The 56,872-nt window shown below is 41.5% G+C and overlaps 1 protein-coding gene across 2 annotated transcripts; it reads left to right on the top strand.

Annotated features, from left to right (window-relative positions):
• Positions 1-8,372: 8,372 nt before the first annotated feature.
• Positions 8,373-39,118, top strand: DCLK3 (doublecortin like kinase 3). 2 transcript variants are annotated; one of them, XM_074858272.1, is made up of 5 exons: positions 8,373-8,511; positions 22,344-24,232; positions 31,644-31,776; positions 32,708-32,875; positions 33,733-39,118. In XM_074858272.1, the coding sequence occupies exons 1-5, from the start codon at positions 8,442-8,444 to the stop codon at positions 33,924-33,926; spliced, it is 2,454 nt and encodes an 817-aa protein (XP_074714373.1). In that variant the 5' UTR covers positions 8,373-8,441; the 3' UTR covers positions 33,927-39,118. The 2 variants fall into 2 exon arrangements, with proteins under 2 accessions (XP_074714373.1, XP_074714363.1); XM_074858262.1 differs by having other exon boundaries at positions 33,730-39,118.
• The last annotated feature ends 17,754 nt before the right edge of the window (positions 39,119-56,872 follow it).

Here is a 56,872-nt window from a genome sequence, read left to right as displayed (position 1 = left end):
TTATTATCTATACTTCAGAAATACCAAGAGGTCTTAGCTGAAAGTGGAGCCTGAAGGTACTATTTTTTGTATCTACGTGTTGTAGGAGATAATCCTGTCCCTAGTTCCCCTCTATCCCTTTCCACCAAAATATCATAGCTAATTAGGCAAAGAGTGGAAGAGGAAAGACAGGCACCACAAAATGAGGTGACTTGCGCCTGGCTCCAGAGCAGATCAGTGTTGTCTGTGCTGAGAATAGAGCTCAGCCTCCTACCTCCCCATCGGAATCTCTTCCCTGGACTCCGCTACTGCATCACAAGGTCCCAAATAAAATGTTGCATTTTTAATATGGTGTTACAAAACTCAAATTTTTGAGGGAACATTATAAATACTTAATAAATATAGAAAACTGTGCAAAACACTTGAAATACACTGTGTCTTGGGATACAGCTGAGCAGTATTCATTCACTTTTATGCAAGGTTGTTAAAATATTTATTGAGACAAGGGGAAAAAAAAGGGGAAAAAAAGTAATTTGATTTCAAGGATTCTGCTTCATCACGTGCTTTTCAGACGCTCATGAATTGTCATGCTGCTGTGACCTCTCATGAGAATTATATTCCCATTAAGTATATTTGTGTTTACATTATCTTTAGCATAGATGCGTGAACACTCCATGCATTTACCATGCACAGGCTTGTCTTGTCTCTTGGCCTTGTCAAAGTGATGCAGTATTTTCCCCCACCACATCCTTTTCTTTAAAATACTTTTCTCCCTTGTAGGACTTTTCTTTCTTTGTTACTGACTTGGATCACAAATGATCTTTATATCCCTATTCTTCTGAACTAAATAGCTAAACGCAGGTTCCTGTGGATATGAAAGGGGTTATGAGTCATACAAACAAAAATATGTTAACTTTTCCTTGTGTGGGTTGTAATCCATTAGAAATATTCGTATTCCACATGGTTTAACCTTGTCCTTTTTTCCTATTAGAACTGACAAACCACGACTAATTAAAGTGCAATTTTGGACCCAGCTCATCAGACTGTTAGACCTGTGTGTCACAATGCATTCGTGTAATTCCGAGTGCAAAGATATGCCACTTTACATCATCGCCTCTCAATATTACTGTACTATGATAATGGATTGAATAACTGGGATTGCAGGGCAATCTTTTGGGGGTTAGGGTACTACAAATGAAGGTAAGTTACATGCTCTGAATCCTCCTCCCTGTTGGGTACCAAGCAACAGATTACCTCCTGTTGCAGGGGCTTTCTATTTCTGTATTTCTGGCTCTTTTCAGCTCTCATGAGGATAGAGTAAGAGCAGGCTGGTCCCATAGTCTGTCTCCCCAGGTGGCTTGACCCATCCTGACATGATTGCCGAGGAGTCCCACTGAGGTCTGTGTCCAAGAGATCACCGCCTGTGTAGGCTTACCCCACGAAGTCTCCTTGGGGAGAGGTGGCGAAATGCTGAATCCCCGTGTGCCTGACTTCCCTCCATGTCACGCCTGCTTCTTACACAGAGATTGAGAAGGCCACCAGGAACTCCGCCGTGGTCGGCACTGCAAAAGCATGGGGAAGCAACAAGTTCTGTCCTGGGAAAGAAAGGGAAAAGTGATATTGCAAGCAGGCAGAAAGCAACAGTCATAGTGCCCTGTTTTCTGTCTGAATTTTAACTGCTGTGGGATGTATTCAAGAGTGAGGAGGAAAATATGGATTCCTTATCCATCTTTCTTAAGAATCATAAGCATTAGTAGTTAGACTGGACCTTGTGCAAAAGACAGTTTTCCAGTGTTCTTAATGAAGGCACAGAAGATGGGATGTTTCTTATCATGATGCTAAACTCCACATTTTGTATATTTTGGGAGGTTTCTCAGATCGGAACTGCAGTTTTCCAATTCTTGCTTTTCCCACCAACCATAGGAGAGGGCACTGTTTGTGTGACAAGTCCCTATTTCAAAAGATAAGCCTTAAGTGAGAATTCATTTAAGAAAGATCTACAGCTGTATTACACAAAAGACTGACCAGTACCCCAGTGAGTCCCTCCCTTTTGCATGTATGAACACGGCAGGCTGTGGCCACGTTTCCCAAAGACGCAGCAGAAGTTGGGCAATTTGAGTCCTGTTCAACCCACTCCTGGAAACAGAAACACTTTCCTTGTTCCAGCCTTTTCATTCAATGCAGAAGGAATTGAGTTTACTCATCAAGCCCAACTGCTAAACATGAGGAGAGAAACATACATCAAGTTACCTGAAGAGCCACCCAGAAAATCAGTGATGCCTCTCTTGCCTTGTCAGGAGCAGCTGCCTTGCTCTGGCGGCACTCAGAAGTTGGATGTGTTCATCAGTACTGACCTGTGTTAGATTAAATGACCTTGAGCTAAAAAACAGTGTCAGACTGGCACTGTTATTTCTGGTTTACTGACCTGTGTTTCCCATCCATCTTTATTTTTCTGGTAGTATTCCATTTCTACAGTAAGAATATAGACATGATTAGTAAGTATAAACTGTCTGCTTCCAAACACTATGAGTTGTGTCATTTAAAAATGTATCTGTACAAACACTGTCTCACACTGTTTGCAGCTAAATTCTCTGTTGCCTGAGCCATTAGTGGTGATGAAAATCGGTGTCTCCCCCTAAGCCAAGGTTCCTTTTCACTTTACATGAGGCATGAAACAAGCTGATATGTAGTAAGTAGAGGTATTCACAGCAGGGAGAATGTCCAAAACTTGTAAGCAAGGAAGTGAGCGCGTATTTAAAGCTATGCTGTCAACCAGGGAATCTGGCTTCTTACAAATCCATAAGGAGCTTATGTGTGTTTGTAGGTATCTAAATGCTTAGGGTACTTTCAAGAAACTCATCCAGCATCAAATATTGTAATAATAATGGTAAATATTGAGGCACACAAAGACAGGCAGTTTGGGTTTTGTTTCTATTCCTGTGATTTGCTGTGTGCCCTCACTGAGTCTTTGTGACTCAATCTTCTCACTTCTAATATTGATTTAAGATAATAACATAAAATAAAGTTTATGTACCTTACCTGGTTTTCTTCAGCTCTAGATTTTGATCAGGTCACCTATTAATGAAGTTCCTATGTTCCTTACATCATTGTCTGAGGTTTCGCTGAATGTTGATGAGCTTTGAGATACCTGAATGAAAGGCATTATTAGTATATAAAGTGTCTCCTTTGAGAAGTGTCTTAATGATGAACATGCCATTCTGTGAGTCTTCCTGGAAGGCAAGAGTCATAAGCCTGTATGTATTGGTTTAGCACAGGTAAAGCACAGATCTGGAGTGTCAGGGTACGTCAGGTGGTCACAATTTCTACTCATTCGATACCAATGAGCCTCTCCTAAAATAATACATTAACAGTTTCTAAAACAAGTCATTGAGAATTATCCCACATCATCAAAACACTGCCATTTATAATACACCTATTATCAATGTCCTTTTGCATTGCAGCTTTTAATTATCTGAATTTGACACTGATTAAGTATATTCATGACTTAGAAACTGAAATAAGGCAATATGCTAGACAAAGATAACACAAATTACTTTGGTGAAACTACGGTGCTTTTTTTTATTCTCAATATGCCCTTTAAACAAAAAGTTAATTCTGGAAAGAAGTACATAATTATGTTCATTATCATTATTCTTGGTTAGGTAATAAGTTGCCAAAGTCTGTTTTTTTCTTTGAGTATCTGCTGGTCTGTTGACTGGGGCTGAGGAAACTTTGGATCCTGATCTTTTATCTTGATCCTATGAACTTGTTCAGTGCTGTTGTTGTGTAAATGACTGTAATATCACTGTTATGGCAAAATGTTGTCGTGGTTCCACTCAGGTGTTAGGACTTGGTTTCTATTGGGAGTTATTTTCTTCATTACATATAGCATACATCTAAGGAGTAGCATGGATGTAAATTCTTTGATTTTTACTTTTTTAATTTATTTTTGAGGGTGGCGGGTAATGTCAACCTGTATTGTTCACATACAGTTTGGCATTTATTTTTTGTTGTTTGAATAATGCCTGCCATTTTTATTATTTTGCTGATGGCTTTTGATTTCTTATTGAGGAGATCTGAAAAATTTCCTTCTGGAGTTCTAACAGCAGCTGATGTTAGGTACCATCACCTTTAATCAGATTAATTCCTTCATCTTTTGCCCTTTTTATTTCCTATACTCAAGCCATAGAACATGAGATAGAAACATGGTTTGAAGAGAACTGTCTTATTTTTAGTCCTCTGTAAAGGTCAGATTTTTGGTTTTATTTTTATATTAAATGCATTGGGTTTCTTTTTTTAAAGGGGGTCATATTAACTGCTGTCTTACTTACAATATAGATATTTTTGAAAATATGAAATCATCCCTGTTAGTTCTGCCAGTAGCAGCAGTGTCAGGATGCCTGTCGCACACGTCTGTATTTCAGGCTCTGTGTCAGCAAGAGCTACTCTATGCCACATGATGTGACAAAGTTTAATGTACCCAAAGCAACCATCAGCTCCAGAGTGTTTGGAATATCCCAGCGCCGTGGGGTATTCAGATTCATCTGAAAAGGATACGCACACTTTTTTTATAGACTAAGGACAGATTACGTTATAGCGCTGGGCTTCGAGGCTTCAAACCTAATTTGCCTCCTCAAGGACTATTAGCAAGCTGGAAAACCACTGTGTATGAATGACTTTCACATATAAATGACAAGCTAACATTTTTATTATCGAAACCACATTATGAAACTGCTACTTTTATGCTGATTTCTTCAATATGCTAGATTAGATTTCTGGACATTAGCAAGACAGCTTTCATCAGACTTTGTTAATAAACTGATTAAGCTTAAAGTAGCTGGGTTTTTTTCTTGTCAACGGGCAATTGTAATGTCTTTTAGCTTACGTAAACTAGAGGCAAATAAATGTATATAGTTCAGTTGTTCCTCTGCTCTTGCTACTTTTTCTTCACTTGATACGGTAATTTTGTACAGGTGATTTATCATTTTCAAAACAATGTGTTGTGGTATCGGAAGGGATGATCATATCTGGGGTACAACTTAATAAATCCACCATGAAAAAATGTGGATTTTGTTTTAATGATAAGAATGTGACGAGAAACACACAAAAGGGAATCTCTGAGCAAGATCATCTAGAGAGAATAATTCTTCAAGAGGATCAGTAGGATCTTTTGCTTTACAGATCTCCTTTAAGTACAGCCCCCGAAACAGAACAGGTGCTAGCAGAATTCCATGTCTCAAAGGAGGGGGAAAGGGAGAGAAAGAACAGGTGATTTCTAAGGCAGAAGGAAATTGTTGAGTTTAGGACAAGGTCAAAAGAAAGCAGGATTTCTTTCTAAAAGAGACAGAACATCCATTTACAAGGGTGTACCAACATACCTGTTATCAGTCACAGGCATATGTAGATGCTGTGTATGACCTGGGTGTGCAATACGTGGAGATGTGTACTTGACAACTTTCTGCCAAATGGTCATTAGCTTGCAATTTCAGTCTGTGAAGTTATGCATTCTTACAGGTTAAAAGGGCATTATTGAGAAGCAAATCTTGTGATTCTTGTTTGTGCTTATCAGGAAATAGTAAGGAAGTTGAAAATGGTTTAGTAGAGGAATGGGATGGGTGAGATCACTGGCTGGTTAAAAAGTGGATTGAAGGGAAATCAGCTTCACTGTCTGTTGAAGGGAGAGGTGACACATTTCCAGAGGCAAGTAGGAAAGAGATGTCTTTAGAAGTCTGTATTCACTCTTCATCTGTTTTTCATTCTACATTAAGAGATGTGAGTATTACTGATTTAGTAATAACTTTTGAGTCATGTTACATTCTTATTTCAGAAACCAACTGCAGGGAGTAATACTAGATAATTAGGATTGATACTTAGCTCTTCTAAGGATTTTGCATCTATAGACAGCAGATCCCTTTAACTGGTGTCATGCACATTTTACAGGTGGAAAAGGTCACACACAGAAATGTGGAATAACCTGTCGGAGGACTCCCAAAGCCAGGAACTGAACACAGTTCCTGGATTCTTAAGAGAGTGTTAAGTCATTGAGATGCCAAGAACTGCAGAAATGAGTTGTAGCACTGTTTAAAGAACCATGTGAAAGATGAGGAATAGCAGAAGACTCCTCCCACTGACTTTAGTGAAGCCAAGATTTCCATGGGCATTGAGTGTGATAGAAGAGGTAGCCTGTTGCACCATACAAGCTGCACATGTGAAAAATTACTTAAAAGCAACACTTTAGTTATGTTCCTCCAGGCAGTGGTATTCCTAAAGATCTATTATTTGAAAATAACTTTGTTACTCAGGGCAAACAGATAATGATGACTGACTGTAGGATTAACAAGCTCTAGACAAGGGTGTAAGGGAAAAATAAGAAAAATGGAATTAGAGAGTTTTTAAAATTTTAAACAGCCTGGAAGATTTCAAACGAAAGTGAAATTATGCTAAATTTTTAGTTAGCAACTTGCTAACTTAGTATTATATGTGTTGCAGGTTTTGACAACCTGGGGTTTGACTAGTTTACACGACAGTTTTTGTCTACGCTTTTATTTTACATGGTTTCATTCACCAGATAGTCTAGCAAAATATAAATGCTCTGTGTCAAAGAGCCAGAAAATGCATTTGAGCTTTCCGTCCATGTCTTTTCACTCAGCTCTTAAAGAGCTCAGTGAAATACATTTCAGGATAAATATTGATCAAGATCTACATTTACAAAGGTGTTTGTGTCAAACTGCGTTGCCTCAGAAATGATGAACTATTCCGGAAGTAAAATAGAATGGGGCAGCTGGACAAAACTTTCAATAAATTACAGAAATCAGAGTATAAGGGATATGTTTAGCATGTTCTGCTTTGTCCTGTTTATACAGTTTGAGGCCAGAATGATGGAACACTAAATCTTTTACCTACTAGATAGCCCTGGCCAATAAATTTTATCCAATTACACCTGTGGCAAGTCCAACTACTTCTATGGGGATAGAGTATATTTTCCACAGAGACATCCTGTTTTATTTGGAGATTTTCAGAGAAGAAAACACAGCTTCCTTCTGTAATTTGTGCCAACAATTACTCATGCCCATTGATAACATTTCTAATTTGAATTTGCCCAACTTCAGCTTCCAGACGTCGACTCTATATTATTGTTTTCCTCTGCAAGGATAAAGGGCCTTTTAATTCCTGGTATTTTCCCCTATGAAGGTATGTAGGTGCTGTTATCAAATTGCGTCTCCTTCTTAGTATGGCAAATGGTCTGACTTCTTTTCATACAATCCTTAGAACAGCTTTGTGGCTTGCCACTTCACATAGTTTCCAAACAACTACGTGTGCCAGATGCGTAGCCGGCATCCCATGGGCAGCCTGGATGCTGCGGCACGGGGAGATGAAAGTAACTCTGTGTTCCTCCTCACCTCCTCATACTTTACGAAGACGTTGGGCAACCAGTTTGTTGATGCGTCCAACATACGCTTTATTTACAGAATCACAGAATCATCTAGGTTGGAAAAGACCTTGAAGATCACCTAGTCCAACCATTAACCTCACACTGACCGTTCTCAACTCCACCAGATCCCTCAGCGCTGGGTCAACCGACTCTTCAACCCCTCCAGGGATGGGGACTCCACCCCTGCCCTGGGCAGCCCATTCCAACGCCCAACAACCCCTTCTGGAAAGAAATGCTTCCTAATATCCAGTCTAACCCTGCCCTGGTGCAGCTTGAGGCCATTCCCTCTTGTCCTATCGCTTGTTCCTTGGTTCAAGAGACTCATCCCCAGCTCTCTGCACCCTCCTTTCAGGTAGCTGTAGAGGGCGATGAGGTCTCCCCTCAGCTTCCTCTTCTCCAGACTAAACCCCCCCAGTTCCCTCAGCTGCTCATCATCAGACCTGTGCTCCAGACCCTTTACATCGCTTAACACTTGTCTTTTTTAATCCAGGCCAAATTGGATGATTTACCAAGCCTGCCTGGCATGTAAGGGGCTACAACAGACGTTGTCTGCACTCGGGGGGGGGGGGGGGGGCTTGCAGCCGCGCCTCGCGTCCCGCCACCCGGGGAACACCCGCGGGGACGGGTGAAGCCCCACGGCACAACCAACTCCCGTGCCGGGCGGGTGGGCGTCCGGCTGAGGGGGGAAACGAGGACTCCTCGGTGGCCGCGCCCTGACAGAAGGGCGTCCCCGGGGAAAGGCGGGGAGCGGCTGCGGCGCCGGGGGAGGCGGGAGAAGAGCGGGCGCGGGGGCGGGCGGCCGCCTGAGGAGATGGCGGCGGGGAGGCGCGGGGCTGCCCCGGGAGGGCGGGCCGGGGAGGTGTGACCGCTGGTGTGGCCGTTGCGCGGCGCCGCCTCCCCGCCGGGTCCCCTCCTTCCCTCCCGCCCTCTGCCCTCACAGCTGGGAGGCGGTGCGGAGAGACCGCCCGTGCGGTGGGGCGCGGTGCGGAGCGGAGCGGGCAACCCCCGGGCCGGGCCGAGCCCCCGCGCCATGCCGGCCGCCGCGCCGCCCCCGCTTCACCCCGCCGCGGGCTCCTGCTGCCCCTACGGTCACTGCGCGGGTGAGTGTCCCCTTCCCTCGACCCCGCTTCCCGGGGGGCACTCCCCTGCCCCGGGGAGGTCGTGTGGGGAGGATGGGGGAGAGCCGGGGGCGCCGCGCCCCGGCTCCGGGGAGGGGGTGAGGGCGGCTCCGGCGGCGAAACTTCCTCCGCGGGTCCTTGCGGGGCTGCGCTGAGCGGGGGGAGCTGTCGGTGGCGTTGGGGCGTGAGATGGGGCGGCTTGGGAGGGACGGAGCAAGGAGCGGTGCCCGCAGGGCGGTGGGACGGAGGCTTTGGGAGGGAAGGAAGGCTTTTAAAAAAGGGGGTCCCCGAAGGTGCGAAGCTGGGGTTGGTTAGTCCACCGCGCTCCTTCAATCACTTGTATTTTTGATTAAAGAGAAGACACAAACGCTCCGCTTTGTATCGTGGTGGAAACTAACGAAATGGATTCGTCGCGCAGCCCGTGGGAAGCGGAACGAGAGGCTGCTGCCAGCCGGGGAGAGGGTCCCTGCTGCTTCCCAGCGGGGCGCTGGGGGTGGGGACAGGGTCTCTGTGCTCCCTTTGCCAGGCCGAGACACCCCCCCAGCAGCCGTGCGAGGGGCAGGAGCCAGCCTCGAGGTCCGAGCGTGGAGCCGGCGCTTGCTGTTCCGCGGCGTTACCCCGCGCTCCCATAAAAATTGAAGATTGGAAGTAACTTGCGCTCTTGGTAGCCGGTGTGGGTGCCGCTCGCTTGGCGTGAACGCTCGTGGGCTGCTCAGAGAGCACCGATGCGCTGCAAAAAAAAAAAAAGTAAATAACACGCGATGTGGCGATTTTTTTTTTTTAAGCTGTTGCACAGCTGCGTGTTCAAACGCACTTTAAGGGTGGTGAATTTTCCCTCGGCTGGGAAATTACTACAGCTGGAGCTACGCGGGTTACAGGCTCAATGGGTGGGGAGGGCTGTGGTGTCGGATGGGGGTGCTGTGACATGCGGTAGCCAAACCTCACGGGGGAAGAATGCCGGTTGTGCCCTTGTCTCCCCTGACTTCTGTAGTTACATCAGTTATGTTTGCTCCTATTTAATAACAGAACAGATATTTATAGGAAAACTGCTCCATAACTTTTCACTGCACGGCGTTATTTTCTACCTTCCTCGGGTGCATTCAGTACACAATGTCAGCAGGGCTGGCCGGGCCACTGATTTGAGCCAATGGACCAGTTTTCAGGTTGTGAGACACGGTGTTTGAAAACAACCCGGTAAACTGAAACTTTTGCTATGCTGTGTACTGAAACACTTCATTTTTTAAAAAAAAACCCCTCGCAACAGTATAAGAAAATTCTGGCTTCTTCCTCTGAGCATTTGGATTGCAACCTATATTGTTTGAGGGGATAACCTAAGAGTTTATCACCAAACCAAATCATCGTGCATGCTTTTGCTCTTGGCTTTATATAGAAATGAAAATGTATGTATATGCATGTTTGCATGCAACTTTGTCTTCTCACCTCCTTGTCTACTTTTTCTTTAGCCCCCCCCCCTTTCTTCTTGACACTTCTTGTGTTTTTAATATGGTCTAAATGCAGTCTTGACTCTGAAATGTTGAGAACCAGCAGAGTCCCAAAACAGTCAGCAAGTGAAACCAAGTTTAGAAAACATATTATTTATGTAGTAGAAATACAGTTATTATAGCAACTCTGTCATGCTCTTCTCAAGAGGTGGCTGCATTTTATATCTTGGGAAGCCATCCTGTGGTTCTCTGGATAAAACTGATCCTGCAAAGTTAGAATCTCTTTCTTGCAGTGTAACAGGCGTGGATCTCCTGAAATGGCACGACTCTTTCCATGAAAATTTTTGTAGGATGTTGGGCGACATTAGCTGAGAGCTAGCTTCTGGTAAATCTCCATCTGTGGTTCATTAACCTGAATTGGTTAATTGGACTTAAACTGTCAGCAAAGATAAGATAACTTGGTTTTAATTCAAGATATTGGCAGCTGTTCAAGCCTCTGAATTTGAGCTGTGCTAAAGTTACTGTGTCTTCATTGTTTGTTTGGGTTTTTTTTTTTTTTTATACTCAAGTTAATTACCTCGGGCATGCTAACCTGAGTTTTGAATGTATCTTTACCTGGTAGTGTCACTATATGCTTTGTATCTGTCTGCACTGCTGCTTTTTCTAGTCATGATCTGCAGAGTTTCACAATTTTGGCATCTGCGGGACTTTCAGCATGTGGTGACTAAGGGAAGTTGTGTGGGATTCATTTCCCCATTTCTAAGATTACTTAGCTTTGTTTTCTGCAGAAAGATCTATAGTTTTGTAGTTATCAGGGAAGCTGGTGATCCTTCCTTATTTTCCAACAGCTCTAGGTCAAATTGAGTTGGTATCTGTCAATGGTTTTCCTCTTTTCCTTTGGCTTTCCTAAACATTTAACAACATTTGAAATCAGCATTATATAGATTTTATTGTAAATATAATTAGCATCAGAACATTATGGTGACTTTAAAGCCCCAGTTAGGTCTGATCCAGATCTCACCGAAGGTAATGTGAATCTTTTAATTAGCTGCAGTGCAACTTGGATCAGAGCTGAAAATGTAGTGGTTGAAAGAGGTGAATGTGATGTTTCCCTTCTTAACAGTATACTGTTTTCCAGGTTTTTCTAATTTTCAGGGTACTGGGTCTGTCCTTCTGGAGTCTTCACCAGATACAAGAAAGAATGAAAAAAGGAGGGGGAGCTAGTGCCTTGATTTGGTCTAATGTAAATTTAGAGTTTTGATAATGCTTGCAAATTGTTCATCTTACCTAGCAGTAGTTTGCCTTCACCGCAAATGAAAGTCAGGCATGTTTACCATCTTCCCTTTGTTGTTAGTCTAGTTTACTCAGTCAAATTATTGTAAGAATGCAAAACAATTATTTATGTCATATATTCTTAGAAGAAACTCTCGGTAATCATTCTGAAAACACCATCTCCCACTCAATCAGTATTGCTAGCCTGCACATATACTCCGTTTTTTTAGTTTTCTTGTCACCCCAAGTAATATAGTTAATGGAAATGCTGAGAACTGTCTGGTGTTGTGAAAATCCTGATCTTTCTGCTTGTCATCATGCTTTTAAGTCTAATTAGCATTAGCTTAGAGTTTTCCCTGAGAAACCCATTTTCTTTTATAAGTTCTGCAAAACATTTTATTTTGCAATGTTCACTTTAATACATGAGTCTCTTCTGAAAAAGTGGTTCTATAATAATGGGGTTTGGAATCCTACATTTATATGCAAGTTAACCTCTCTTAAATGTGCCAAATTTCCAAAGAAAACTTCTGGGTAATTGACCCTTTTGCAAACCAGATGGAGAATCAGACTCTGGCTGGGTCTTTGCTTTGGTTATGCAACAAGGTTATTGGTAATAAAGGATCTAGAAGCCTAATTAAACCCTCAGTGACACCTCTGCAAGCTCTCTTATTTTCACTGGGTTTGCTCAGTTGCAACTGATTAGTCATCAAGTTGAGATTTTAGGAAGCAATGCAAATAAAATCTCCCACAAGAAGAAACACAGTCCTGCTCCTTTGACTGAGGCAATGTTGGCTAACAGGATTAAAAAGCAGTGAAAGCTTACTTTGTGATGAAACATGAATAATTAATTTGAAAAATATGGTAGTTCAGGAGTCAAGAGCATCAACGTGGAAGTGAAACTCCCTGTACACTGAGCACTGAGAAACACATGGAGGGCTTTGCCAGATGGATCCTGGCAAATATCACAGTTGTGTAAGATGTTTTTGTTTCCCTCTGTCAGTTCTGTCCCTCTCCTGAAAGATTCTTGATGGAAGGTTCTGGACTGCAGAGCTCACTTCCCTGGTTTCTGGGGCAGACCCTAAAGCTGTCAAACTGCATAACACAGCCATGGCTGTTCCCAATAAAATACACAGCCTGTCATCTTTTGAAAGAAATCAAATAAATGAGCAGTTTCATAATATTCTTTTTTTGGTTTTATGCAGGGTAACAACTTAAACTGAGCCTCACACCTCCAAAGGCACTGATTCATTTCACGTGCAGTCTTACATTTCACTTAGTCTTTACAGATTATGCATCTGTATACTTCTTTAAAGGGCTTTCTTTATGCTTGCTTTTTAATTTGCTACCCTTAAAATGTCAGAAAGCAGATAATGAAAGTGGGGTTCTGCTCAAAAAAAAAATTTAAAAAAAATAATTTATGGCACTTGTGACTCATTACCAGACTACATGAAATCTTTACCTTCATCTGCTGCTCTGGGGGTGATTCAGCTCAGTTTAACACTAACACATGGCAATAGCCATCTGTGTTTGCTGTAAATATTTTATTTTTTTATTACAAATGGCTTGATTTAGAAAATCCTTAACTATACAGTGGGGTGGCCGTGGGCCTGCAAGGGAAGGAGGTGAGCGCCTGGGAAGGTAACTTTTGTCCAACCACTGTTGCAAGGTTGGAAAAGGGAGCATAACACTCGGAGAGCAAACCAGGCTGCCCTGCAGCAGTCTGGACCTTGCTGCTCCTTCATGGGGGGAGCTGGACAAGAAAGGGCCAGGGCAGGCTGCAAAGGGGCTCTGAACACTTAGCAAAGTGGAGAGGGGAGTGGGAGAGAAGCAAGGAAAACCCTGAGTTTATCTTCTTTGAGGAGAAAGAAGGAAAGGTGGCTGATAAATGTTATTTATCCCTTGTGGTTCTCATACAGTAAATATGGTCACATGTTGCTGCATGCTGAGCCTCCTACATGCATTTCACTGCAGGATGTCACCCACAGTGGGGCTGGAGGTGACACAGAGGCACCACCCATCCTCAGAATGGAAAAATCCAGAGCTTATCTAGCCATAGTGAGGGATCCAGTGAGGGCACCCCTCAGGCTCCCTCCCTCTGCTGAAGTCCGGCCAGCTACACGGTTTTCTACCCAGGCTCTCCCTTCAGACAGCCCTCCCCATCTTGGGAACACCTTTGCTACTACATCTCCTTGCTTTTTAGCTGCTCTGGTACTCTTTGCCTTCTAGGATCTCCCACAAACTCAGAGGTCTGTGTCCCAAAACCAACAGTGAAAAGCGAGTGAGAGAAATGGGCAGGGAAAAGGAAGTAGAGTCCCTTCTTTCTTTCTAGAGTGAAAGACTGGGGAAGAATGAGAATGGGCATTTATGGGATTAAAAGAGTTGGAGATCTTTAGTTTCCAGTTTGCATGACATAATGGATGTTTATTCTTAAAATAAAAAGCTTTTACTCTTAAAATAAAAAGCATAGATGTTGAAGATATGGTGCATGATGCAAAGTTTTGAAGTCATCTTGCCTGTCCTTATGAAGTCAGGGAGTGGGTACAAAGGTGTGCATCTCCCGTACTCTTGTAGTCTAGGACAAGCCATTAAGGACGTTTTCTTTCCTCGCAGCTGACGCTTTGGCACTTACTTAATGGTACCAGACATATTTGGCCGGGAGAAACTTTAGTTCTGTTAGTGACGTGTGGGACAGAAGGAACCCAACTTGACACACAGCTGAGTTTGCAGGACTGACAGTTAAAGGAAAAATAATATTGCATGCAAATTTAAGCATGCTTGATGTGAAATTGTGAAAGATAATGAACTTGGAATCCTGTCATACTAATTTTATAGGATCTTTTAGGGCTAAAACTGTACATTTATGAGATAGAGATATTATTGTGGTGTTTTTTTTTCCCTTTTGGTAGATGAGCCCAAATTTGGTTTTCTTTGGTGAACTTAGAATACTGCCTAAGCTGCTGAGTGATTTTAGTTTCTACAAATTGGGTTAGGTTGGGTCAGCGATTGATCTTCATTACACTAGTGCAAATTGGACATGGGATGTGCTGGCATAAGTATGACTGGAGATACCCATTAGGGTAGCAGAAATGATGTTATAGAAATTAATAATCTTTTTTTTAAATTTTTTTTTTGTTCATTGTGACAGTATTAAAACTGTTCTTGGAAGATTTAAGCTGATAAACAGTATTTGTAATATTGAACATGGTTTTGTTTTCCTTCTGCACCAGTAGCTAGTGCAGATAAGAATTAGTGTAAATACCATGATGAGTTGTTTTTTTAATGTAATTGGATAAAATACACTTTGGTCTTCTAAAAATACTTAGACTGTACTTATTTTGTTTAGTAAACCATGTTTATAATACCATTTACTGCCTTGCCATCAAATGTATTCTGAACACATATGATTTGTTCAATGTATCTGTTCAATGTATAAAAAAAAATTTATTTCTACGAGGCCAGGTACTTATAATCTAACATTATTCAGGTTACAAAGTCAAGCCTTTATGACTATTTATTAGCAGTGCTGTCCCCCCAGTCTGTGTTCCTGTGCATTAAGATATAAACATTAATTACACTATCAAATGCTGCTTTTTTCCCCCCAGGGTCTGTGGTGGCTCCATCAGTGCATACGATGGACAAAGCTTACCTAATGAGCATCTACTTACTCTTTACCCTGGCTGTTCGTGCCTTTCACTGCATGCTTTTTGAACCCTGCTGTTAATGCAGGCTTATTAACTTGTGGGCTTTTCCATCATGGTTATTGCTACAGCAACAAACATGGATTAGCATCTCTGTGACACCTGTAAAGGGAGGTCATGAACTGCATACCCCTTTGCAGCCTGCCCTGGCCCTCTCTTGTCCAGCTCCCCTCATGAAGGTGAAAAAAACTAAAGTCAAAAGTACTTTAATTTGGTGAAGAATGCAACTTGAGATGCCCAGGTCCTGAATTTTGGGATGACCTAGCATTTTCTATGTGTTGTGTTATATTACCTTGTGTCTGAAGTACCTCTTCCAGTATATTCTCTTGCAGCTGTGAGCACTGAGCAGGTTTGCGGATCAGGTCTCAGGATATTATTTTGGCCACCAGAATGTAATCCTCTCTGAGAAATCTAGATTAAATCGATTGCTTTGAAACTCTATAGAATTGGTTGAGAGAAAATCCAGTTCTTCAGGGCTGCACTGCCTTACTCAGAGAAACTATTCTTCTTCCTGTGTTCTTTCACTACACACTTTTCAGCTCTTCTAATTACAGATTTTTTTACGGCACAGTCCTGATTCCAGTTTATCTGTAAAAGAGGATCTACTGTACCCTGGAGTAGACACAGTTTAGAAGTGCATGCAGTTTTTCTGATCTTGTATGCAAGGAGGAAGTGAATTCAAGTCATGCTGATAACTTTAATTTTGTCTTGTCTTAATGATGACCTTGGTAATGTTCTTGTAATGTAGTCACCTGTTTGTGCGTGTAGTTTTTCCTGTGAAAAATCAAGGTGAACTAGTATGGTAAGTGACAGCAAAATCAGGTAGATGTCCTTACGAAGAGCTGCAAGGGAGCAGACCATGTGAGGACAGTTCTGTTGCTGGCTCTCAATCCCATCCCTTTGCCCAAGTTCAGCATCCAACCTGACTTCCCAACCTGCTCTTATTCTCACCCTCACATTTTACTGCTACCCTATTACAGTCTCCATCTGCTGCCACTGTGTCAGCAGAGTTCATAGAAATTGCTATCAGCCAGTATCAAAGTTCATAGGAATTGCTGTCAGACAGTGTCTAACTATGGGCCTATTTGCTCCATTTCCTGCAGTCTGTCCCAGACCCTCTTATAACTTCTTTTCTCTTACCCTCCCAGGTTGTTTAGTCTGGAGAAGAGGAGGCTGAGGGGAGACCTCATTGCCCTCTACAACTACGTGAAAGGAGGTTTCAGAGAACTGGGGATGAGTCTCTTTAACCAAGTAATAAGTGATAGGACAAGAGGTGATGGCCTCAAGTTGCGCCAGGGAAGGTTTAGACTAGATATTAGGAAGCATTTCTTTCCAGAATGGGTTGTTAGGTGTTGGAATGGGCTGCCCAGGGCAGTGGTAGAGTCCCCATCCCTGGGGGGGTTTAAGAGTCGGGTTGACATAGCGCTGAGGGACCTGGTGTAGTTGGGAACTGTTAATGTTGGGTTGGTGGTTGGACTGAATGATCATCAGGGTCTTTTCCAACCTAGACGATTCTGTGAATTCTTCACTGGGTTTCCTTTTTCAGTGTCAGTGTCTGGCCCTGCTATGTGCTGGTTGGATTCTGGATGGTGATACCAGGAAAGCAATACCCCTTTCAGTTCCCTCTCCTATTCCCAGCCCTCCTCTTCTCCCCCTGCAATTTCCAGCTCCCTCTCCTAGCTCCTACTGTATTGTGTCTCTCCTTGGCATTTCCCCAATCAACTTCCATTTTTAATCCCTTTGCCGTACCCTGTTTTATAAGAAATTTCTAATTCTGTCTCTTTGCTGGGCCAATTTGTCTTCCATAACACATGGGAGGACAGAGTGACCCCCTTCTCCCAATCCCCTGATTGTTTGTCTCTGTGTACATGTTTCCTTTGTTAGCAAAATCCCTGTGTTCCATGTTTTCTTCCAGTCTCCCTTCTGACAAGCCATTTCCAATCTCCTCTGTTTCTGTTAGTGACTCTCAGTCTCCGTGTGAGAAGCCTAGCTGCCTTTACTGAATCCCAGACTTTTGATTCAACTGCTCACCTTCCACTTTTTCTTACTAACTTCACTGTCTCGTCCTGACAGCTGGTGGGGTTTTTGAAAGCAGCCAGACACTGACCTCCCACTGAAATGGCTTGCATAATACCTCTGAATGCCCCATTTTCAGATTTTCCCTTCCTTCATGATCTGCTCTGTCTACTCTTGTCTGAATTAAACAGTCTCTACACAGAGGAGCACTCTGGGATTGCCAAGAAGACGGAGACACAAACTGTCTTCTTAGTTCTGGTGCTTGACCCTCCTCTAGCAGTTACTAAAGTAGCTATTACAGTGGAAAAGACATTTTGAAGCTTGGCTTGAAGCATGCTGGGTTCCTCAAGGTCTGCCATACCTCTGAGCTTTGTGAGCCTTTGGAGCTTGCTCAGGCTGGAACTAGCAGGGACTGTCCTGCTACGTTTGGCACTGTCTCAATCCAGTCCTTGTGAAATTTGACTTTCTTTTTCTACTCAGGATTTTATCTGGACAAAACTGACACGGTGTGACTGCCTTTCCTTGCTGCTGAAATAACCATCAGTCCTGCCTCAAACAAAATCTCTGCCCTAAAATGCATGGCAGGGAGGGAAAGAAAGAGAGGGTGCTACAGCTATGGCTCTTTAGAGAAAAATTCACCTGTAGTGTTTCCAACAGTAGGAATGTAAATAATGCCCATGTAAAATTTACTTGCTGTAAAAGGATGCCTGTGATCATATTTTGTTTCCGTGTAACTAATTTAGTACACTGAGTCTTGTCACACTACTACTTCAGTCTTGGGCACTAACAATGTGCCCTAGCCCTGAAAGTTGCAACATTTAATAATTTACAGCAGGAAGAGGAGATCAAGATTGACATACTTCTAGAGGACTCAGACTGCATCCTGGAGCTGACTGCTGATGCACACTGGTAACCTGTGTGAACTACATACTTGGCTGCTCTGAGTTAAAGACTAGAGCATTCTTCACCCTTAAGTACTTTAAGATACTTGTTGATGCTTTGACATGAATTAAATGTTTTGGGTTCCAATTAAGATAATTTTTTTTTTCCTATGGTCTTTGTTTTGCATGCCCTCAGCAGGAAGACCTTTTTAGTGATATTCTTTCCCATCCTGTTTGAAACAGTATTTTGTTTATGATATATTTGGACTAATATATTGAAATAACTCCTAGATACACAATTTCTGTCATGTACAACTTTACTTGCATGAAGAATGCTGCTAATGTTTTCATGGGAGTTTTCATGGAAAGCGGAGGCTTTCACATTTATCCAAGGCCCTCTAAAGAAACTGCAGGGCTTAAATAACATCATTTTATTCACAGAAAGCAATGCCATAACTAGATCCTATTTCAGTGTTGCCTTCTGTTTTAAATTGTGTTGTAATACTCTTTGTAAAAATTTAATTCCACTTCAACCTGTGACTTGGTAGCAGAATTAGCTGCTGAGTAAACCATTCAGTTAATTACTGAAACTGTGATCTCAAGCAGGAGAACCAAGAAGGAATGCAAGATGAGTGGCATTTTTTTAATTAACGAACAAAAACTTATAGACGGGTCAAGGGAAGAGATAAGTTTTGAAGGACAAATGGCAGCGGTGCATTTTTAATTGCAAGAATAGGTGACCTCTGGCAAACCCCATTACTCTGCTGTTGTAGAGGGTGTAGCCAGGCAATTCCTTGAGATAAGATTGGTTGAAGCTCTGTATACACACCTTATTCAGAGCTTAAGTCTTCTGAATTTGCTTTATTTTACTCCAGGTCCAGAGTATGAGTCAAAACCCTACAAGGAAAGGTCTCCTAGAGGAATTTTTGCAGTTTCCCCCCATGCCTTCCCTCCTGCTCAGTGGGATTGACTGTGACTATCACAAATGGTTTGCAAATTGGCTTTTAAAAATGAACCACTGAAGCTGTGCTCCCTGCAGCAAGCATTTTTTCTCCAGGGAGCACTTGTGCTCTGATCAGTAGGTGCTAAACTTCTTGTTCCTGCTACCTGTTTGAGTCCTCAAATTTCTGTGTGTCCCATCCTCCTTGCTTCTCTAGAGACTTGGTGTGATCGTTAACCCTACAAGACCATCATGTCTTCATCATCTGGAGCTCTGTTATCGCTCTGCGAGTCCCAGTTTTCTTTCTTCTGTGCCCACGTGCACGGCTTAGGTGGCACGCATGGTGCCCTTCACCAGCCATGCTGCATTATCCCTGCCCTTCCACAGCAACGGTCCTCAGCCATGCTGCTCCCCTACAGTCTTCTGCCTTCTTAATCTTTTGCATCATCCTGTATATTGATACTTGTGATACACAGGCATGTATAGATAGATGTGTATATGGATAAAAATAGACAGATACATGCATACATCCATCCATACTAACATTTATAAGAAATATGTATATTTGATAATCATTAGCTCTCAGTAAGACAGTAAAAGAAAAAACACATTTTATTCTCTGATGTATAATTTGCCAGTACTCAGACTCATTGAAGTGTTTCTGATCCCATCTCCCTCTTCCTCCCTCTCCCACTTGTATATAAATATGGAAACAAGGTTTTGAAGCAATATAAATTCTAGCTATAGGATTTGTGTATGTGTGTGACCTTTGAAGGCTTTCTAGAAATGCTGCTTTAAGTGTGTGCACTTTCCTGACAGATTGAGGCTTGCTTCATATGTATCAGTTAAAATAAATATAGCATAACTGGAAAATAACAGAAACTATGACTGAAATAGTGGTAACAGGCTACTGAAATTAATTTTTTATTTTATGTAATATATAGTCATTGTGACCACCACTTTAACAAAATTTGACACTTTCCTTTTTCTCAGGAAACATTAGGAGATTCCTTTATGCATTGATTTAAGCATTCATGTAACTTCCTTTTTCACCTTAGAAAAATATGCAATATTATTGCCAGTTTAAAAAGCACAAAAACACATTCCTGGATTGTTCTTAATTACATAAAACTGCTCTTATTCCATTAGTTATAGAATGAAGAAGGAAACTTGGTTTCTGTTTAAAGCTTGGCTGATTTAGTGAAGAAAGGAAACATAATTGATGTTTGGGTAATTGAAACAATCAACAGTGCAGCCAGGCACTTGAAATGAATGGTTTATAGAAAGGTGTGATAATAGCGGCTTAGCTGGGAGAAACATAATCTGTGGGAAAAGTCATTATTAGTGCAGCATTTTTTTAATGTTGTACCAAGATTATAAACAGGAAAAATGTCATGCACTGTTCCCATAAGCAAGATAATGCTTTGATGACAGTGGGTATGTAAGAATCTGGAAATGTTGATTAAATTCAGAGCTTTGGCAGTTCCTGGTAACCAACATCTTCTGGAGTTGATTTAGATTTCAGAGAACTATTATTACATCTGAATTTTTTGTTTTGTTTTTTCCCCATTCACAGTAGGCTTTATTCTGGGTAGAATGTAAATATCTGATTGCTGAAAAATCACTAGCACATATGTAGTCATCTCTTGATAACAAGAGATCATCCTTAAAAAGCAGAATGAAGACAGAAATAACTTGTACAACCACCAAGCATTAGTCACACGTAGCTCTTATATAATGCTTACGTCTTCAACCAGCGTGCTGGCAGCTGGGCTTCTTTGTGATATTTATTTGGAGAAGAAGGATCTGTCTCATTTGGCAGAGGAAGAAAATGAAGCCAAGAGTTAAGGGGCATGCTGGGGGGCACGCAGCGCTGAGCCGGTGAGAGTATTAACAACTAAGCAGTGTCCGTTATCGTACATCGAACAAAGCCGACAGTGGAGGAGAGGTCTGTGGCAGTGCCTCCTCATGTGCTTTCCCTACTCAAACCCCAGCCTTTTGAATGTGCTATTTTTGAGGCAGAGCAAATCAATGCTGCAGCAGTTGTTGTATTTTCCCTTTTGTTTGTTGTTCTAGGTGAGGAGGCGTATTTCCTCTTCACTCTATTATGCCTTGATGAAAAGGACAAATAAAAATACATAGCTTGAGATACTGAAAATGGCTTTTCAGCAGTTGAAACCCAAAATGTAGTAGGCTTAAGCTTGCCAGAACTCTTGAACACATGTGTGTGAACCATGACACCAAGAGGAACGCTCATATGCGCAGATCTTCCTTTGTGGATTTGCCCACTGCACTGTGACCATATCACCATACTGATGGATGAAAATGGTTGTGATTCTCTGGGAGATAAGCCATTTGTGTATGGGAGTTTCCTTGTAATGGTTCAGTAATCATTCTGGCTGCTTTCTTTTGGCTTGGTCTTGTTATTTCATACATATTGAATGTTTGTTTCCAATTGAAATGCAAGACTATTAAATGGCGTTGGAAGCACTCTATGATCTCATTCTGAAAGTTTATTTCTTGAGGCTGAAAAGAATTGCATTGTAATCAAGTTTTAATCTTAATAAGTACAAGAAATCAGAGTACTTTAAGTGGACTTTTTTATACTTAGCTTATTGTTGTGTTTATAGACAGTGAATTATGTTCTAGGTTGGTTTGTCCATAACCATGTGTTATGCTTTCAGTTCTTCCTTTTCAGAGTTACATGTAGTGAGTGGTGCTGTTTTCTTTGGCTGGTCTTCTAAGATGAAGTATCAGAGGAAAAACTGTTAATGTCCCTAGAGGATATTCAGAACTTTGTGTGATTTTATATAATTTTTGGAATAAAAAAGTCAAACCAAAATATTGGAAAACCAGGACTGCAATTATCAAACAAAACTAAGATGGCCTTTCTTTAAGGGAAAAATTTAAATTACATTACTAATAAATGTACTATAAAATTGCTGTAAAATTATAGCAAAAGTAATGCTTTTAAAAAAGAATCTCATTTATTTAATTTATTATAGAAGTCTAGAAACTAAATGAATGGTCCAGGGAAAGTGAAGAGGAGGTAATTATAAGAATATAAGGTTATGCACACATAGCCATCTGGTAGCAATTTTGAAACAGAAGTAATTAGCTTCTTTTACTTTATACAATGTAATTGTGGAACTTGTTGCCACAGGGTTTACAGAGGCCAAAATTGTAATTGGGTTCAGAAAGGAATTGAGTGAGTTCATGGTAGGTACATAAGAGAACGCTAAGCAATCTGGATGCAATCCTGGCAGAAGTAACCCCATTTTTTTGAGGCTTTTTGGAGATGAGAGAATTTAGGAGAAGGATCTGTTTCCAATATTTTTCCTTTTTAAAAAGCATTTCTCTGTCACAAAGTGCATTTACATTTTCTCACAAACTTGAAAATGTTTGTAGTTGTGTGTATGTGAAGTTACTTCTTTGGTGGCAGGTAGAGTTCTTTATAAGCATTGAACTGACCTACCCTTACATACACTGACATGTAGAAAAACTATTGCTTAGAAAGATCTGATGGTGCAAAATTAGTAATATGCCTGCTCTTTGTTTGCCTTAGGACGCCGAGGCTTGTTTGACCACTCATCACACAATGCAAGCTCAAAAGTAAAAGAGAGGAAGCTACAAGGGACTTGTCCTCCTGTTGGTCATGGAAGCTATGGAAAACCATGTTTGAGTGAAAGCAGTCATAGGTCCCCATTTTTTAATCCCCGTAATGGTTTTCACACGATACATTCAGAGCACAGTCCTGTGAAGCCAAGGATTATTACAGTGGTGAAACCTGGCGGGCGCACGCTCAGAAGGATAACCTTGCTTCTCAACAGGAGATCGGTCCAGACCTTTGAACAGCTGATGGCTGACATTTCGGAAGCTCTGGGATTTCCACGCTGGAAGAATGACCGCGTGAGAAAGCTTTACAATCTGAGAGGCAGAGAAATCCGAAGTGTCTCTGACTTCTTCAGGGAAGGTGATGCATTCATAGCTATGGGGAAGGAGCCCCTCACTTTGAAGAACCTGGAAGTGGTATTACAGGAACTTTATCCTGAAAATCCTTATGCTGCCAGTGCTGCCATTCAGCAGAATGAGGAGCAGTCCCAAAAACTGAAGAGCAGGCTGTATGACAAGGCTTCAAAAGTGGACAGTGGCTTTGATGAGACTGAAATTACCAAGAACTGCAGCAATAGCATGTCTCCCAAACTGGTAGCTGGACATGAAGGAAAAAGTCAAGCCAAGACAAAGCAAGAGGAAAAAATGAGAACCAAAAAAAAGTGGACTAGAGAGAGCTGGGGTAGTGAGCAAGGAGTGAAGCCTTCTAGAAAAACCCGAGAAAGCGAGAGATACCTTAACCACGAGAGGAGTTCTGAGGAGGGATTAGAAGAGAGTTCAGAGGAGGTGGTGAGGTGTGAGAAGTGTGAACAGGAAAGGCAGGCCAGGCAAAAGTTACAAAGGGAAAGGCAGGCTGAGGCTTCATTTGAGAACAGAGATCTGAACTCAGGCGCATGTCAGAGGTACCATGTAGAAAGAAATGCAAAAATCAGGAATTGCCGAAAACCTTCAGAAACTTGTCTGGAAGGTGAGGAAGTTGGTTGGAAAGATAGTGGCTGTAGGAGGACGTGGAAGCCCCTACATAGGAATGTTAATGAAGGGCTGGAGAAGCAAAAAAGGAGCATTGAGAAGGAAAGAGATGTGGAGAAACATGAAAACCATGGGAAGGAAGTAATAAAAATCAAGAAGAATGCTGTAGAAGGGCTGCAGCTGACTCATGAAGCAAAGGAAGAGAATGGAAGTAGCTGTGTAATGAACCAAAGTGGTTGGCTAAAGAAGGACACTCCAAGGGATGCTGAGAAACCATCTAAAACACATAGGGAGGGCAGAGAGGGGCAAAGGTCTAAAGAAGAGGGTGCCAGAAGAGAGGGGAATATCACATGTAGAGAGAGTGACATGACGCGACGAGAAAAAACAGGGGAGCGCAGAGTGAATAAAGAAGAAAACAAGGCTCAGGGATTGGAAAACACAAGTCGGAGGTATGCCATTAAAAACAGGACTGATGTGGAAAAACACTATGAGATTGGCAGAACTATTGGGGATGGGAACTTTGCAGTGGTGAAGGAATGTCGCCACTGTGATACCAATCAGATCTATGCCATGAAAATTGTTGATAAATCCAAGCTGAAGGGGAAAGAGGACATGATGGAAAGTGAAATTCTGATCATCAGGAGTCTCTCTCATCCCAATATAGTAAGCTTAATTGAAGTGTACGAGACAGAAGCTGAGATCTACCTTATCCTAGAGTATGTCCCAGGAGGGGACTTATTTGATGCAATCATAGAAAGTGTGAAGTTCACGGAGCACGATGCTGCTGTCATGATCACTGACCTGTGTGAAGCACTGGTTTATATCCACAGCAAGAACATTGTCCACAGGGACCTCAAACCAGAGAATCTTTTGGTAAGTATGGGCAAACGCATTGCATATGTGCAGGAGTTGAGTTTATTTTCCTTTTAGTTATTGATCCTTGAATATTTTTAAACAAATATTATGCAGAGATAATGCACTGTGGCAGGACTGTTTGGAAAAATGGGTACGATTTTGAAGTGAAATTAACATTAGAGTTTACTTCACGTAGATCAGCTGTGCGTTGCAGATAGCAGTGCTTGCAGATAGAAATTCAAATAAAAATGACGTGACATTTGGTCACTTTGGGTAGTGAGCATTTGTATTTTTCTGGAAATCAGGTCTGTTACTTAGCATCTGACTTTTAGGTATGCAAGGATGAATTTTTTTGCAAGAAGAATGCACTGAATCATAAAGCATCTCTCCTGCAGACCAAAATTTATTAAAATTGCTAATTTAGCTTATTTGTTTAGTGGAATTTTTGTCCACTGCAGTCACACATCCTGCAGAATGCTGTGCTAGTCCTCTACTGTAGTGATTTCTATCTTGTGACAATTTATTTTCTTAGGAGCAGAAGTATGATGCAGTTGTTTGAAATAATCTGACAGTAAAATGTGAGTGTTTTGGTGAAATACAGCTCTGAAGTTAGCTCAAATACTAACTTCATGCCGAAGAGAAAAGTTCTTTTTTCCATCACATTTCTGAGGCTACATTCTTTGCATCCAGCACTGAAGTCAATAGAGTTACTCACATGTGTGAATGTGCATAGAAATGTTTGCAGTATTGACACTTGACAAGACACCCATTGTAGAACAGTAACAGTAAGCAACTCTCCCTTGCTAATCGTCTGTTACTCTTGTACTAGGGTTCCAAATATCCTGATAGAGAGATACCAAATATTTGCCAGTCTCTAACAAATCAGATTTGATCTGCTGGTGGAAGATCATAGTTAACCAGAAAAAAAGGTAGTAGATGATTTAGTCCTATGTGCCATTCAGTTCTTTAAGGGAATTAATTTTGGGAAGAAATCAGTGTGTATTTCTGGAGAAAAGCATCAGGCGTAGCCTGTAGGACATGCAGAGGTTGAACAAGGCTGGGCCTGAACAGTTTGCTCCCAAACCTTTTGACTAACCAAGAACATCTATACTGGGTCTTGCTATGCATCCTGCTCGGTCTGATGAAAACACTTGGTATGTGGTCTGTGTGTAAATAGAAGATGGTGAGTGCAAGTGGCGTGTTTGCAGGAAGAAGTAGGCTTGCAGGCCCTGCCTTCATGCCTCGTTTTGCCATTAGAACAAAACTCCACTTAGAACTGCAGGGCGTTTTCCAGAAGCTGGTTTTCCATTATGAACCAGGCTCTGCTCCTTCTTATTTGTTGAAAATAAGCTAGTGCATGTGAAACACCTGAGACCAGATGCTTCATTTCCTATGTAATCATCGCAGTGGTGCAGGTAAGTAAAGAGAGGCAAGACACAGGTCTCTTCAGGTTGTTTCCACATTTAGTTCACAGCACTGCAAAACAGAGATTGCTGGGCAGTGACAAAGTTGTGTAGCACTGAAATAATCATGTTGCCCCTTCTGAGAGAAAATATTTTTCAAGTACAGACTGGCTCCCAGCTTGTAGGTATTTTGTCATATGAGATCAGTGTTACCCAAATGCTATGGGAAAGCAAATTGTACCTGTTCCATTTTCACCTTGCTGCTAATTGGCTGTGAACACCTGTATTAGATATCGTTTACATAAAGCATCCTGTTGAAAAGTTAAGTCTGTTCAACAAACCAAGTGAGTTTGTAAGCTCTTGATAGTGTTGGATAGCTCATGTGCTATCTAATAAGCAACCCTATAAATACAGGCCATTTGAGCAAGATTCTGGCTTTTCTGACTTTTTAATGTGCTGAGTCTGCCTCCTCAGAGTGACTGGAGCAGTAGCAGCCAAGTAGGAAGGAGAGCTACCACTCCTCTTAACATCAGTCAGTGCTGAACAGTAACAAACAGGATTGAAGCAAATCTGGTGGGTCAGGGGCTGGGGGAAGCCTTCTGGAGAGGATGCATAGTGCTGGAAGTGCTGGCATCCTGCAAGGATGTCCTTGGTTGTGGGATACATCTTGCTTCACTTCAGATTCCTGCACAGCGGGTGTTTAAGTCTGATTTAGTCTCCTTAGACTTTGTACATAGAGGACAGAAATAGGTATGTACTTTTAGATGTTGACTTGTTTGTCCTACTTTGGGGTCTTCTTTTGGTCAGGTGAATCTTGTCCTTTCTTGTCAACAGTTTTTTTTCTCTAACCCTTTTCAGCAAATGGGAGATGGAAGAGAAAAGATCCTTGGTCTGTTTTACAAAGGAAATGCGTTTATTTACTGTAAACCTGCTTTGTGCGAGAATCTAACCCTGTTCCTAATGACTTTTGAACGTACTGGCTAATTTCCATCAGAGTTGACAGAGAAGCAGTAAACTGGGGAAAAAAATATTTCCATGTTTCACGAAAATAAGCAGCTGGGGAAAAAAGGAAAGCTGTTTCTGTCCTTACAGAGGAAAAGGTGGAAATACACTTTGATGTCTAGTGAATTTTAAAATTATTGACACAGGAGAGAGTAGGAAACCTGGTTTAATTATTAGTTCACCGCACAACTGTTCCTCTTATGGAACTGTCCTCTAGTTATAAGCTTCTGTAGCAGTTCACCATCATCCTTTTCTGTTTCCCCCTCCCTCTTTCACTACTGTGTGTGCCCACAGTGATCAGACTCCTTGCAGCATAGCTGTGAGGCAGAAGGGTGGTGACTTGCGCTACAGAAACAAAATCTGTTTGACAGCTGGTGTGAAGACAGCTGCTCTGACTCCCTCCCATCTGCTAACAGAATCACCTCATTTAGGACTAGGTGTTCAGCAAGAAAACCTTTGCTACCAAGGATGAGCAATATGGTGTGTTTGGTCCCACAAAAGAAGTCAGTCACTTCTTTAATGCTACCAGCAGAATTTCCTGGCAAGGTTTTTAGCTAAGGGACTGTTTAATTCTACAGGTGCTGGCATTTCTTGACTTGTGAGAGAGAAATTAATTTCAAAGTGTAGTGGTGTTTTTCCAGGTTATAGCTGTAAAAGACACAAAGTCACCTCCTTGCCCTCTTTTAGGGGGAAGGAAGAGGGAGGGTTGTATTTCTGATTGTACACTCATCTCCTTGTATGCTTCCCAAACATACTAATAGGGTAATTATTTAGCATTCAGCTTCATAAATAATAGAAGTGTTATAGCTTCTTATGCGTTTGAGCTTTTTTCCTTTTTTCCTGCCCTCTTTCTCTCTCAAGTTTTCATATATATGAGAACTTCAAGTATAGCCTTTCTGTCCTTTAACTTTGCTTTTGTGACACTATTTACATATACACAAAGCACTGTCAGAGGTTTTGGAGTGCATTTGAGCTAAAATCCTGTTTCACCAGTTAGTTGTCTAGAGCTTTCAGTATGATAAACCTACATAGGGAATTTTCTGTAAGATTTTTTCATAGAGATTCTTCTAGCTAGCAGCGAGGGTTGTCTGAAACTCAAACATGTAAGCAGTACTTTTTCTTTACCTCTATTTCTAACATACAAAATGTCCCATGGGGTAGCTTGCTTTCATGATGTCTATAAGAAAAATCTCTGCTACCATGTAGAGCATACAGAGAAATACTTATGCTATAAATCATCATCTTAAACACACTGATGGATTTCACAAGGTAGGTATGAATAGATATGAAAACAAACAAGAGCATGAACTACTGGGAGCCATCAACAGACAGGAGAAAAGGAAAAGATCAATTTATCCCTTCTTTGAAGATGAACTTGGCTTTGTATTTGTGTATTACAATCTTCTGGATGTATGGCTGGGATACCTAGAAATCTCCAGACAATATTCTAATATCCTGCTATAGCATCTGTATTTGAGAGAGTAGTGAGCAATTCTGGCTATCTTTAGTTGAAGACTGCTAGATACTGGCTTCCCTTGCAGTTGAACTACCAAAGTAGTTGTATGGCCTAAAATGTCTGTCTATAGAAAGTGTACTGAATGCTGGTCTTCCTTATCTCAACTCTATAGGCAGGTAAGACAAGGCAACACTTTTAAATGGACTTTTGGAACCATTCTTTGTAGTCTTAAATGCAGAAACAGTAATAGCTGTCTCTTAGGTGTCACAGTAAGGTTAATATGTTAATTTAACGTTACCATTTTTGCTTTGTTCTCACCGTTTCACAGAGGACATACTGTAGATGTCAGAGGCTAGGTTTCTCTTGAACAGGTTATACATTTCTGTGATACTTCTGTGAGTAGTCTGGCCTCAGGAAGGAATAAAAGCAACCCGAGAAGCTTTTGTTTCTACAGTGAAGCATATTTGCATGCTCAGGGTGATACCAGGTGACGGAAGGTAGACTGGAGAGTACAAATTTGGCGGTGCAGGGAATGCTCACTCTGCCCAAGCTGACTTTGAGTTGTTCTGAGCATAGTGTTAGTGAAGATGCTGAGGTTTTTAGGCATGCTGACAGGTTACATGCTGTCTTTGAAATGACTGTCACAAAGCTGTCAAAATATACACGTAGTGCATGCTGTTCCTACCTGTTCCGTTGTTAAGTAAAATGAAGACTCAGTGGTTTTGTCCTGGAAGAACAGATGGTGCAGTGTTGCCACCTTGTGCTGTGATGAGAGATTAGGAGTCTGGTGTCCTGATAAAGGCAAATGTACAACAGTGTATTTTACAAAGCAAGATGTTTCCTGCTGATTTTGGGATTGGGATTAAGACCAGTGTGTTCTCCACCCTCCCCACCCCCCTGCTGGTTTCTAAAAATTTATATAGACAGTTCAGTATTATTTGTCTTAGTACAGTAGCATGAAAAATATTAGTTGAAATTCCACATGACATAAATTTCTTATATGATTTTAGAAGCTCCTGCTCATATTTTCATAGTAGGTATAAAATTGAATATTTCAGTTGTGAGTTTTTGTAGCATTCTACCACTATTACTCCTATTGTTAGAATATAAATCCTGTGGATAGATGCAGCTCTAGAATGTAACTTTTGCCTTTGTAATTTATTTTTCAGTTTCGTCAGCTGTGTCCACAGTGCATCATGGCAAAAAACCATCATGAGGTTGACTAATGTAATAGAGAAAATAGCTAAGGCATTTCAGCTTTCTTCTGCAGAAGCTTTGACTGCATGGTTGTAGTAAACTTTATTTTCAGTTTCATACTAAAAATTTTTTTTTCTTAGGAAGACAGAAAAAAAACCAAAATGTATTACTTAATCAAAACTAGACAAGTGCTTATATTTTCTATAAAGAAGATAAAAATGGATTAGCAGGTTATAATGTATTATTTTGTAATGTAATTTTTTTCTTAAAAAAAATAAAATAACCAAAACCTTTTTGCTTAATCAAAATTGTGTGAGTGCTTATAGTTTCCATAAAGATGATAAACAGGGATTAGTCAGCTATAATGTGAGAGCAAATTTTGTCCCCTCTGTGCCCTTAGTTGTCTTATAAGAGAGACCATCTTAAATTTGGCTTTCTCAAGCACTGTCTGATGGCAAAGTATGAGGTGTTAAAGATGGAGTATACCTGTCCCATTATACTCCAGTTTGTCCATTGAAAACTGGAGTCCAGATTTCCTTGGCATTCTTGTAGACATTTTAGCCACTGATGCGTTCCCCATAGTTCCAGAGACAGACCATTTTTCATCTAAAGCAAATTCATGACTTTTTTTACCTCTTAAAGAATATTTGAATATGAGTCACCAGTATTAAGAATACTACATTCTTCATGATTTAGCCTTTGAATATAGAATCATACACTAGTTTGGGTTGAAAAAGGATCTTTAAACATCATCTAGTCCAACCCCCCTTGAAATGAGCAGGAACATCTTCAACTAGATCAGGTTGCTCAGAGCCCTGTCTAACCTGGCCTTGAATGTTTCCAGGGATGGGGCATCTACCACCTCTCTGGGAAACCTGTTCCAGTGTTTCACAAGCCTCATCATAAAAAATTTCTTCCTTATATCTAGTCTGAATCTACCCTCCTTCAGTTTAAAACCATTACCCCTTGTCTTGTCGGTACAGGCCCTACTAAAAAGCCTGTCCCCATCTTTCTTATAAGCCCCTTTAAGTATTGAAAGGCTGCAGTTAAGGTCTCCCCAGAGCCTTCTCTTCTCCAGTCTGAACAACCTTAACTCTCTCAGCCTTTTCTCATAGAAGAGGTGTTCCATCCCTCTGATCATTTTTTGTGTTTCTCCTCTGGATCTGCTCCAACAGGCCCATGTCTTTCCTGAACTGAGGATCCCAGAGCTGGACACAGCACTGCAGGTGGGGTCTCATGAGAGCAGAGGGGCAGAATCGCCTCCTTTGACCTTCTGACCACACTTCTTTTTATGCAGCCTGGGATATGGTTGGCTTTCTGGGTTAGAAGTACACATTGTCAGGTCATATCCAATTTTTTGTCCACCAGTATCCCCAGGTCCCTCTCCTCAGGGCTGCTCTCAATCCCTTCATCCCCCAGTCTGTATTGATACTGGGGATTGCCCTGACCCATGTGCACAACCTTGCACTTGGCCTTGTTGAACCTCAGAAGGTTCACATGGGCCCACTTCTAGAGATTATCCAGGTCCCTCTGGATGACATCCCATAGCTCAGGTGTCTCAACTGCACCACTCACCGTCGTGTTGTCTGCAAACTTGCTGAGGGTGCACTTGATCCCACTGTCTATGGCATTGACATATTTTGTTTCTTAAAATAATGTTTCCCGACAAATGCAGACCCATGCTTACAAAATTAGAATGGGAAGAAGTGATTTAATTAGTTGCCAGGTGGATGTAGGAGATGAGAACTGCTGAAAAGACCCATTTAGGAGGACATTCTGCATGGATCCATTTCTCTAACTCTTACTATGTTATGACTGTGACTCATTTATTTTCAGGGCAACAGGTAGAGTAGCAAAGTGATTTGCAAAGGAAGTAAAGCGGTTGGTTGGTTGGTTTGTTTTTGTTATTAGGCCAGTATGATGGAGATGTGCTTTTCAAGTAATGCTGTAAAGTCAGTAGTTTATCTGGGAATATTGCATTTAAGCATAAAGGCACCCACAGCATTCTTTGCTTTCCTAGGGGAAAAGAAGAGTTTACTTTGCCAAGAGGAAATAATATTTCATTGACTCTTGGTTATTTTTTTCTTCCTCCTTTTCATTTCTTGGAAAGTACAGTGTACCAGAGTTTGTACAACAAAGTTTTCTTTTTCTGTTATTGCTTGTCCTCTTAAATATCTGCACTCTCTTAGTATATGCAGGGAAAAAACACTTTCTGAATACTGTTTATCAAAATACTGTTTCCATTTGATGTTGCTTTACTTCAAGGCACTATTATTAGAACTTTTTCCTGTTTATTATTAAATACTTCCTTTATGTTTTGCTCTCTTAAAATGCATCAGGACTAAACATATGTATTTTTCATTGAGTATAGGTTCAGCATAATGCAGATAAATCTACTACACTGAAACTAGCAGATTTTGGCCTTGCAAAGCAGGTTACGAAACCCATATTTACTGTGTGTGGAACACCAACGTATGTTGCCCCTGAAATACTTGCTGAGAAGGGTGAGTGTATATATTTATAATTTGTCGTAAATCATACAATTACCCTGAACTTTCTAATCATGGAAATATTCCAGAATGTTTCAACCTACTGATATGTCTTTGCAGGGTAGGAGGTTGGCTAGCAGTGTAATCTGTGAAAGGAAAGGAAACCTTTAAGCTTTTGACAAACACAAGCATGACATCCATCATGTCTGCATTATTAATGTCTATGGTAATAGAACACTGATTTCCAAGCAGACAAGCCATAAAATATCATAGATGGTAACTGTTAAAGTGGAGAAATGAGCAAAAGTTCATGTGACAACCTGAGGGTAGTCAGCCCCATTTCATGACTGTAACCCAAACAACTTTCCAAGGCCCCTAACAATGCAAAAACATTGTAAACATGTGTGTTAAACTTATATAACAAGCCAAAACAAGTTTTCCATCAGAAGAAATTTTAGAGATTTCATATCCAAAAAGATTCAGACCTGGAAAGGAGTCAGTTCTGTTGATGACTCAAGCAAAGCTATTTCTGGTTTTTGTTCTGTGGAGCTGGGTTGCACATCTCCAGTTATATCTAATTTCAATGGAAACTTGGCACTCTCTTAGTGCTTTTTTGAAGGGAATCTGAGGAGAACTATTTTAGAAATATATGCTGTGTTTTCTCAATTAGTCTCCAATTGACGCTGGCCTTGTGAGACAGTATTTGTGAAACATGTTGAAGAAGAGAGGCACTTTGTGAGAGCTGTAGTTATTAACAGGCAGAGCAGCTCGGCTTCGAAGTGTGGTGTACCAGCCACGTATTCTTCTGCCGACCTCAACTTTTTGAGAAACTGAGCAGAGCTTCTGTGTTTCTTGGAAAATGGAATGAAAAAACCCCAAACAGTTCCTTATCAGTTGTGAGTTTTCTTTCTAAAACAGGATTTTTGGTTTGTCTTTTCTTCCTTAGGCTATGGGCTTGAAGTAGATATGTGGGCAGCCGGTGTGATCCTTTACATTCTGCTCTGCGGTTTTCCCCCTTTTCGCAGTCAGGAACGTGATCAAGAAGAACTGTTTCAGATCATACAGCTGGGTCACTATGAATTCCTTTCCCCATACTGGGATAATATTTCTGCAGGTAAGATTCAGTATGTGTGGCAGATCTGAGAAGTGACAGACTTCTTCCCTGGAGTGGGAGGATCTCCATTTTGTTTGGGACAGTGAACTCAATGAACTTACAGATATTTTTTTTTTTGTCTGATCCTGTGTTTTCTTTAAATGTGAATTTAGTCCTCTGGTAGCATCGATGGCTGTGAATCTGCATATTAGGTCTGATTGATTTAATTGGCTGCTTCCTTTCTGAGGGAAGAGCAAGGTTTTCTTTACCTTGCTTATATGAATTACCTCTGTAGAAAAAGGTACCAAAATAATCTCCAGGGTTATGTTAGATGGTAAAGATGTACGCAAAAATCTCAAAAGCTGAGAATGAAATCCTTGCTCTGCAGAACGCAGATGGGGTCTGCACCGGGTAGTTTTTTCCTTCTCACAGACTAGTACAGTGTCTTTTGTGCACTCTTCAAAATCAGAAATCCTAAAGCCTCTCTCTCCTTATACAGTCTTTTAAAGAACATGCTCAACAACATTCTACGACTTCTATGCTCCTTGAGGCATGAGATACTCAATGCTAATTCCTGTGAATCTGAACACCTAGCCTGATGCCTTCAGCCTGCTTTCAAGATAAAATTCCCTTCGCTTTCTTCTCTCTTTCTGAATGGGAGAATGGTATCAGTAAAAGATATGCTTGGAGATTTAATATCTCCTATCACTAGTTCTAAATCCAGTTGTTAGAATATCTCCTGGGGATTGTCACAAAAGTCATTATGGTAAAACTAATAAGAAAAAAATAAGAAGGACATTTTGTGTAGGTATAACTGTTAGCAGCATCACGTCACTGTTCTTTTTCCCTCTCTCCTTTTCTTTCTTTTATAATAGCAGCAAAAGACCTCATAACCAGGCTGTTGATAGTGGATCCCCAGAAGCGCTACACAGCACGACAAGTACTTCAGCACCCTTGGATCAGAACAGCTGGAAAAACTAACAGCAGAAATTTGCAGAGAGAAGTGACAATAAATATTGAGCGTCATTTCCGGGCCCAGCGCCGAAAGGAAGTGGCTGATGAGGGCACATGAAATCTCTTCGAGCTCGTTTAGTCCTCTTTTTCTTGTTTAACAAAATTTATGTTTTCTTTTCCAAATGAATTGGTCCTTTAGTGTATAGCTGTTGCTGGCTATCGCCATGCCTTTTTTTTTTGATTCTGAGATTCTGAAGGACAGAGATTAAATTCATATCCACTTCCCTCTGATGTTGCTTAGGAGTCTCTCTGTTGACAGCAGTGGGGACTAGATATTTCCTGGAGGGTATCTATTATTTTTCTTTAAATACTGATTTGGGTTTTTACATTACAAAACATATATCTGTTTTAGATGACAAATGTTTGCTTCTGTGGCTGACACTAGTGATGACTCTTGTCTTGTTTTGTATGATATCTTCCAGGAGTTTTTTGTTTATAATGTTTTGTAATTATAATGTTTTCAAAATAGCTGTCTGCATACACATCCTGCACTAATTCTCTAAACTGTTTTTTCACCAATTCCTGCTACCAATGGAGAAGGTGAAAGAATAAAAAAAAGTAGATATATTCTTTAGCTGTAGGATATGTTAAGCAGCAAGATACTATTTATTAAGTTGTGAGGGAAGAAAAATTCTTATAGACTAAATCAGATATTTTATATCTCCCTTGGCAAGATCTTTCATTTGATGTTTTCAGGGAGGGGGTAGTAGATGGTACAATGTTTCTGTTAAACTAGGGTGGTGCTGTGTAGTATGGTAGTTTCATTTGTTTATGAGAAGAAGTGGGAAAATATCATGGCTGATATCTTTTCAAGACTGTAATAATAACTTTCAAAGAGCTTTTCTTCCTACTCTGGGAAGTAGAAGTTAAGCAATTCTAAGGGAACATCAGTTCTTTTCCCAAAGGTGTATTTATGGAATGATAACTCAAGCTTTTTTTCATACTGATTTTTTCTTAGAAGCCATCCACATGCATCTGTGACTCTTCCATGCTGATGGAAAATAGAAAGCTGGGAGGCTGCTTTTGTGACTTCAGTTAACCCTTATCTTCAATTGCTTTTATACACTTTTGCAGTGTAGTTTAACAATTGTTTGGTTTTTTTCCCTGTTGCCTTCCCTGGGGACTCTTTCTCCTTGTTTCCATGAGAATGGGCAATGGGATGAAATTACATTAAAATTCAACTTGGGGAAAAACAACTTGTTTGCTATGAAAGGTCTCCCAGGGGAAGTGTCAGATGCTTCATTGCATGTTTTTTTATAATTTGATTGGATGCAGTTTTAAAGAAATCCTGGGGGAAAAAAAATACAGCCCTGAGAAGGGCCATAACCTAGAACAACTTTTGAATCTCAGAATTTTTGGTTAACTAACCAAATCCAGAAAGCACTTGAGTTGTCTGTTTTATAATGCTTTGTTCATGAGTTCCATGTACTAGCAAATAATATTGATGTTAAAACATCAGTGGTATTAGCATTGAATTCGTAGCTTGTAGAAATGAATGAGGGTATTTTAAATTGCAGAGCTACTGCTCTGCCTGTGTATTTCATAATGAGAAATGTCAGAAGCATTTCAGAATCAGTAGAACATTTTAATCACTATATGAACCAGAATATTATTTTTGGTGAGTGCTAGTATTTTGTGTGAACTTTCTGAATTACCAAAAAGTATGGAGTATTGTCATCATGTTTCTGTTTCAACTTGTGACTGTTTTGCTGCAAGAATGATGTATGAAAGTAGAGACAACTTGGCTTTTAAAGAAGAATTGCACTCTCAATTGAACTGGTTTATTTTTAATACATATTGGAATAAGACTTTCTGTGGAGTTCAAGAATTTGTGAAACAAACCAGTCAAATCTTTACTGTATGCCCAAGTAGTAGCTATATGATATGTCATACCTCTGCTTTAGAGGCCCTGAGTCAGGAAGACTTTCCCTTTTCCCTTTTTAAGTGCTTTCCTGAGTTAAGGCTATGTGTAACCTAATATTCTAAAAGCATTACGTGGTCTTTGAGTACTAGTAATAACTTCTCTGTTAATTTAAGTCTATTTTGGATAGGAAACTGTGGAAAAACAGCTTCTGACTTGCAATATTATATTTTGTAATTATTTTATTTTTAATATAGTCGTTTAGGAATAAAGTTTGAAGTGATAAAAAGAATATTTTATCAGCAATGAATCTGACAGTTTGGAGATTGTGCTACAAGTTGCCTTTTTCACATTTAAGAACCTGTCTACAGCCTTATTCATAGTGCAGAAGATAGAGAATTTGCTTGTAATGAATATAAATGTAATTTTTTTTTTCAAAGATTTTGTTTTTCTCTCAAGTTCTCTGGGTCCCAGACAGACTAAACATGGCCTGTGCTGTGTACTGTCACCGCATTGCATCTGTAAGTACAGACACTGCTGTGGCAGCACTGAGGGACTGGTTTGTTGGTGTTGCTAATAGACATGTGGCATTATGCCCTCCTTCAGGTTGGAGGCTGTGAAAGCTTCCAGGTGCTTCTCAGGGTTTTTGCCTCTTTCTTTCTCTCTCCTATTTAGATATTCCTTCTTTTCTCCCATTGCTTCCAGTGTTCTTGCTCTGCCTCCATGCTGCTCTAAGGGGTCCATGTCTCTAGTCCTTATGGTTTAAGTTGCTTGAAGCAATGAGAACACATACAATTCTGGAGAGCTCAGCCTCAAGCATTGATGCTGATGTTGAAAGTTAGTAAGATTAGAGAGGACTCGGACAAAAAAATGGTGAAAATCCCTTATTGGTCTCAAAGATCTCCCCTCATCTCCTACTGTCTTTTCTCAATCTTTTTTTCCTCCCACTGTATGATATTCCAATGCAAACCTGATCTTTATCCTCTAAGCAGTTTCTAATACATAAACCAAATTTATACTCTAGGGGTGAGGATTTTTGCTGTTCTTACTTCCTTTCCTGAGATTTTTCTAGTGATTACTGTCTCCTTGGGTTCTGGAGTCATCTTCCCCTTATGCTTGCATTTCTTGATTGGTTCCATTGTCTACAGGAGGTCTGAGGAAGCTGAAAGCTGTGGATGATTAAAGTCTCACAGAGAGCAGGTTCTTGCTGATTTGCTAGCAAGAAGAAATATCCCTCCCTGCCCTTCATTAAATCTTTGTGATTTAGACTCTCATATGGCCTTATATTCCACTGAAATTAAAACAAGTTATAGTGTTCCTAGCTCTTTAGATACTAACAATGAAGAAAGTCAGAATATACCACCAAGAAAAACACCCCCCACCCCCCCAAAGCTAAGTGCAAAGTGTGAAATTCATATTGCAGACCTCAATAGGAAAGATCCACTCACATTGGATTTGCTAGGTCTGAGGCAAGAGAAGGGAAGAACTTGTTTGTTTCCTGCAAGTTTTTGCAAATCAGCTGAGTAGGAATCCTTTCATGCCTCTTAAAGGTGTTGGTTGATTCCTATCTTACAACCAGAGATCCTGACCGGGTTCTAGTTATCCCAGGGTTATTTCATTAGTATCTGGTATTGACTATTCCAGATTTTTTCTCTCTTTAGAAATCAGAGACCCTGATTCTCTGTTATCTTTAACCATAAACTTGGCTATTCTCTAGCTGGTTACAGTTTTTAAGCACACTCTCAGATTTTCATGCCCTAACTGTAAGACTTCTCAGATTTTTGAGGCACCAAACATATAGAATTGGGTCATCAATATTTCATTTCCTAGTGACATACATGCCTCATAGTCAGAGCTGGATTTTTTTAATTTTATTTTATTACTGGGTCAGCACTTAAAATCACAGTCAAGACTTTCAACTACAGTAGTGACAGAAGTGGTCACTGTAGGATAGTTAGGGGTCTATGTAAGGATGTGCTTCTCCCAGAGATCAGCTGGAGTCCTACTGAGCATGTTGATCATCCATTTTGAGCATCCTTGAAAGCCAGTGTTATTAGCTTTGTGATTGTTAGGTGTTTCTGAACACTTAAGTCCAAGCTTTTAGTGACTGCCTGTGGCTGACAAACTAAGTAGGAACTCTCCAGTGGTACGCTTTCCACTGTCTAAGATGAAGTGGTCCCTGGATATCCCCCTCCTTTTGTCCACCAAGGTCAACTTCTTCACTTTCATGTATGCTATTACATTTCATTGATCCTAGACCTCACCTCCCTATTTTCTATCACCTATTATCTGCCTACTGTCATCTAACTTCTCTTCTCCCCTCAGATGACTCCCATTACTGAAAGATGATGAAATTTTCACATATTAATATGTATCTCTTTAGGAAATTCTGGCCTTAGAAATGGGAAATAGGAATGGGGCCAGTGCAAGAACTGAGCAAAAATTTTTGAAAGTATTTAGGCATCTGAAAGTATGCAAAAGATACTAGCATTTCACATTGCATAGTGCATATCTGCCTTAAAGTGAGCAATGGGAATTTGGTCCGTGCTCGTATCTTTAGTCACCTAACATTTAAAAATGTGTGACCAAGAGACTTGTGATTGAAGCTTGGCAGTACAGCAGAGACTCTGTTTCCTCTGAGACACAGACACTTTAACTTCTTTTATTCAGGGACCCCTCTTCTTCATCTAAGATTATTTAGCTACTCTGTGGAATAGCTGAACTCAAACCCCATTAAATCTGCCATCTCTGTTCTGACTGGTATTATAGGTCGATTTGCCATCTCTCTGTTACTGCAATTTTTGTCTGTGGGGTGAAAAGAGGGATAGTGGGATGTTGTTTTCTGAGCTTGGGCCTTTTGGGTTATGGTCCTATTGTGAATGTGAAATTTTTGGAGTTGACTGCTTGCTTTTCTGCAAGTACCAGATTTGGGGTGATACTCAGTCTGCTTGAGGATATAGTAAATTTGCTTATAAACTGATCTTCCTAAAAACAAGCAAGTATCAATCTGAAATCTTTCTCCTACCATTTCTTCTGTCACCTAGATTTCTCTTAATTTAAGCAACATATGGAAAATGCTTTTTATGTTGCTGGGCATGCATTTTTCTGTGTTCTCTGAGTCCACCTGTACAATTCTCTACTGTTGACATTCTTGCTCCTAAAAGGAATATGGACACTTTAACTGGGCTGACAGTGTATATTGGCACTGTTTGTTTTACAATATGGTTTATTTGCAACTAGGCTGAAGGTGTAATTTTCTAAATTAAAATACATTCTAGACTTCTTGTTACTCCCCACCCACCTCCCCCTGCAATAAAGGTTAACTCTATAGTGGATGTTATATTTCAATATTCTTTCCAATAAATTGGGAAACAATTGTGTGGCCAAGTATTTTGAGATTTTTTTTTTTCTTCTGACAGTTTCTCTATTTGGAAAATGCTTGTTTTAAAAGGTTTGCAATTTCATTAAGTATTGTGTGCACCTTCATTTACACTTAGAAGGACCCATTCTAATGCTGCAATCCTTTGCTTACAGATGTGTTTTTCTTTGCTGCTATACGTAATCCCATCAAAACCAACACAATTCATTGCAAAACTGGAGCTGAGATTCAAACACCATTTTTGTTCCTGTACTGCATTAATCATGTCTACTATGATGTTAGAGCGATCATGACAAGCAGAGCTAGCTTCATGGAAGCTTAATGCACACAGAAGTGAATTCTCCCATCATTAATTCTTATTCTGTATAATTCAAGTTTGTTTAGAAAAAGACTTGCTTTGTTTGTGGAAACAGGCATTCTAGTTGAAGTTGAGTTGATTGCAAAAGTGGCTTTTTCAAAGGACACATTTTCTTAGTAGCTTGTGTATATTTCAGTTCTGTTATTAAAAATGGTATTTTCCTGCAGGCCTGCAGTATCAGCTGAAGCAGTGGAAATAAAAATGCATCTAATATTGATGGTGTTTTCGAAGGAGCTAGATTCTCTGGGTGTGAGCATATGTGATAAAGAGGCTGCCAGTGAGAATCAGTACAGGCTCTCATTTATTACATATTGGTACTTAGAGACCACAGCCTCCTCACTGCTCTTATTCTAAGTGTAGACTGTTAGGAATGAATGACTTTTATGATAATCGCACATATTTATTGCACTACGTTTTAATGGTATGTATAGGTAGTTAATTAAATCTGATTTAATGATTTGCTGTTAGGAGTGGGATTTAATTGTGTTTCCCATGTCACTAGGAGTTGAAGTCGGAGTCCAGCAATATTTTTTTTTTTTTTTTTTTAAATGGGCCATTAAAGTTGTCACTGCTACATGCTATTTCTTTGGAAAGAAGAGATGACCCCTTATATCATGCAATTTACTGATTCATTCTGTTGCCTTGAGTGATAAACAGATGATGTATTCTTGCAGAATTTTATCTTTTGAAATTAGAGCTGTTTTGATAATCATAGCAATTGGAAAACCAGAAAAAGTCAAGCTAATAACCTTAAATTGTCACTGGAAATGTATTTTGTTTTCTGAATTCAGAAACTGAAACGGAGATGGGACCATCAAAAAATTTAGAGGAATGCAGGATTATTCCTATAGTAAGTGTTTCAGCAATTCAAGCAATGAGAATATTTGACCTTGTGAGAACACTGAGCCATGCAGTACCTTGCTAGGGATAAGCAGGTGCTACAACAGTCAACTTCAGAAAGTGTTTGCGATTGTGTTATTGGATAAAGGATGCAGGACTGAATAAGGGGTGTTCCTTCTAATCACTGGAAAAATGTGGTGCATCATAAACAAAAGGTGATTCCTGCATCATTGTTGCTGTGTTAGTTGGTAAAGCTTTCAAGGTTTCAGTGACAACCACGGTGTTGTAAGAAGGCATTTCTCATGAAGAATTTCAGTGTAAAACATTTTAGATAATGTTTAATGTCAAGGATTTCAGCAGTGAAGGCTGTTTTTCTAAAAAACGGAAGTGTATGGTCAGTAACTACCGTGGTAAGTTGTCAAGCAAACCTTATTGCTGGATTTTCAAAAAGAGTGCAATTTTGTGATCCTAAGCATCTGCAACTACCCAGCTTGCAATGTTGACAGTTTTAATGACATTGTAATGCTTCAGCATATGAACTTATTATTCAACAGGCTCAGAAGAAACCTGTGTGCCTATTGTTGGATGGAACTAAATGGTTCAAATACATTTTATTCATTTCACCATGGATGATAACATACTGGCCAAAATAACAGTCACAGAATGATTGATGAGTTGAAAGGTGTGTTGCTGACCAGTATTTCGAATGGAAGTGTAATGTTGTGTCCTTAAAAATGCGAGCATGTTGGGTGTTTGGCTAAAGGCCAGCACATGTCCTGGTAAGGTATTATTTCTATGTGCTTTAAACAGAGAGAGACACAATGTAAAGTAGCCCCTCACCATTTGAAAGAAAAAAGATTATGGAAAAAAAAAAAAAAGCGGGGAAAAACAAGAGGAGAAAAAGCTGAAGAAAAATCTATTTTTTTTCAAAACGCTTTATTTTCTTAATCAATGCTTTGGACAAGTCTAGCAAAGCTTTATGAGTGAAATAAAAAATGTCTTTTCCCTTGCTGGTGACCAACATTCCTGTGATGGTTCCCCAGTTATTTCTGTGTGGCTGGGGATAACTGATTCCAAACAGACACTATAACAACCCCTAGCTGGACAGTAATTCCCTAACAATGGGGCAGGAAGAGAATCCCTTAAAAGAAATAAAAGCAGAACTTCTCCACCATGTAAATAACTCTAAACAATTATTCAGCCACACAATTTTATGGAAGCTTACTTTTAAATGCTTTCATAACTCAGGCAATTAATGTTCAAGGGACAAATAGTCAGAGCTGGGTGTTAGAATGTGACAATAATAAACCCTGCCTGACAGATGAAGCCTCACATAAATTAATGGCAAATGACTGGTAAGGTTGTAAAATTAGAATATTTCAAAACCTGTGTTTAGGTACACAGTTCACCTGGGGAACAGTTGCAGGAAATATGAGGAAAACTTGATCAAAGATATGCAGATAAGACTCTTAACAACCAGGAAAATAAACTGGTTCTCTAATTGCCAAAGCAGACCACTGAATGTGATGGTCACTGAAAATGATCCTGTATTTCTTTTATGATGAAATATTTATTTTAAGTTCTGAGGGTGGTATCTTAAAAACCACCAAGAAGGGTTTTATATTGTCCCTTTCTGTGAAATAATGGTAAGATTTAGTAGGGTTGACTTAGCGCTGAAGGATCTGGTGTAGTTGGGAACTGTTAATGTTGGGTTGATGGTTGGACTGGATGACCTTCAAGGTCTTTTCCAACCTAGACAATTCTGTGATTCTGTGATTTATGCTTTTGCAGTAATTAGCTTTGAAAATTCCATCCTCCATTTAAAATATTTTCTTCCGGTTATTAATCCAGTTTTTAAGGAAAATTGAAACAGATTTTTATGACATTAAACTTGGCTCCTATGTACTTGCCATCAGCAGAGATTCCTTCATGATCAGTTTCCAAAATGTATATTTTGAAATTAAAAGAAATGCTGATGTTTCTGTGTGTTTCAATGGTTTTGAGCTGGTATACACTGATGGAGACTCTTGCCCCTTATTTGCACAAACCTATTGCTTGAGGCTTTTCCACTTAGCAGCTTCCGTGCACGTGTTTTAACAATATAAATGTTATATTCTGTGCTGGCTCTTCTGTAGCGTTAGTTCTTGGAGCTATCTGCTAGCGTTACTACTTTTCCATGTAGCAGAAAAAGAAATATGTTATTCAAAATGTACTATCAAATATAATGTTATCAGATCATTATTTTAATGAATCAGTGATGGGACTGCTATGAATTTTACCAACAACTAAACAACCTTTATCCAAAGTATCCTCCTGGTAAGCTCTTGGACAGATCCTGTATGAGGGATTCTGGGAAGAGAATAGACAAAGAATTCAGCAGCTTCTGGCAAGGAACCCAGATTTACCGTCATTCGATTTGTTTTCAGTGTCAAATGGACTGATAGAGGAAGGGTAAGGATAGGACAGCTTTGGTTTTTAAGTGGAAGCCTCCTTATTGGCAGGCTACAATGGTTTGGATTCTGGGGAGATTTTTTTTTATGCCAGTCCAAACTATATTTTGTGACTCCCAAACTAGAAGCTTTTCAGTTCACATGTGCATACACATTTGTGATCTTGAGTAGGACAGTTTTGTGTGGGCTGAAAAAGCATTCATGATTTTCATTGGTATATTAGCTATTATACTTATTTTACTGCTTCTCAGGTGTGGTCTTTTTTGGTGAAAAATACAACTTGCAAAACAGTATCTATATTCAGGGTTTCAAAGTGGCGCTTACTTTATATATGGTTCTTTGGAAAGAGATCCTTTGCATTGCTGAGGTGTGTGGATGTTTTTTGTTAACATGAAGTTTTCCTACATCTGTATTACCTAGTAATAATAACAGTGATGCTTCTGGGGATCCTCAAAGGCCTTAATGAACTTTAACTCTTGTTTGTTTATTAGGCATTAGTGTCTTGATGCCTCAGTGAATGGCTTTGCAATAAGCCTTCTATAAGAGCACAGTAACCTGAATTCCTTCCCGGGAGGAATGCTGGAACACAGGGTGCAGGACAGCTGGGATCCAGGATGCACACCTGCCCTGACAGCTGAACTGATCCCGGGCAGGTTCTGGTGTGGAGATCTGGAGCTCAGGGGCTGCTGCCATCCTGCTGTGGAACAAGAGAGGCTTCATGAGCGCGGAACAGCAGCGACGTTTAGTTAGAGCAAAGCCTTGCCTGACTTCAGTCTGTCCTCCCACTCCTGCAGCTGTGGTCCCCAGCGACCTTGGGTCAGGGTCACTTTCTGTCCTTGAAATCCTTCCACTTCAACTTTGCCATGTCCAACTTTGAAGCCTCTGCTACTAGGAACGGTGAGAATAGCATTTAGTGCTTGTACAGCGCTTCATGTGTTCAAAGCTCTTCTCAAACATTAACTAATTAAGCCTCAGCAAGTCCTTGTGAGGTAGGTATTTATTCCAACTGAGTGTTTGCATTCACAATTAAGAATATGCTAGACATAATTCTGCTGTCAATCAGCCTAATTGACTTAAACATCTAATTGGGTGGGTTCCCCCAAGTAAGTTCAGTTTAAAAAAGGTTAGCCTGAGGAGGGGAATTATGCAGTGGAGAAAAACAGAGTGCAAGAGGAAATCCTCTGTCAAGGAACATCAAGGGCAGCTGTTGGTGGTGGTTTTAAAAGCAGCCAGGGAGACAGAAGCTATTCTGTCATCGCTGCAAAGTATCTTCAAAGAGGATTAAATGAACCTGGAGTTAAAAAGTCAGGTTTTGCAGCTGGGTTTGTTTCAACAAGAGAAATGCAAAGAGAAAATCCCTAGTAATAGCAAGGAGCTGTAGTAGCAGCAAGGAGAGCAGCAAGGGACTGAGGGAGGCTGCTCTGTGCAGACTCTCTCATCTGGACTTTTGTTTTGCTAGAGAATGACAGCTTCACTTCACATCTTGCAGGAGGCCAGCACGTAACCTGCATGAGGCTGACATGCGCCAGCATAAACATTTCTTACTGCGGTGTTGAATGGTAGTTTGTATCTAAAGTGCCAGTAGGTGGTACTCAAAAGATGTAATGTTTTCTGTCTGGGACACATGAGTTTAAGGGCAGCTGGAGATTGAACAATAAGCGGCAATTTTTAATTATAACCACATATAATAATGCATATTATAAGCATTATGCGTATGATGGATACAACGAACAGATAAAATTACTTGCTTTTCCTAGCCAGCCAGGTATAGTGGTGAGCTTGGATCAGAAGACTTTACTGAACACATCCACCAGACTTTGTGCAACAAGTGCGGGACTCGTGTACTCAGCTCCCTCCTTTGCACTTCCCGCAGCCTGGGCTTTACACCGCACGCTCGCACAAGGCAGAGCTGTGAGCTGTGAGCCCCTGTGCCACAGGTCCAGGCTGTCTGCCATGGAGATGTGGAGAAGGGGAAAAAGGTCACAAACGGGAGACCTGAGCTGACAAGTTTGGCCAAGGCAAAACCCCAGGCTCAAAGGGGTAGCTAAGAGCTGCTTATCTGCTGTGGTTTCCCCTAGACATTTTTTGTGACTCTCAGGGGACTAGAAGGCGTTTCAGAAGGTCACCACTTCATTTACTTCCAAGGTAAGATGCCTGTGGCATTCCTGATGGGCACTGGCTAGTCTGTTCTTTAGAAGCTTGAAGAAAAAGATCCCAAGCTTGAAGATGATGATCCCGTATGCTTTTCAGGCAATCTGTAATAGTATTTTGCTCTTCTTACTGTCAGAAAGTGTTTCCTAATTCCTCTCTTGCCAAGTGAGTCTCTCTTGCCAAACCTTAGCTCATTGCTTCTGCTCACAGCCAGAATGGGTTTGGAGAACAGGTTACTCCCTTCTTCTGCACCTGAAGGTTGTTCCCTCCACAGCCAGCTCTCTAGAGATGTGACGGGGCTGGCTCATGCTTTCAACTAGAAAATACTTGGGAGATGGGTAAAATTTTTGACATACGCGTTCAGGTCTGTTCTCCAGTAGGCTTACTGTCATTTTCTCAGTTATTAACAATGGCTTGAGCTGATCCCCCTACAGTGGGATCAATATCTAAGCTCAAGTGCATGTTTCATCTTACTTCACTGTCTACACCTCATTTCAGTGCTGTGTGTAAGATACAAGCACTTTCCAGGTTGGGTCCTGCACATCCCCCTTTGCACCAGACTCATTCCTTTATGTGCGGCTGCAGCACATACAAACCTCTATAACGTGGGACATTGCTGCTGGAGAAATACTTCTGAGAACTGAGATTTAGTGGCACTTTATATGAGATTTTAAGTACTTAGATCAGTACTATGAGCTTTAAGAAAAAGGAGGTCTACAAAGACTATTTAGAATACCTTCTGTGGGACAGCATCCAGAGACCCTCCAGGGTGGACTCTTCTAATGCTAGGGGAGGTACAAGCTGGGTGTAAACAGCAGCTTACAAACAAAACCAATCCAATGCCTGCCTTTAAAATTTCTCTACTGAAAATAATCCTTGTGGAAATTCACAGTGAATGTAAGCGGCAAGTAAAATTTTTGCAGTTGCTGCAGAGAAACCGTCTTCTCACCTGCATCCTTTGTGAGAATCTGCAAACTTGGCTTTGAAAAATAGATGGCTCTGTAGATTCAAGCTGACAAGTGTTACAGCATGAAATGAAAAAGTTTGTTTAGGAAAGGATACAGCTTAGGAAACTGTATTAACCTGTTGAAAATGTTGCTTTACATATTGTGACATCGAGAATATTTATGTCAAAGTAAAATCCAATAATATTACTGTGGTTTAAAAGCAAACGCTTTTGTGATCACCCATTTCTTATGAACAAAGGAATGGTGGCTTAAAACAAAAATCTGAATAAATTCTCAAAGAGCTTTAAGCGTGAGACATAATTTTGAGTTCTTCCTTATTTTTTTTTGTATTCTGATGAAATATCCATGATGATGTTCATCAAATGGCTGCTAACACCTGGAAAAAGCACATACTCAGGTAATATTACCTGTTTTGAATTAGTGTGGGCTTATCTTTTCAGTGTCTCCCTATAAAATTGGGCCTTGCTATTTTAAGAATCTAAAGCTTGACACTACATTTTGTTTCACAACGTGCACATGCATGTGCGTGTTGACTCTAATGATTGCATGTGTTCGTACTTATTTTCTCCAGTGATGCTGACTTGTCCCAGAAATGATACCGCTCACAGTACAAAACACTTGAGAGAATATTTCTATTAACTAAAATGATAAAGGTTTACAGCGCTGCGGTGTCTTGAAGTGTCTCTTGAAGTGAAGAGCCTTTTAGGTAATTCTATCTTTACTAAAGCACTTCTGGTATTTTAGCAAAAAAACGCCTCTCATGATGTGGCTGTATTTAGGCAAAGTGACATCCAGAAAATAAACATGAGAAGTACATGCTGAATATATTTATCACACATTGGTAGTATTTGTCACAGCTAGGGCTGCATGACCTGCCAGCTGGTCTGTTTACAGATGATAGAAACCTTCCTTTCTCAACTCACCAGGAAAATGAAAGTGGAAAGGACAGGAAAGGAAAGAGAAATGAGAGGAGAAAAGAGAGGTGAAGAACTGCATAAGCTGACTGAGTGCTTTTGCCATGGTTGCCACGACCTAGTGCGCTAAAGGTGCGTCAGGCGACCCAAGCTTGCACGTCAGCCAGTGCCCTGCTGCCAGGCTGAGCTTGCGGGTGTTTGGTGTAGGCTGCTCGCTCCCAAATTAGACCTGCCTGACCCTTTCCTCCTTCAAGCTCATACTGTTTTGAGGTCTTTTTATTTATTAGTATTTCAGGTAACTGGTGAGTTCACTTGCCTGCTTGATAAGGTCTCCTGTGCCAGGCAGAGCATGGCTTTCTTGCACCTGTTTCAATTTTCCCTTGGATCCATTCAGCTCTTATAAAAACCTCCTCAGAGCAGTATACTAAAAGTACTGGAGCTTTCTTATCTTTTGCACATGGGTCTTGAGGCATAGCCACTGGAAATTATTTGGTAGGTGGACACTCTCCTTTTTCATCTTAATAGAAGTGTGAATTTTCTTTTTCTTCCCGACAATTTCAATTGACAGACAAAAACACTTGTATAAATTATTTCCCACAGGGCTGTCTCCCTTGCCAGCACTGAATTATTTAATGTATTTCTGCTTCGGGCAGCTGGAGGATACACACAGAAACCCCATCATGCTCAGGAAGGTCTTCTCTGGTGAGCGTGCCCCAGGGAACCCAATGAGTGCCCAACTCCGGGCACAGCTTGGGAGCCATATGTGAAAAACTACTGATGAGCACATGTTAAATGCTCAGTTTTAGGTCCCAAGATCTTCAAAGCTTCCAAGAAACATGCAGTAAGCCTGTGAAACACCCTGTGTAGAGGTGAACTGACTGATAGTAAAGGGTGGGTAGAAAAGGGGAAATGAGTGCCCAGGCCAGTGGTACTGGACCTGCCTCAGCTCGCTGATGGCCTGGGGAGCTGTGCAATGGAGCAGGGGCACGCTGCTGTGCGATGCAGCACCTCTGGGATGGTGGTACTTGTCCCCCACGAGCAGCAGAGCTGCTTTCCTGGGAGGTGAGGTGCCGGAGGAGGAAGAGGCAAGTGCCTGCCATGAGTGGGATCAGAGCTTGCTCTCTCAAAGCTTCTGCAGCTCTCCACATTCAGCTGGTCCCAGCAAGACTCATCCTTGTGACTCTTCCCTCTTCCACAAGATGTCCATAATACAGGACTTTGTTCATTACTCATGTACTGGCTGGGTTTCATAGAATAAACACACAGGGATTTTGCCCATCTTATCCATACAATTCTTTGCACAACCGTAGGCTTCCGATTTTCCTTCCCCTTCAAATGTTTTAGTTTTATTACAGTTTCTGAGAGAGAGAGAGAGATGTGGCCGAGGAGGCCACCGGGTGGTGCTCTTGGCACAGAAACGGGGAGACTCGGGCACTGCAGGGTGCTCCTCTCGGCAGGGGAATTGGATCCACATAGAGGTTTTGGTTTGGCTGCTGCAATAATTTGCAAATGAACTTTGACACGAACAGCTGTTTCTCTCCAGGGTGCAGAAAAGTCCCCCGACTTTGAAATAAGTCCAGAAAAAGCATTTTAAATATAGCCATCTTCTCACAGTGTCTCCAGAGAGGAACAAAAAGACTGTTTTTAAAATGGGAATCTTCTTGACAATCCCTCGGCAGGGAGTGTGATCCAGAGGACAGATCTGATGATGTCCCTGCTTCTGCACGAGAGATGACTGGGTGAACTGGTGTAGCTTTTGGGACATGCGTCATAGCTGCTGTGGGCAGCAGGTGAGGAAATCTGGTATTTTTATTCTGAATCTCCCCAGGGAAACATGCTGAGGAGGCACCTTCCCTCTTCCTGCTTCCCTGGGAAGCCTCCCTCATGTTGCTGGCCCGGAGGGACTGCCCCGGTGGAGCTCACACAGTGCCTGTCCCCATAGGAAGGTCCCAGGAGGGATGTCCCAGCCATCCCAGCAGCGTGTGTCAGCACCCAGTTAGACCCCTTGGCTGTCCCTGTGGGAACATGGCTGACACCTTGAAGGTGGTTGCAAAGGCAGTCTTCTCTCCTTCTCCCACTGATAACCCTTGAGCTTTCCCCAGAGGGAAAGCTTACACTCTGTTTTTTCCTGGCGTTGTTTCACTGGTGCAAATGGTACCTGTAGCAAATGCCCTTCAGCAGCAAAGAACACCTTGTGGTTTGGGTTTTTTTTTTTTACAATTGGAAGGCTTGACCGTTTTGGCCACTGTTTTGCCCTCACATCGCGTTCAGCTTGTCTGTTTTGGAGGTAAACACTAAGATTTGTGCCTGTTTCAGAGATGAGCAGAGAAGTTGTCAGTGACATGCCATCTGACACCATCAGATACCAAGGAGGATCCAGACAAAGGCGAACAGGGGATGGTCTTATAAGTCTTGTCCCTGAGGGATAAATAGTTTGAGGGTGGATGGAGATGCTGGAGATAAAATGTGTTCTTTTGTTCTGTATCTTACTAAGTTCTGTGGGCTGTTTTCTTTCCTCTGAGTCAGAGCTGAGGAGCTTTGTCCCTGTGCTGTGCTAAGGCTGACCTGGGCTGCTGGAGCTTAGACACTGTGGTCCTGGACCAGCCATTTCCAAGCAGCTGAAACTGCTGGGATAGGCAGGAGGCAGCTGAAAGGGGTGGAGTTTACCACCAGGCAGGGTCTCAGAGGGGGACTTAGGATCTCAACAACCTCCCTTTCCCCAGCTGTTTTTCCTGATGTTTTTCTTCTTCTAGAAGCAAATACTTGATTTTATTGCACTCTGCTCCTTGAAGTTCCTGCACTCAGCTTCCCTCCCCCCCCCCCCCCCCCCATCTCCAGCCTTGTCACGAGAAGATGAGGCACCTGGCAGAGAAAAGGCCTTTGAGGTGCTGGTGAGTAATTCTGTCCCCACTGCAGGAATCGGCAGCCCTGTACGTGGTCACTAGCTTTCATTTCCAAATTACAGCCTGGAAGCAGCTGCCCTGATATAGAAAACATTGACCACTGGTGCTATTGTTGTAGCAGATTATGTTAAAAATGAACAGACACCAGAAGAAAACACTGGAGTGCCTGTGTGCAGTCAACTTTTAATGGTTCATCACTGCTCTTAACTGACAAACAGCCAGTGTCTGACAGCCAATTTATTCTTCCTTTATTTTCAGACTGTACTTGGGGAGCCTCAGCTATTTCTGTTTCCCCTGCAATGGCCAGTAAAACAATTGCAGCCACCTCTGGTTCCTGATTCTTTGGGCCATGCCAGGTATTCTGCTGGGTGGTTTTTTGCCCATGTTTTGAGACTTGATCTCTCAAGTCATGGATATAAGCCATCCCACTGCTGCTGCCATCAGCAAGGCAGCACTGAGGTACTGACTGCAGGTCCGTGTCCCACACTGACTGTGAGGGGTATGTGCTTGACTCTGGGGTTTGAGCCTGTGGAAGAAAGGGCCATCACTGAGCTCGGTGGAGTGCGTTTGTTTTGTAAGGCTTGTTGAATTACCCTTGTGCTGTATAAAAAGCTTTCTGATGAGGAAGGCTGTGATGACAATGAAGCTGTTCTTAGAGCTGAGTTAGGCTACACAAGCTCTTTGAGCACTGATAGGCAGGTACCTCACCTGATGCTATCACAGTATTCTGTTTACTAACGATGTGTGTGTAGAGATCCCTCACTGAAGCCAGATTTACGCATATACTTGCACTCTGTGTCAACCACTTTTACTGCTAGTGTGTAATACATGCAGCTCTGCAACCAACCAAATGCAGACAAATCTCCGTAAGATGCAGAAAGACTTCTCATTTTAGAGAAAATGAGTTTCCATCCGTCATCTTTGGTTTTTTTGGTGTCTATTACTTGTCACAACAGATTTGTTTTCCTCCACTGGCTCTGACTTTCTTATATTCTTACATCCTTCCTTTTTTAAGAGCCAGAAAATAGAAGAGATAAACTTTCAGGTGCTTGTAAAGCACTTTGTAAAGGTATATGGGTCTGATTTCAAGTCTGTTGAAATAAATGGAAATTTTTATGATGCATGAAAATTCATTCTCCCTCTTGGGTTAGACTGACCCACCTCTAGGACTGTCCTACCGAATGGGCAGGACAGGGAGGAGCAAGTTCTCTGAGGGTGAGGGGCCCTCTGTTATTTGAGCACAGAACATTGGTCACAGTCCAAACCGTTCTGGGTTTCCCAAAGATGCAGAGGGCCTGCGGGTCAGCTGCGGGACCTGGGAGTATTCTTCCCACCACGATGCTGGTGGCTGAGATGAAATCGATGGGGAAGAGGAAATGGGTATATTCACTAAAGAGCCCATTAGTATGGAAAGAGGGAAAAGACGAAGGAAGGTACCAAGAAGGTGGTGTGATATGTGTGCTTGCAGTACATCATTCTTTCACAAGAGGTCTCTCTGTCATCTTCCAAAGCTCGAGCGAGCTGAATTTACTAATAAATAGCCCAGCTATGAGGGAGGCCCTCAGCAGATTTTTTTTTTTTTAATGTTTTGAATACTTAAAATGGTACCAGAGTGAGACGGAATATGGTTTTCATACACAATCTCTTTTAGCAACGTATATTAGAATTTTTAGACTTTAAAATCAAATTAAATTAAAGTGATCATGCTCAGAAAGGAAATAGGTTGTGGGATCTAGTAGACCCTCTCCTTCTTCTAATAGATCAAGACTTTCCAGTTCTTGAGACTGAATGTACTGTTCAGTTGCAACTGAAAAATTAATTTTAAATATTTATCTTACTCCTAGAAACTTGAACTACAAAAATGACACTGTTGCTGGCTCTATGGCAGCTGAAACTAGTTTGGGTTGTAAACAGTTCTGCATATACTTCTTGCTCTTTCTGTGCATCTCTGCCTTGTACTTTGCTACTAGTTGTAGCATGTGCCCAAAAGCAGGACCCAAGAACCTGAACCATCAGCATTTCTGGTGGAGACTCTGCACAGGGCTATTGTGGGAATGATGAAGTCAGAGGCGGGGATTTGTGACCTGAGGTGGACCATGAGCCGTAAGGCTTCATGAACTCCTCACAGGTAGTCCTTGTTCTTGTAAAAATGCTCATCACAAAAATAAGATGTAAACAAGGGGAGACAACATTCTGTGAATGTAACACTGGGGAGGGCTCACACCCCAGGCCCTTGGGGTGACCCTGCTTCCCCCACTGGAGGTGGGCATTGAGCTGGCAGGGGGGTTTGCTCAGGGCTAGCACTGCTTTCTCTTCCCTAGTGTGAGTCCTACAGCATCTTGTCTGTCTCCTTGTCATTGCTGGCTGTTTCTTGGTAAAAGGCACAAGATTTATGTCTTGGGGTTTCTAAACAGGGTGTTGGTTGAGAAACCCTGTGGTGGGCATTAAAATATGTCTCTGGAGATGTGAACCTACATGAGCACAGGTGAGGGGAACATCAGTGTAGTACTGGCGTAAGTAAAAGGACATTCGGGTACTGAAGAGAATCATAACTGCATTGATTTGATGGCCTGGAAACTAAAGGGGCTGATTCAAGTCATTAGTAAGTAGTTTGCTTTAAAAGAAATTTCCTGTCTAGAACATACTTTTAATAAGAACTGATGTTCTGCTGATGCTCTTGAAAGAGTTACAGGAGCTGTTCGCATGCAGAGCTTAAGGAAAAAAGCTACATACGAAATGGAATTTACTTTGCACACCTTGAGGCGAAAGTGGCCAGAACGCTATGAAACCATGAAGAAAATATCTGTTTGTGCTACAGGCAGTTGCTACTTGGTCTTGGATGTTCAGGCCAAGAGAATGATGAGGCTGAATTTCCTAGACCCACTGTGCAGATTTTATTTAAAAGTAGGTCACTGCAGCACCTGAAAGTTCATTAGTAGCTGCCAGCTGTTGGACATGTCCCTGTGACAGGGCTGAGGTTTCAGGGACAAGGCACAGGGTTTTGATTTTGTATAAAAAACCAGGAATTTGTTGAGCATCTATGTGCATACAACATCTGTGAGCAGTAGGTGGTCTGCTCCTTTTGTTGGCCACTGAAAGGTGGATTTGATAGAATCACAGAATCACAAAATAGTCTAGGTTGGGAAAGACCTTGAAGATCATCCAGTCCAACCATTAACCTCAACTACACCAGATCTCTCAGCGTTGTCGACCCTATTCTTAAACACCTCCAGGGATGGGGACTCCACCCCTGCCCTGGGCAGCCCATTCCAATGCCCAACAACCCCTTCTGGAAAGAAATGCTTCCTAATAACCAGTCTAAACCTTCCCTGGTGCAGCTTGAGGCCATTCCCTCTTGTCCTATCGCTTGTTCCTTGGTTCAAGAGACTCATCCCCAGCTCTCTGCACCCTCCTTTCAGGTAGTTGTAGAGGGCAATGAGGTCTCCCCTCAGCCTCTTCTTCTCCAGACTAAACACCCCCAGTTCCCTCAGCCACTCCTCGTACGACATGTGCTCCAGACCCTGCACCAGCTTCGTTGCCCTTCTCTGGACACACTCGAGTCATTCAGTGAGGGGCCCAAAACTGAACACAGGAATCGAGGTGCGGCCTCACCAGTGCCGAGTACAGGGGTAAGATCCCTTCCCTGTCCCTGCTGGCCACGCTATTGCTGATACAAGCCAGGATGCCATTGGCCTTCTTGGCCACCTGGGCACACTGCTGGCTCCTGTTCAGCTGGCTGTCAATCAACACCCCCAGGTCCCTCTCTGACTGGCAGCTCTCCAGCCACTCCTCCCCAAGCCTGTAGCGCTGCTGGGGGTTGTTGTGGCCCAAGTGCAGCACCCGGCATTTGCCTTATTGAAACTCCTCCAGTTGGCCTTAGCCCATCGCTCCAGCCTGTCCAGATCTCTCTGCAGAGCCTCCCTACCCTCGAGCAGATCAACACTCCCACCCAACTTGGTGTCATCTGCAAACTTACTGAGGGTGCACTCAATCCCCTCGTCTAGATCATCAATAAAGATGTTAAACAGGAGTGGCCCCAAAACCGAGCCCTGGGGGACACCACTCATGACCGGCCACCAACTGGATTTAACCCCATTCATCACAACTCTTTGTGCCCGGCCATCCAGCCAGTTTTTTACGCAGCGAAGCGTGTGCCCATCCAAGCCACGAGCAGCCAGTTTTATAGACCACGTGCAGCACTGAGTTGCTTAAAAGGAGTACATTTTGGAGGGAAGCCTTTTGGAGAGGCACTTTTTTTTATACAAGTGCCTCCAAGACTGAGGAGCTTTGGGGCTTATACAGTTTTCCTTAGCCTAATCTTGGGAATAAACAAATTTTGCTGGAGAACATGGAGAAGTTTCATAAGATAAACCAGAAATGACTCTGCTTCCTCTCTCCCTGTTCCTGTGCCACAGGCACTGCTTTGAGCTAGGTTTTTCCTGCAGTTTATTTCCTATGTAGAAGAAAACCAACCAAATGTTACTGATTCCTATCATATTTCAAATCTTGGTTGATACTCAGTTGATACACTGGCCTATGTGTACAAATTTCTCTCCTTCCGGGCTTTTTTTTAATGTTAGCTTTATAAATCCCCTGGAAGAAAACCAGTGGGTGTAAGAAACTTACTGAAGGGAAAAAAATCTCAGCACATAATTATGAGGGTTGAAATCAGCCATACTCACAAATTCACAGGAATAAAAACTCAGGATTGGGTCCTTTAATCTGTATATATAAAACTCTTGTGGGGGGCAAAAAAAGGCTGCCAAGTAGTATCTGTTGGAGAATCAGCTGATCGCACAAGTTCAGAAAATGCCTGGCTTATAACAGTCTTTATTATCCAGGCATATTTAGGTTAGGGACTGCATCTGTCTTGCCTTGAATGGAGCATAAATGGCAATATGGTTCTGCTTGAAGCTACAGAAACCCCTAAGGTTTATGTAGACTTTAAATGTTGAGCTCTGAGTTTATCTGTTCCCATTTGAAAAGGCACCTGAGTTTAAATATCTAATCTGACTTCTTTCAGCTCTTAAAACAATAAAACAAAATGGGTTTGAAAGGGAATCAAATATAACGTTTTAAAAAATAATCCTCGGTGTGGTTTCTGGTTTTTCTCTCTCTGATTTGCTGGATAAGCACTTAAGCTCTGCTGGGGTTGATTCATAAGATAAAATTGTAATGTGTTATCCCGTATATATCTCTGATTATCCTTTATGAGATGGAATGTCACACCTGCAAAAGTGTTAAACATAAAATATTTTTATATAGCATCTTGTATCTCAAAGCACTCCGTGAAGCACTGAAATGGTGCTCTAAACTTCCAGATGATGGGGACCATTACTGCTGGGTGAGTCATGTTTTCAGAGGTGAGTGAAGGATTTGGGATTTGGACCCATAAGCCTGATCCTCCTCTTATGTTCTCCCCTGCAGCCAGGAAAATTTCTGGTGTGTTGCAGGGAAAAACTTCTTGACTAGCATGGTTTAAATCAAATCAGGATCAAAGCACTTTGTTGATTCATTATGGGCATCTAATAAACAGGCAATCGTTGCACTGTATATCAGTTTTATCAGTATTAGCAATAAACCATGGTACTAGATCCAAGATGTTAACTAATGCCTATAAATGCCTAAATTCCCTCTTATAACCAACCTTCCTAACCTTATGGCAGTGCTGGACCGGGGTTTGCCTTGCTGCTCTTACCACTTTTCTCCCCACTGCTTCAAATTTTCATGCAACTTTCACACTTGTTTCCAAGCTGATGCCTTTTCTCAAGTCTCTTGGGCATTCCCCACCTGTTTCTGTTTAATCCATCTAATTGCTGTCTTAGGCTAACTTTGTCATTGTTAATTTCCTTTTGGCAAGGTGAGTTTTGGGACAGGCACCCTCTCAGCACAGATGTCTCAGGTATTTATTTGTAAGCACTGTTGACTCCTGCATCCCTCTCACACCATCCCTTGTTATCCAGGTGCAGGTACCCCTATGTTGCTGTAAGTTCTGCTTCTTCCTGGAATTGGAAGTAAAAAAAATCTGTTGATGGAGTATTTTAAAGCACCTGAATGGCTTAGACACACCAAATCATGTCACTTTGTGAAACTGGGACTGAGGTTCCCAAGGTACTATTGAAAAACTGTGCATTATGATTTTTCTAAGGACCCTTGCAGCAAAGAGCACCTTGAGTGAAAAATGCTGTGAGCTCTCCAGTGTATGTGCAGAGTGTGCAGTTTCAGGTTTTATAGTCTCAGCTAGAGGACCATCCATCCGTCTGTACTACACATGGGATCCTAGAGCATCCTACAATAGGGTCTGAAAAGGTATGTTCCCCTCAGAAGATGAACAGCTGAGCATGGCCAGATCACTGCTCCTTCTGCTGCTGGTTTTGGGTTAGCAGAGTTATATAGTGTCCATGTGCATTGTCCTGTGGCTGGAGCTGGGGAAGGAGATGTCTCGCTGCAAGCTATGTCTCGTGGAAACTGCTGGCCTTTCAGGAGGCACAGGGAGGAGCCTTGGCCCATGTCCCAGCTGGGATCAATTCCTTGTGCTGGTGCCCAGTTAGTGGATCGACTGTCCTTACATCGACTCCAATGCAGCAAAGACCTGTGAGTTAGATGGCTTCCTTAAAAAACCACGTGCTCAGGCATGCAGGTGTTACTGAACCCTGAGAAATAATCAGGTCGCCAGGCAGCAACGCTGTTCTTACAATTTCTCTCTCCTGGTGTATTTTTGAGAGAGAAGTTAGTGAGTTAGTGTTTACAGATTGCCTGTGCAGGTGTGCTTGTTTGCATTTTCATTTTTAAAGAGAGTGCAGGAGGCTCTTCCGGCTCTGGGGTGAGGAAGCCCTGCCAGAAAAAGCACCGAACTTTTCAACTTCTTGGGAATATGAAAGGAAAAAAAACGAGTAGCATGAAAACCGAATTTCCTTTCAATTTCAAAGGACAGGGAATTGTCACCTTGCCAGACAGAATTGTTCTCTCAGAGTATCCGTGGGTCCTTGCATGGAAGCCTAATGTTTCTGCTCTAGAGAAATCATAAAAGATACCCATGAAATAGACCCAGTATTGATAAAGCTGTTTAGACCCCAGTTCAATAAACACCAGGCTGTTCTTAAGGGAGTATATATTTCATGAATAAATGTGCCTCAAACTTTAATTCCTGGGGTACAGGTCAGGCCTTCCAAGTTATCTA

The sequence above is a fragment of the Strix uralensis genome, chromosome 1 (assembly GCF_047716275.1).
Source record: "Strix uralensis isolate ZFMK-TIS-50842 chromosome 1, bStrUra1, whole genome shotgun sequence".
Lineage (NCBI taxonomy): Eukaryota > Metazoa > Chordata > Aves > Strigiformes > Strigidae > Strix > Strix uralensis.
The sequence above is the reverse complement of the archived record's forward strand: the minus strand, read 5'-3'. Positions and strand labels throughout refer to the sequence as shown.

Coding starts and splice junctions, on each gene's coding strand:
- DCLK3 (XM_074858262.1), top strand. CDS start 8,442: ATGCCGGCCGCCGCGCCGCCCCCGCTTCACCCCGCCGCGGGCTCCTGC. Junction 31,777..32,707: donor TGAAATACTTGCTGAGAAGG/GTGAGTGTATAT, acceptor TTTCTTCCTTAG/GCTATGGGCTTGAAGTAGAT. Junction 32,876..33,729: donor CTGGGATAATATTTCTGCAG/GTAAGATTCAGT, acceptor CTTTTATAATAG/CAGCAAAAGACCTCATAACC.